This window comes from Pinus tabuliformis, chromosome 5_1 (assembly GCF_031772625.1).
Source record: "Pinus tabuliformis cultivar Carrire ecotype Pingquan chromosome 5_1, CPIR1, whole genome shotgun sequence".
In the NCBI taxonomy this organism is placed as follows: domain Eukaryota; kingdom Viridiplantae; phylum Streptophyta; class Pinopsida; order Pinales; family Pinaceae; genus Pinus; species Pinus tabuliformis.
The window spans coordinates 471,834,311-471,906,399 of NC_142305.1; the positions used below are offsets into that span (position 1 = coordinate 471,834,311).

Genomic DNA, 72,089 nt, shown 5'->3' on the forward strand with positions numbered 1-72,089 from the left:
CTTCATTGCGGTCGTGACACCCGGCCACGTGATGGCGCGTGTCATGCTTGCGGTTCTTAATCACCCGCATCCGGGATAGAATTGGCTACCTTGATTGGAATTGCTTCCACCCATTTTGTGGAGTAATCAGTTGCTGTAAGAATATATATATGTTTCTTATAAGAATGAGGAATGGTATCACCTATTATGTACAATCCCCATTGCTCAAATGGTTGTTCAATATTGACTTGTTGTAATGGTAATGTAGGTTTTCTCTGTCTCCTAGTAGCTATCTGACAAAATTTACATCTCCTTACATAATTATGTACATCCTTGAATAATGTTGGCCAGTAATAGCTAGCATGCAAGATTTTATGCACAATGGTATCTCCTCCAAAATTTTCACCAGCTAGTCCATCGTGGAGTTCCTGCAACACCTTTTCTGCCTCAGATTTTTCAATATATCTAAGTAAAACTGAATTATAATTTATTCTAAATAACACATCATTTATGATTTGATATTGTCTAGCTTTTAGCCTCAAGGCCCTTCTCTTATTATATTTTAAGTGTGTTGGGGCATATCCATTTCCTAAGTAAAATATGATATCATCATAACTTGACTAAGTTTCATTAAGGCTTACCTCATAGACTTGTACATCATCACATGAGTCTTGTAGTGTTGATAAATCAGATGCTCCTGCTAACATCCTGCAAAAAACTTGACCTTTTACAATTTCTACTGGTTTGATTTCAATGTCATATTCTTGTAGAGTCTTCACCCAATTTTCTCTCTTCTCCCCTACATCCCTTTGTATCAATAGATTTCTCACTGTTGAGAATGACACTATTAGTTTGGTATGGTTTTTGAGGAGAAAAGGTCTGAAGAGTTTTATTGATTTGGAAACAACAGAAGCTTGTTTTTCAACATTTGAATAACTCAATTCAGCCCCCTGCAAGTTGGAGCTAAGGAAAGAGATTGGGGCTTCAACTTTTTCTTCATTGACTTGTGTCAATATGGATGCATACGATTTCTCGGAAGCAAAAGCATATAGAATGAAATGATTTGAAAAATTTAGAGTGGCTAAAGGGGGAGAATTAATGATTGCTTGTTTAATCAAATCAAAAGCTTCATGTTTTGTGTGTCCCCATTTAAAAAGATAATTTTTCTTTATCATAGATTGGAGAGGTAAAACAATTCGTGAGAAATCATGGACAAATATTTAAACAAAATTAATCTGACCTAGTAAAGATTGTATTGGATTTTTATAGTGAGGTAAAGGAATTTCATAGATTTCTCTTATTCTATCATGGTCAATGTGAATACCTACTTTGGATACAATGAATCCAAGGAGATTTCCTTCACTTAAAGTGAAGAAATATTTCTTAGGATTAAGAGAAATTCCGTACCTTTGACAACGCTCAAAGATTTGTTTTAAATCTCTCACACAATTATTGCACTTTTTTAAATATACAGTTATATCATCCTAGTATATTACTACTAATTTGTTTACTAAACCTTTAAAGGCTATGTCCCCAGCTCTTTGGAAATTAGCACTAGCATTGATTAGTCCAAAGGGCATCTTCTAATAAGCATAAGTGCCCCATTTTGTCCTGAATGTAGTTTTCAGCTGGTCATTTCGATGTACTAGGATCTAATTATAACCTGAGAATCCATCCAGGAAAGACATTAGTTCTGAGCCTGCAGCTAATCGCAATATGTGTTCCATAGGAGGCAATGGAAAGTTATCCTTTTGAAACTCTCTATTTAGATTGTGGAAGTCAATGCATATCTGAATATCACCACTCTTCTTTCTGACTAGGACAGGATTAGAGACCCACTTGGAATGTCTGAAAGGGAAAATAATCTTGGCTTTCAGGAGTTTGTTTAATTCAAATTTAATCTAATTTTCTAAATTAGGATGGATTTTTCTTAATTTCTGCTGAACGGGTTTCTCATCAGAATTCATGGGGATAGTATGTTGAATAATATAAGTGTCATATGTTTTAAGGTCTTCATAGTTCCATGCAAAGACATTCTTATTTTTTTTTCAGCAAACATATAGAGGATGATTTCTGATCTGATGTAAGTCTGAGGCCTAGATTAATATTTTGAGGTTTCAAGTTGGTTCCAAGATTAATCAATTCAAACTTCAGAGTTGAACTCTGAAGTTTTGAATTGATGGGCCATTTTTATCTGTCCTTAAGGTCATATAAATCTTCCAATTTAACCACAGACTTTGGTATAGAATTATTGGTTGTTTCTTTCTTAAGTTGGTCGTCATGTTGATCTTCATTAACTATCTGGTCGTCATAAGAGAGTTCTGATGTAAAAAATATTATGATATTTGTATTTCTATTAAAGACTCTCTAGGTGGTGATATTGTCGGGAACAGAAGGCCTAAAAATCAATTCAATAGAAAAGCTGTCAGGACTATAATCTCTTGGTGGAATAAGCTTCTAAGCCACATTAGCTAAGAGATCAGCGCTTGCATTTTGCAGTCTTAGGATAGGGGAAATATTAAACATTGTAAAGTGGGAAGTCAGGTCTTGGACTAATGACTCATAGTGTTTCAAATGTCCTAATAAACAGTGTATAGTATTTCTTACCTACTTTATCACAATTTATGAATCTCCAAACACTTGGAGGTGTTTGATATTAAGGCCAATGGCCTTATACAAAACTTCAACTAATGCTTCATATTTCGAAGTGTTATTTGTGAAATCAAATTTAAGTCAGCATGCTAGCATAGTATTTTCCCCTTCTAGGCTAACTAATATGCATCTTTCTCCTCCTCCATCATTGGATTTAGATACATCAAAAACTAATTTCCAAAATAAAGAGCTAACTACAGGTTTATCTACAAAATTTGCACACTTAGAAGTAACTATTTGGGAAAAAATTTCAACTTGAGATACTACAGAGTTTTCCAAGAAAGGTGAAGTATAAGCATTAAAATATCCTATAAATGATTCTATTGAGTAGTTTCCCATGATATTGTCGCTATATGCCATTGGCCCATTTTTTCCTTCTAGCTCTATGACTATGTACTTTTGATGTTCTTCGCGATCAACCCTTATCTGATTTGGCTTTCGTTTATAGGAAAGCCACATATGAGACCAATCAGTCGAAAAATATTCATGAAGCTTTTCTGAGCAGTCTCTAGTAAGGATTAAGCCATAAAACTTGGGAAAATTAACTACAAGAATGGAAATGACTTAAAATACTTTGGGTTTTGATGAAAGTCTTATGGTTACTTGATTAAGTTCACCAAAAAATTTGACTGGAGATCGATCTAGTTACATTGAAATTTGCACAAACTGTGCTAGGTAAAAAGTTAGATGAAGCTCTTGAATCAACTAAATAGTTGTGTACATTATTATTAAAAACCTCAAAAGTAAGGATGAATGGAGGAGTATGAGATTTAGATCTTCCTCCAATCAGAGCAATGTTGGTTGGATAAATTTTGTTCAAAGAGGCACTAGGGGGTTTTCACGTTTCTTGGGCAGCTTGTGAGTTCACAGCAGCAGGAAGAGGTGAAGTAGGTACTACTTTGAGATCTTTAAGGAGTAGCTTCTGCTCACATTTTAATTTACGAAGCTCATGAAAGGTCATGTTTGCCCTAGTCTTTTTCTTATCACCAACAATATTATATTCCATTTTATCAGACACTATTAGGATTTTAGTTGAAGATGAAGAGTTCAACGGAGGAGGAGTAGTGTGAGTGGATTTTGGTGAAGATTTCTTAATTGTTTCTTTGCCCTTGGGAGGTGGCATTGAAGCCTTCTACTTTTGATTTGTTCACAACAAATAAACAGGGTTTTTACTTCGTGTGGAAACTAGCAGTGCTTCTTGTGTTTCTTCGTTGGGAAGTATAAACTCCCGCATTCCCTCTAACTCTGCCACTTCATCGTCAACTATTTGCTCTTCATTTGTTGAAACTTCATCTTCCTCTCCATCTAATTCAACATTTGGTATATCATTTGGAGGTTTAGGATCAACAGGGGAATTCCTTTTAAATGGTCTAAAATATTTTTTGAAGGAAGTCTCTGCTACCTAATTTTTAATATCAACCATTTCGTTAGACATCATTTTGAGGACTTTCTGTAGACCTTCAAGATCAAATGGGTCAGTTGGTGGTTTCTTCTTGGAGTCATCCCTAAAATTAAATTTCTTGGATTTTTGTTCTTCTAATGCATTTTTCCTATATATAGCTAGAATACATTTTTCTACAGCTATTGCCTCTTTCATACTTTCGACCAAAGTTGGTTTGGAAGCTTTATCGAAGAAAATAGTTGTGTTTGAAGGGAGAGCAGAAATATACCACTCATTTTGGACCTAATTGTTGGGCTTAGATGATGCCAGTATCTTATTCAGTAATTTATTAAAGTGAGAGTTGGAGTCTTTTATTGGCTGTTTAGGTTCAACTTTCAAATTTGAGAGATCATTGATTAGGGTAGTTGTGGATCTATCATCTCCACATTTAGTTAAGACCTACTCTTGAAAAGCATCCCAACTATTAATAAACCTAATGGTAATGAGAAGTACCATGATCTTGCTTCTCCTTGCAAAGTATATGTAAACAATCTTACAACTGCATATTATTCTACTACTTCATTCAAGTTAATGGACAACATGAAATTGTTTGTGTTCCTCAGCTAATAGGCCATTATCAGGATTAAACTTTGGTAACCATTTCTTTGGATGGGCTGGCAATGAATGTAAAGGTGCAGCCATCCTAACAGCTCATGTATTTTTCCATGGGCTTTGAGGAGGTTGAGCCATTGTTGGTATTGGAGGAGAGGAAGATGTGGTAGTGGTTGAAGGTGATTCGATAGAGGAAGATGGAGTTCCAGTACCTGTGTGAATCATGATATGGAGTAATGAGGTGTATGATTGGTATTGTGATGATATGGATGGAATGAATGAAGATTATGATTGTGTTGATGAAAGAACCTCACTGTGAGATTCATATGGTGTCTTCTTAGCTTTCTTATGGCTTGGTAGAGGGAATTCGAATGGTGTGATTCCAAGATTTTCTCTTTGTGCTCTAGTTAACCGTTGAGATGGGGTAAACTGAGATGTAACACTATCTTGAGATAACTCATATTACTCTTGAGATATTGAAATCCCCTATAATTTATGAATCAAAGATTAGACTTCAGGGGCCTCAATAGAAGAACAATGATTTTGGTTCTTTAGGATTTCAACAGTGGGCTTTGTTGTTGTTTTTACAACTTCTTGCTTAGGATTAGGAGATTTGGAATGCAGTCGGGAAGTTGTAGGTGATGGTGAGGGAGTTTTACTCTTAGAATGGCCTATTAATTTGGATTTACTTGCCATTCAAAGTCAAGCTCTCCTTCTAGAGCCCAAAATGTTGAAGCCGCGAAAATCGTTACTTACAACATTGGGGCAAAACCACCCGGTTCGGACCTTGGATAGCATCTCCTTTTTCATTTGGTGTAGTGGCTAAGACTGGGGTTAATGGGACCAGTTTCCCAATATAAATTATCATAGTGATGATGGGTTGATATATGATAGTTTGGTAGAATGTTTAAGATAATATTAATCTAATCTAAACTAATAATCACATGCATATATCCTAATTTAAACACTATCTAGCTATGACTATACCACAGAATAAAATTGAAATATGTGATCCACAATAGTTTCCTAAAGAAATTGGTAATAAAGATCATTCAACTACAATGGGAAGTGAAATCATTTTAACAATAATCATTTCTGATAAACAGTTAGCCAAAATGATGGTGAAAGATATATCGCATAAGAAATTATTCATATATATAGCAAAAAATTTAGGTCATCACCATACAAAAGTGCAATAATGCTAACCAAGCTTTAAACTTTCATACATAAACAATTTGAAGAAAAAATACTACTTAATACATAAACAAAACAAAATCACGAGATAAAAGTACCAACCGTAATAAGTTATGCTCATGCGTTTCAACAATATTGACCTACTTCCAATCAATCCAACACCATCTAAGAGTACAAAAGTGCAATTTCAGTAGAAGATGCCAGATAAGATAAAAATAAATCTTGTTCCATTCACTTGACCAGAACTTCCTCAAAGGGATAGAAGTGCATGTTTTGAAGATTGTTTTTGATAAAATGTCTGGACCCCTCTCTAAATGCACGAGAGGGGTTTAAATACTAAACTATAAATCCTAATAATAGATTATTTAAAATAGTTGAGGAGGTTTAAACTACCTTCCTAAAATTATGCAAAACAAAAAAAAATAGAAATTAAGATATGGTGGCTAAATCCTTTCCATTTGATATTTAAGATTGTAGATGTCTGTCATGAGTTTGAGCTGTGTCGGTAGGTTGATCGTAGATTTCAACTGCTCAGTGAACATGCATCAATCAGTGTTGGCACCATTTTCTGCATGGAAGAGGCTAGTCATCGTAGAGTCATCCACTGGCTGTAAGGTTTAAATAAATGTTGCTAGTATGCTTCCCAGTTGAACCTCGTCATTTTCCTAATTGCTTCCTCTTTTTCTCTTGTTTCCTACCTCCACTGTTGTTTGAGCTATTTGAGATTCGGAAGAAAACCTGGTATAGACTCTGCCACTAGATTTTCTCCAATCCTCCGAATTCTACTAGGTGATGAAGTCAAAAACTCTTTTCAAGACTTCATCATATTTCAATCTCATGTCAATGACTTGACTCGTTAACTTGTCAGTAGTCTCGCAATAAGGACTCAACTGCGAGACCTTCTGGCATATAATTTCTTTCTAATGCATTAGCTGGGAGTTTTTGTTGAGCACTTCAATTATAAATTGATCAATATTTGGGCTGTCCTTATACTTATCTGTTAATGCTTGTATCTTCACTTCCTTTTTATGTTCAATTGGATTGATGTTTTATTTGCATTTGCTCGAATTCTTGCTAGAGCTTGGCTATTTTCAATTCTGCCTGTTGGTTATACTTTTCTTGCTCTAACTGTTGTTCTAATAGCAGAATTTTATTTCCCTTTTTTGTGAGAAACATTTGTACTTTTGTTTCTTTGTCAATAGTCCTTGTAGCGTAGCCTCCTACAAATTGAGACAATCTAGCTAGGTTGTAGGATGGGTCGATGGGTGAGTATTTCCAAAAAATATCCATTGCTTCATTATCAGGAGTAGTAGCATATGTAGCATCCAACTTCCTCTTTTTTCTCTGCCTTTTGACAATAGCTTTGTGGGTTGGGCTATAGAACACATCTATAGGAGGAATCTCCTTAATTCTCAAAACTATTTTAGAGGTAGGAGTGGCAGGAATGTGCTCCACCTCTTGAGTACTTGCAGTTTTCTCTACTATAATTTCTTGAGTTGTTTTATGTTGTGGAGTTTGTGGCTTAGGTGCTTGTTTCTCTGTATGGAGCTTTGTATTAGAATTCTCCCATTCTTTATCTAAATCAATCATCGCGGTTTTTTTTAACTGGGTGGAGGTGGAATGAATTTCAACCTATTTTCTAGCTAAGGTTTTCTTAGCTGTCTTTTTTGTAGATTGAGTTGTATCCTCTTTCTAACTCATTGCTTTTTCTTTTGTCATTCCGAGACTGTTTCTTTGATTCTGACTCCCTGGTAGGTTTTTCTTAGGACTCTGCTTGAGAATCATCTTTAGAATTTTCTCTAGAACTTCCTTCTAGGCTTACGCTAGGAGTTGGCTCCCTTATTGGTTCAATTAATAATTTTTCCAATGGGACCTTTAACAATCTCGTTTCTCTATATTGATGAAAGGCTTCAAGCTCTTCTTGGTAAAATGGTAGTGATGACATGTGTTTCACTTCTGTGAATGTATCTTTTTGTAGGAAGATGTCATCAAATGCATCTTCCTCATGACTGAATACCTTCACTTTCAGCATAGTAGTGAAGTCTTTGGTAGTGCCATTTTGGTCATACTGGCAACCTGGGAATTTAGGTAATTTCATAGATTGCATGATCTCTTATTCTTTGAATGCATGGCCTAGATCGTGCATTGCAAATGCTCCATAGTGTAACAGAAATGTAGGCCAAATGGCCTTTTTCACTTCCTTTAATCATTTTCTTAACCCACCCTCACTAGGTATTTGATAGGCTATCTCTCTAGCGATCAATTTGTCTGGAACATAGTATGGGAGGACATGAGGTGAGGTTATGCTCCCAAAAAAATTGATATATGTCAATGTGTCCTCCCCAAACCATCTTCCCACTGGGAGGATATCTACCTCGGTTTCCTTAGAAAATCTAGCAGTGTCTTGGTTCTAAACCTGTTTGTGGATAGGCAACATGACCCCATGAAACATTTTGTAAAAATATGGGTGAAAATGAGACTCTATTGGACACCTAATCCTAATGGGTTAGTGTGGAAGTCGAATGGACAAAAGCAGTCCAAGAGACCTTGGGATCTGAAACCCAAGAGTCATATGTTGTACTATAAATGTATATCTGATGTTAATAAAAAATATACTCACTGATTTATCTTTCACATTGTTTGTTGTCCATGTGTGTTTAACATGGTATCGAAGCGGGCGAATTCTGACCCTACTCATATTTGAGCCACTTGTTTTGTGGTCAATACCTACATGTCAGTTCTGTCTTTCTACTAATCAGAGTTATCAGAATTACCACCTTATTGAGCTTTGTATTCCTCATTCTGCACCATATTTTTTCCTACGCTTTGTGCACTCTCTATAACCGTTTTCTGCCATATTCTATTTATATTCCCTGCGCTATGATCCATACAAACCTGACATTTGAACGCTGGTCCGACATTATTCTCATGCTCTTCTGTTGCGTTGTCTAACCACCTGTTTGAATGCGTTGAGTGCCTGCCATTACCTGCGGTCTGCTACAATCCCATGTGGAGTATGAGGATTGTCCTGAGAATTATGAGGTTGCCCGTTACCTTTCAGAAATGAATCGCTGGAACGTTCTGTTACTCACGGCAGTAGAAAGGCGTGATTCGATTCATAGTATGCTATTCGATTTATGGTGTATATGAATGGTGTGATTCGGTTCATAGTGTAAATATTCGATGCATAGTATGTGATTCACTGTGCGTTGAAATCCATGTTCGTGGGTTGATATAAAAGGTCTCCATGTATTGATTAATTATTGGAATGAAGAATTGAACTTCTGCTGATCCTAAAACGTTTGAGAAGCTGTTAAAATTGCATTGAAAGTTATGTAACGTTTGCTCTGAAGCTTGTTCCATTGACATATGTCATGAACCATTGTTGAAACGGTCATCATTGCCTCAAAAGTCATCATCGCCTCGTTCGCCTTCTCTGCCATTGCATAGAAAGTAAAAATAGTAGCAAAGGTCTAGCGGGAGAGAATCCCATCAGCCTTCACGGATTTTGCTGCATCCCACATTGCATCAAACATCTTGTTATTGCCAAGAACATCGACAAGCAGATTCCAGGCATAAGGGTTGTGCTTGCCCCCAAGCAGATTAACAGACTAGTGGAAAAACTTGAGGGACGCTTCACCTGCCTTGTATGAGTTCTTCAGCACTGATCCAATCGTAACAATATAGATTAAAAAAAATGACATGGTAGGACCTCAGCAAAAATAGTGTGCGGTCCAAAATCCATGTGGTACAACGATAGCATAAGGTCGTCAGTTCCACTCTCGGCAAAGGATTCGATAGCCTCTTCCAGCAATTGTATTTGCTCTCTAGAGCGCTGAACCAGGTCATTCTGGAAGGTAAGAATTTCTGGAGCAGCTTTCTCATTTCTCCAGGCCCGTTTTAGAAGCTCGACGTCCGTAGCAGCCCCGGATACGTCTGCGGTGTCTTCTTGCGTCCAAATGCTTGAGAGGAGTTATTAGCTGGCCCCGGGGGAAGAGGTTGTGCCTTCCCCGTTCTCCATTACTGTGCGGCCGTCTGTATCAATTCGAGCTACGCTGGTGCTGTAAACTCTCATTCCTCTACTCAATCAATCAGGTGTTTACAGTTGTGGTTTGAAAAAGGTACGAATGGCAAGGGTTTATGGTTTGTAACGCGAACGATGGACAGTTAACAGAATTGTCGAATGGTAATTCGGATGGTTGGAGAAAGTACAGAAGCTGTTGGTGCTGGAGTTGGAGGCGGTAGCAGCAGCAACAAGATGCCGACTCTTGAGGTATATGGAACGAATTTGACAAAACTGGCAGAGGAAGGCAAGCTTGATCCAGTAGTTGGATGGCAGCCACAAATAGAACGTGTTACTCAAATACTGGGACGCCGTACAAAAAATAATCCTTGTCTTATTGGTGAGCCTGGTGTAGGAAAAACAGCTATTGCTGAGGGACTTGCGCAGCGAATAGCTTCTGGAGATGTTCCAGAGACAATCAAGGGTAAAAAGGTCATCACTTTAGATATGGGTTTACTTGTTGCTGGTACCAAGTATCGTGGAGAGTTTGAAGAAAGATTGAAGAAATTGATCAAACAGAGTGATGAGATTATACTCTTCATAGACGAAGTTCATACTTTGATTGGAGCAGGTGCAGCAGAAGGTGCAATTGATGCAGCCAATATTCTGAAACCATCTCTTGCACGAGGTGAACTTCAGTGTATTGGAGCCACCACCTTGGATGAATACAGGAAACACATTGAGAAGGACCCAGCACTAGAGAGGAGATTCCAACCAGTACAAGTGCCAGAGCCAACTGTTGATGAAACGATACAGATACTGAAAGGTTTACGTGAGCGATATGAGATTCATCACAAGCTTCGTTATACTGATGAGTCTTTGGTGGCTACTGCAAAGTTGTCGTATCAATATATCAGTGATCGTTTCCTTCCTGACAAAGCAATTGATCTGATTGATGAGGCTGGTTCTCGAGTGAGATTGAGGCATGCACAGCTTCCTGAGGAGGCCAGAGAGCTTGAAAAACAACTTAGACAAATAACAAAAGAAAAGAATGAAGTTGTTCGAAGCCAGGACTTTGAAAAGGCTGGAGAGCTACGTGACCGGGAGATGGAGTTGAAGGCACATATTGTTGCTATAACAGAGAAGGGTAAAGAAAAATCAAAAGCTGAGAGTGAGGCAAATGATGAGGGTCCAACAGTGACAGAGGCAGACATTGAACATATTGTATCTTCATGGACAGGTATTCCTGTTGAAAAGGTATCAACTGATGAGTCTGACAGACTTTTGAAGATGGAGGAAACTCTTCATCACCGTGTCATAGGGCAAGATGAAGCTGTAAAAGCAATCAGTTGAGCTATTCATCGAGCACGAGTTGGTTTGAAAAATCCCAACAGGCCAATTGCGAGTTTTACTTTCTCAGGTCCAACTGGTGTTGGCAAATCAGAGCTTGCGAAGGCACTAGAAGCTTATTATTTTGGTTCAGAGGAGGCAATGATACGGTTGGATATGAGTGAATTTATGGAGAGGCATACTGTCTCAAAATTGATTGGTTCACCCCCAGGATATGTTGGTTACAGTGAACGAGGACAGCTGACTGAAGCTGTGAGAAGGCGACCCTATACAGTGGTCCTTTTTGATGAAATTGAAAAGGCTCATCCAGACGTCTTCAATATGATGCTTCAAATTCTTGAAGATGGAAGACTGACAGATAGTAGAGGACGGACTGTGGACTTTAAGAATACCCTTTTGATCATGACTTCTAATGTTGGGAGTAGCGTGATTGAGAACGGAGGCCATGGAATTGGTTTCCAGCTTGATTACGATGAGAAAGACAGCAGCTACACAAGGATCAAAAGTCTTGTCAATGAAGAGCTGAAGCAATATTTTCGACCTGAGTTCCTGAATCGACTAGATGAGATGATTGTGTTTAGACAGCTCACAAAGACAGAGGTGAAGGAAATGACCAGACTTGAAGATGCATTAAAGTTACTGAATATCCTAATTCATTCCACTGTTGATGGGATGGTAAAAGTCAACAAAGAAACTCTTTTTGACATTCAAACTTATTTGCAAAATGCACAAGAAAAAATCGATTTTTTGCAGCTTGAATCACAGCTACAGCAAGAAGAGCTACATCAAAATAGACACCATTCTGAACCTGTTTTTGTTCAGAACATTAAGACAACCACCCATCAGCAGCATGTTAATAATGTTACAGTTCATTCAAATAAAGCAGCAGTTGTACATGCAGATGCAGAAACTCAATCTGCACTTCCCAAGCCCATCATCAGACCTTGGGAACAACTTGTCCACAACAAGCACAGAACTGGTCTTGGATATGACAAGGACTTGTCCTTTCATATTCCAGACTATGCCAAGCCCATTCAGTTTCAGAGTGTTGGATTCATTGATGACAGTTCACCTGCTTCTCATGACAGTTCAGCTTCAGCTGTTCCATAATCTGCCCCTCTTCCGCAACAACAACAACAACAACAACAATAGATCGTTAAATGCCAACACTGTGACCAAGTTGGCCATCTGAAAGATCACTATTTTGATCTTCATCCATGTAAGCATTGTCATAAAACCAGCCATTCTTCACAAAGATGCTTCAAAAACAAACATCCTGCAAGAACAAAGATTCATCTTGGATGGATCGCTTCTTGGCAATGGACATCAACAACCAAGAAGATATTCCAAACACATGTCAGAACTTGTTCCAGAATATTAAACAGTCTTGCAGTTGAGTCTTCTCCATCATCTCACCTTGTATCTGACAGGGGGGGAAATGATGGTCATCTACAAGCTTCAAAGTCACATCAAGCGAGCCTGAGCCACAACCTGCCACACCAGTTTCAGAGTTGTAGCCAGAGACAAAGATGCCTGTGAACAGATTGAGAACACTTCCTCTAGCAGAAGACACCAGCTTCTTGCTAGTTTTGGAAGAGTTCCAGGAATTGCATTAAGCATTCCAGAGTTGTTGGTCATCCTTAAACCATCACAGATTGAGAACACTTCCTCTAGCAGAAGACACCAGCTTCTTGCCAGTTTTGGAAGAGTTCAAGGAATTGCATTAAGCATTCCAGAGTTGTTGGTCATCCTTAAACCATCACAGATTAAGAACACTTCCTCTAGCAGAAGACTCCAACTTCTTGCCAGTTTTGGAAGAGTTCCGGGAACTGCACTAAGCGTTCCAGTGTTGGTGGTCATCCTTAAACCACCACCCTTTATACCAACATTTCATAGAGCACATTCAGCCTAGTGCTGCCATGCATTTTTTGCACATTTTGTATTACAGCTCTCTTCTTGGACTCATACATAACCCTTCGGATTAAGGGGGGGAATGTTGGACACCTAATCCTAATGGGTTACTGTGGAAGTCGAATGGACAAAAGCAGTCCAAGAGACCTTGGGATCTGAAACCCAAGAGTCATATGTTGTACTATAAATGTATATCTGATGTTAATAAAAAATATACTCACTGATTTATCTTTCACATTGTTTGTTGTCCATGTGTGTTTAACAGACTCCATCATGTCCTTATGATATATTTGAATGGAAAGTGGATCTTTCACAGTCCACTTCCATCCCATGATAGGAAATTGTGAACCAAAATAAATTGCATCCATCACATAGGCACTCATAAAAAATAGAGGGTAAACCCTCCTTCAGACACTCCTTTTCCTCCTATAATCGATTATTTCCTTTGCTAAATTATCAGACAAAATGTGGGCCCAATTCATGATGGTTTCTTTTATGACTGCATTTATTAGTGGCAACCATTTTGGGGAAAATTTAGTGCTATTGGGCTTACCAAACATCCTACATAGCATGGCTGTTGCAAAACTATGGGGAGGAGAAATAGATGCAATAGAGTACATACCTGATTTGTCCTTTTTGATCTTGCCCTCATTATTCGACCAGGTTTGGGTGACATCTGATCCGTCCTCGTTCTCTTTGGAAAACTTGTCAAGGAACTATTTGTTGTAGATGACTTGTGGCTCTAGTAGGTGGTACATAAGTTGTAGATTGTCTGGTGAAAAAGATCCCATAACCTCTTGGCTTCTATTCTTAAATTCTCTGTCTAGGATATTGGCCTGATCAATAATCCACTTGACCATATTTGTGTAATGGATTATATTTGGGCACGTGGATATGCAATGCAGAAATGAGAATGTCGTCTAAAAAATGGTGGGATTTGAGGAAGTACGACCATCAGCTATGACCTTTGTTTCCAAAGGTCTTGGTTTCTCTTCTTCTAATAAATCATGTATGGTTTCCCAAGTAGAGGTCCCTCCTTCTCTGGTGCATGTAGCATCTATGAATAAAGGAGTGATTTCTAATTTCTCAGACACAACTGCCTTGCCCTTCTTTTCTGTTGCTCCCAAATACTCCTTCTGTGGATTTTCCTTGAAAATGGAGAAAAATAGTAGCTATCAGATATACAGAGATAAGAATGAACGTAACCTAGGATAATACAAATAACTTGAAAAGGTGATAAGAAAGGAGTTTTATTTGAATGCAAGTGAGAAGATATCATATCACCTTGGATGGATTTTCACACATAAATGCCATTAACTTTTACTAAATTCCCACTAATGGTTCATTGTCTCTTAGATTTAATGCTCATTAATGTCTGCATTGTAAGTCGGGAAGAAAGATCCTAGGGTGACAAGCCTTTAAATTGTGAAAATGGAAATTTTGCGATTTTCCAAGAAATCTTGCAGATCACATTATCGCGTTATTTATGTATGCTTTCCTAATTGTTTTTGCGATATGCGAGATGCTGGCCAATTACTACTGTTTCCAGGACATAACCCATTTGTTATGTTTTCTTTTGTAAAGCACTTTTTATTAAGCAGTGTGTTATCACTTAGAACTATAGTTCATGTATGTAATGTTGTCCATAAGTTTCATATAGAGGTTTTCAGTTTTGTGAATAGGTTTATAGGTGTATGTCAATTTGAAATTTGAATTTCAAAAGGTATTAATGTGAGTTCGTGTAAGGAAAAAATCGTTGAATACCCTCCATCATTGTTAGTTAAAGCATGTCATGTCATTAGTACTTTGCGCAGTTTCGCAGCGCAGGTTTGATTGGTCAATTTAGCTGCGAAATGATGTTTTCGTTTTTTCGCAGCGTTCTGTTTGTCAGCCATTTAGTAGCGCATCTTGTTAAGTTTGAACTGTCCGCGCTACGAAATCGGGGTTTCAGGGTTTTTGTAGCGCTCTTCCTTTGAATGTCAAATCCGAAAGAGGTGAGTCATAGGTACATTCATGTTTGTCAGTTCACGTCCTCTCCAGGTCATGATAAACCATCATTCCGCCATAAGGTCCAGAGTCATGCATTTGAGTGTCAGCTTAAGGGATTTTACAAGGGATGGTTATATCATAATGTGTTTTTCATAATGTGCAAACATGTTTGCTGTATGAGAAGCCCAAGTTCTTATTTAAAGGGATCATTGCAAGCGAGCCTGCACTCCAAAGTCGAGTTTGTTTTCGCGCTACAGCTACCATTAGTTCCCTGTATGAAAATATTCAAAGCAAGATGGAAAAGAGAGAACATCGATCCGGTAAGTGTGTGAGGACAGAGCCAGAGGGGTTAGATGTTATTCTCAGGGATGAAGGTGTAGCAAGAGCCTTTCGAAATGCTGGTTGCTGGAGGTTTTGCGAAAAATTGAAGGGAGGACATGCAGAGGTAACGAAGGCTTTCGCATTGAATTTTACTGGACTGAATTCAAAAGTGTCAATGTTGGAGTTTCCTGTGTCTCCTGAAGTTATTTCCACTGTCACTGAAATTCCGAGGGGTGGCAAAGAATGGTTCAAAAACTTCAAGTTCGACATGAGTCCCTGTAAAGAGTTTTTGAAGGAACCTTACGTAAATGAAGACCTCACCAAAGCGGTGCCAAGGAGTTATATAAAAGAACATTATGCTATGCTCCTCACATGCATCCAGAAATACCTGACATGCGAGGGTAGGTACAATAAAGTTTACTCCTACCACTTCAAGCTTTTGTTACATTTCACAGGTAAGGTTTCAATAGACATACCTTTCTATTTGTTCAGAAGCATTAGCAAAATGTGTGATAAAATCCAGTTAAAGAAAGATGGTTGTGAAACATCCCTGTTTCATCATGGTTTAGTAAAGTTGCTGGTGTTGGATAGTTTACAAAAGATTGGTAGAGATGGGGATTCATTTGTGTTTATGGCTGGCTTCCCAAGCAAAACAAGCCTCACTCCATTGCCTGTGTGGGAAAGGGAAGAAAGGAGTGAAGAACCCACTTTAGCTGAACTCAGAAGAGAAGTGACAGACCAAAAGAAGCCTAAAACCAAGTCAGGGAAATCAGAGAAGTCTGTGGCAGCTAAAGAGACACCTGAATCATCAGTGAAGAAAACTCCTAAGCCATCATCTAAGGAGACATCTAAAGTATCAGAAAAGGAAACTCCTAAGTCATCATCTAAGGAGACACCTCAGTCATCAAAGCAGAAGATTCAGAAAAAGAAGGATGAAGCTAAATCAAGTGAAGTTGAAAAGATTTCAAGGGTGAAAACCAGAGGTCAACTAAACAAGGAGAAAGGTAAGTCAATTACTGTGGAAGAAAGCCCTATTTCAAAAGGTAGTTTAAATGACTTACTTGAAGCCATTGAATTAGAGCAAGATCAGCCAATACAGATTGAACCAATAGAATTTGAGCAAGATCACCCGGTGCAGCCAATGCATATTGACCTCACTCAGTCTTCACCCGAAAGTTCTAAAAAATCAAGGGCTTCTAAAAGGTTGAAATTTGAAGAGCCTAGTAAAGAATATGCTTTTAAGCCACGTAGACTAGTCACAAGAAGGCAAATCAAAGAAGTGGAGAAAGCGCAGAAAGAGAAGGCACCTTTAGAAGTGCCTAGGACAGAGGTACTTGAGGCTTTGACCAGAACAGTTCAAGCAGCCAAAAGTAAGAACAAGGGTAATAAGGTTATCATCAGTCAAAGTGGAAATGTTATTGCTATCAAGAAACAAGCAGGAACAACAAAAGAAGAAATACCTCAGATTATAAATGTTTCTAAGGAAAGGGCAGTAAGATATGCAAATTATAAAAAGGCTATAATGAAGGGCAGAACAAGTTTGATGAGCCAAACTGACTCAGTGTCTGATGCATATGTCTGGACGGTGCCAGCTCTGAAGCAGGCAAAAATCATGAAACAGATGAATACAAGCTTAAGAGCAGAGAACAAGGTGTTAAAGGAAGAAGTTAGCAGTTTGAAGAGGAAGTTAGCCAAACTAGCTAATTAATCCAAGGGGAAATTTGCCTTCCAAGTTTTGGTAAATTTTGGCTGTCATCGTTTTGAAACTTTTGAAACTTTTTGAAGTTCTTACACCTGTGTGAAATAGCTGAAGAAATCACAGAGTTAAGTCATTATTGCTTTAAGGTTCATATGCTTAGTTTTGATTACCTACAGCAGTTTCGTAGCGCGCTACGAAACTGCTGTAGATGACTGTTTATGTGAAAAATTTGAGATTGATGCTGAGGTCAGCGAATCTTAAAGGGATGACTTGAGGCTAGCATGGAGATTATATAAATCCATTCAGATGTTTAAAAGGTGACAGGTGTGAATATTTAAGGAAAAGGTGAAATTTTTGTCTTTTGTTAAAGTCTTCACTTTATATCCGAATTTTTAGGGTTCTGGTAGGGTTACCGAAATTTTGAGTGGTACACCTGTTCAGTTTATAAGGGGGCCAGATCATAAGGTTTCTTCCATCATGCGTGATTATTAGAAGATTAAATGGCTTGAAGCATAATCTTTAATGCATGAAGACTAATGGGAGGCAGAGACCGTGAACATAGGGCACAGATTCTTATCAGTTGATGAGTCATCCACATATCAGGCATCCGAAGCTGCTCATTCAGTGAATGTTCTTCCAGCATGGCTTGGCTATTATTGAAGTGATACAGGTGTCAAATTTCAAGAAAGCATCAATGTACACGAGGAGATAGACTTGGAGTTTCAATGGGAATGGAACTCTCTGTTTTCACAGCGCAATACCTTTTGTAATTAATTAGTTTGTTTAGATATGGATAAGATAATTAATGATAGGATTCCGAGCTCCCTTCATGCTTGTTGAGGAGTCTTAGGTAGTAGTATTTTGGTTTTGCTATATATAGAAATGACTCTGATGTAAAAAAGGTTGGACATTTTATACAAAAACAGAGTTATTTGGGCCAATGTAAGACTTGTGACAGTAATAGTAAAACAGTGTTGATTTCTTCTCAAGATTCTCGATGGATTATTTTGTTCAAATATGATGGTGGTGTTTTATATTATATGTTCTTTTACAGCCTTGTTATAGCACAATCACTCAGAATTCATATCTTATGCTCTGACTTCCTGTGTGTTTGGCAAGCTGTGGTTTTTGTGGAGTATGTTTGAACATCTAATGCAAAGAGCCTTGACTTCCATGAAATGACTATGTTTTTCTGTTTACTTAGTGTGTGAGACTCCATAGCCCAATGAGGACCAATTTGATATGTATCCAACCAGCTTTTGTTTTCATGAATGAGTGAAGAGTTAGCCATCTGTTGTAGTGAAGGATTTTTATCAAAAGTTTGTGAGAGAGCCCTCTCTGACCAAAGAGGCTAATCTTTGGTCTAAAGTCTGGTTGAAAGAGTTACATGAAATCTTGCTTGGTTGCAGCCCTTAGTAGTGATTTTGTGATAACACAGTGAACCTAAATACTTGTTTGTGATGTATCCAGGAGTGGGTCCAGGTTTCAACTGCATTTCGCAATCTCAACAGATGGTAAGTTTACAATGTTCCTTTAAATGTCTAAAATGTGATACGATAAGGGAAATGTTATTTTAGCAATTTTGCATCTCACACATTTTTAAGGTAACTCACTAAGGTACGTCTTCTAAGATTAGAAATATGGGATGCGAGCTTTAATTTTAATAAAATTACTTAGGACTTACTTTATATAAGAAATGCACTAGTTTCAAAGTATTTAAAGTGTGAAGTCCACTTTTGATCGCTTTTCACTACATTTGGTGGATTAGCAAGGCTTTCAATCATGCTTGATCATGTGATATGCAGGAAAGGGAGACATTTCATAGCTTTTTTAAAAAGTGTTTGATTGATATCTTGTTTTATTCCAAAAATTAAATAAATAAAATGCCTAAATGCTAAACTTATTTGTGGAAATATTTTTTAAAGGGTCCCCATTTATTGATGTAATATTGACTACTATTATTAACAAATGGGGGGTTGTTGAATAGCATAACATACCCCTAATTCAAGTGCTAAAGACCCTCAAATGATGTATGAGGGTGTATGTATTGAGTTGATATTACTGTTCACCTATTGTGACCTCTCTCCCACCCCTTTTACTTTTGAAGTTCCTCACTTATCACTCATTCCTAATTACTAATACAGTCTCAATTGATCTCAACATATTTTTTTCCATCATGACAAGAACATTTACATATTGATAAAAAATGAGTGTTGAGGAGAACTATTATAGAAATTTTTGTGCCCTACAACTCCAAGCATGGAATGTCCATAAACCAAGGGCTCCTAAGTCCGTAAAAGTGTTGTTCTAACCAACAGATTATAGCTTCTCCCAGAAGTTCTCCACCAGAAACTGCTCAAAATTGGTCAAAACAGGATCATTTCAGCTGCTCCGCTGGCTAAGTGCGTTGCATTGCACCTAAATACACTGTGAGGGTGCGTTGCATTTCAAAACTCCCTTCTGTAGGGTGCGATGGGCGATAAATGACAAATGGCAGTGTCATTCCGCAAGGTGGAGAGGCAATGGAAGCTTCCAGAATCTTCTCCTATGACACTTGCCTCACTGAATTCGACCAAGGATGAGTAAGAGGCCCTCAGTCTCCAAGTGGAAGCAAGAACTGACAGAGAGAAGACACTAATCAAATCACAAGCTGACTCATCCTCCTTATAGATATCTATATATGGATCCCTCATCCCAGAGATCCAGAGGCTGGAATTTTGCATATTGTAAGGAATTGTTGTTGGTTTCTATACACAAACATCAGATTGTTGGGTGATTTATGCTTTGTTTGAGGTGAAGAGGGGCTTCTTTGCTGGGAGGTTGATGCTGGGTCGGAACCTCTAGTTGTAACTCCTCTTGGATCTTTTCTTGTTTATCAATAAAAACTATTTGAGTTCTCCTCCATGCTTTTGTATCATTGATGCTTGTTACATTTGTATGGTTAACTTAAATCTGATCCTAAGTTGTTTATGACTATAGATCCATGTCTTTGTATAGTTCTCTTCTTTTGTGATCTTACAGGTACTTTTTCAAGCTGGGCATGCAAGGGAGCAGGTAGCTAGAGACTATCAAAGGAGAGAGGGATTGGATCAGAGGATTAGCGCAAGACATAGGTTGGTTCTTTCTATTCCTCTCTATCTATAATTCATAAAGGAAATACAAAATTAGTTTTTCTCTGTTTGTTTCTAAGGAAACTGCCACACCTTAGTGGGATAGAGCAGTTCTAAATAGACACTTTTCCATGTAACAAAATGGAAACTCCGCTGGGGAATGTCTAATTAGTTTGTTTGTGTATCATTCTTTGTTGTTTGTTTCATAAACTTATAAGTAGCTTTCGAACTGCATTTGCCATAACAAATGCAAAGTAGATAACTGTTGCTTCAATCCATTCACTGGATCTGGTTATGATTTAAATAGTTGATTCACAAACTATCTGATTGCCCTTGTGATAGCTCTTAGATCCTCCTTAGATCTACCCCTGACTGTTGCATTACTGATTGCTTTTTACTCGGCCAAAAACCAAGGACTGAACTGCAAACTGTGACCTAGAACCCGGACAGAGTCTCGTTTCTGGCCCAGGGTAGGTACTGTTCAGAGATCCTGAATTTGAGCGCACTTCCCGAAGGGGAAACCTGCGCTGCATTTCAGATTCTCTATGTTACAGGTGCGCTGATCAGACTAGCTCTGTGCAGCTGTTGTTCCTGTGCTTCATTTTTTCCAGTTCTATCCCTGAATTTTGCTGCCTGTGATCAGTATATGTCTGTTTGAAACCTCTTTTCCTTGTTGTTATTCCACCTCCTTTGTACAAAAGAACTGTAGATGTTTTTTTGTGTTTGTTGAGTCATTTACAGTTTTCCATTACAAAAGTAGAATATTCGTACTGTCGTCCTTTGATTTGAATCTGTCGCAAGTGTCAATTTCGATCATAGGAGAAAGTTTGATTGCTATTGATGGTCGATTATACTGTTACTATTGCCTTTGGTCTGAATTTGTGATTTTCTAGTGTCAAGAACAAGTGTTCATTTCAAAATCGTAAGGTGTCGTAATCATCTCTGTTTTTTGATTTCGAAAAAGAGCTTGTTTATATTTGTCGCTTGAAAAGAAATTCAGATTTGTACATCAACTTTCTTTTTAGCATCAATACTAAGAATTTCGAAAACAAATACATGCATGTGCATTTGCATATAGACAGTCTGTTTGGCTTGATTTAGGAAAGTGCATTTACAGTGTGCTCTTTGCTCTTTGTGAAAAGATTTTGTCTTTCCTTTCCCCTAGTAGCTAGGATTTTCATTGCACAAAAGAGATAAAAGTTTCTTTATCATCTTTAGATTGCATTTTAAGAATTACATCTACATCTCATGGTGAACCCGAAAGGAAAACTTCATAAACAAGATCAACTTAAAATAAATTCAATGAATCTAACAACGCTTTGGAACTTAACGCACAACGTTTAGAGGTCTAGGCTAGAGAGGTATTCCAGCATCGCAAAGCCTGGTAACTGTTGTCCTCACTGATGGTTGGGTGATTCCTCCACTTTGGGAGGATAAGTGTCAGTACGGACTTGTGCTCCCACGTACCGTCGAGTATATTTTGGGAGACCCCTATAGGCTTAAATCCTTTATCCTTAGGAAGCCGTGTCTGCCACCCTATCGATCACAATGTACTGAGCACAGCATTCAGGAACATTAACTGCCGTACCGTAAAAAGTATTCTGTAGTTTTGTGATTGGTTTGGTACTCCCTCTACCTAGATCTCTAGAGTAGTCCCTTTCGTTCCTTTTCAGACTCCTTAACGGAAAAAGTCCATTTGAGCACTTGTCACTTCAGGCTCATTAAAAATCGAAGGCGACTAGAGTCATCTTTTGTTTTTTCTCGACTCTTAAAAACTGAAAAAACAAGTTGTGTCAAAGCGTCTAAAAATTTATTTTAAACGGAATATTCATTACCCCTTTCCTACGTTGATCTTGGGTTCAGAAAATGGAATCCACCAACCAAGGAATTCCCCTTGGAGGAAATCCTAGTCCTTTCTCCTCTTGGGGATATGTTGGTGCACCCCATATGGCCACATTGTCGCTTCCAGGACTGACAATTGGTTTTCCTGTATGGCTCTTCTCAACCTCTGTCATTCAGAACACCACTATTCCTGAACAATCGAATCAGTAATTAGACGAGTCCAGAGTTACCCACCAACCTTCTACTTCCTCTAATTCTTCCTCTCCTCCTTCCTCTTCGCTTGATGGGGCTGGTAAAGCCAAAATTCAAGTTCCGAAGGAGAAGAAGGAAAAGAAGAAGAAAGAGAAGAAGAAGAAGGAGCCGAAAGTGAATGGGGGCAAACGAGTGTCGTCTAACGAAAATCCACACACTGCACCGACCAGGCCTAAATCGCCATGTGTCATTTGCAAAGGAGACCACTTTCACAGAGATTTTCCTTGCATCCCTCAGATCTTAAGGGACTGGTCTCCTCGTTTGCACAACCCGGTGTCGTCAACCTCTGATGATCATGTTGAAAACACACCGTCAACTAGTGAAAGTGAAGCCCTAGGACAAAAAGGAAAATATATATTTCCTTGTAAACTGTGCGAAGGCGATCATGCCGTCCACCGTTGTCCCTTCTTAGACGAAGCTAAAAGAGTTTTGGATGATCGTCCGGTTTCACCGTTACGACTTCCTCCTGGATATAAAAAACTCTTGCTGAGTCCGTCACTAGTTGAAAATCCGGCTGACCCGCTCAGGTGGTCGGCCGATGCATCTGTCATTGAAGATGAACCATCTGAATCCATACCAGACGAAAGTCAAAAGGTCGAGGCGACAGTTGACCCAGTCTTGCCTTCAGAGGTTCCATCTTCAGATGATACAATCACTGAAGAGAACAAGGATGACACCGTCCAAATTCTATTCATAAGTACAGACTCCAACGGACATGGGGACAATTTACCCATTCCTTTACCACAGGAAGGAAGTTAGTCAGAGTCATACCCGAGTGTCTATTCGGTCCCACCTCCAAGCAACCTAGTTGTCTCCTTCAACTGGAATCAACTAGGAAAACCCCGTTTACCAGCCAGTATACCATTCCGGATTATTGTTCAAATATATAGAATGGTTATGACTGGTACCATCATAGATGAGGGGGCTTCTGTGAGTATCCTTTCCTCAACTGCGTGGAAAGCGCTTGGTTCGCCATCGCTTTTGCCTGAGATGAGAAATCTAACAAGCTTTGATAAAGGAACCAGCTGACCATTAGGGATCCTTCCCGATGTGCCCATAACATTGAAAGGGAAAACCGTTCACATGAATGTAATGGTAGTTCAAGGACCTCTAGATTACAATCTACTCCTTGGACGAGACTATATTTATTGCATGAGATCCATTGTCTCATCACTCTTTAGAGTGATGTGTTTTCCGCACGAAGGAAGAGTGGTCAAGCTCGTGGACCAGATTTCATTTCCTGGATCATACAGAGCAAATAGTCATATACCATCCTCAACCTCCAGTCCGTCCTCCCGATGAGCGCAAGTGATTCGGAGGGATATGACTGAAACCCAGGGGGCATGCACCCTGGTCTGCTTTGGCAGGAAAACTTCGGGTATAGGGTAGGTTTCTGCGAGAGAATATGACTAGTCTGTACCCCCGTCCGTGATTAGAAGAGGGGGTTATTCTAGAACAAGGTTCTCTTGTCAAATTAGTGTGAGTTGGCGAGCACCGCCACTCACCTTTGTTTATTTCGGTAGACATCGCCGAAGAAATGTTTTGTTTGCGCTGTGAATAGAATGATCTTTGGATAACCTGTAAGAGGTAGGCCTCTCTCGGTAAAACAAATGTTTTAACGGGCTAAAGAAGGGGTAACCTTGAAACTCTATTTTATACCTGGGGGCATGCAAACCTTTTGGAATGCAAGCGAAGAGCGACGATTTATTTTTTTAATTTTTAGGACCTCTACCCCTTTAAACTCGTAGGAATGGTCGTTTCCTAACTTGCATAATGAAAGGATGTGAGGCAAATCTCTAAAAGTTGTTGTTTTTATATGAGACATTCTTATCACAAGACTGGATTAATCGAGCAGTTTTAACACATAGTTCAAGCTCGTTAAAAAATAAATATAATACATGAGCAAATGTTTCCACCCGCGTTTAAGCTCATTAAAAAATGAACTTTTCCCCGGTAAATAACCATCGTGAATGTAGTACTTCAGCCATTAAAGCCTTGGTCGTGTTTGCACCGTCACCTCCAATTTTCATTGGCCGATCATTCACCTCCATTTGATTGTTTACCCATTTTGAGGAACAGCTGCAAAGAGTGATCTCACTAGCCATCCTTGTGACACTGCCGTGATTGGAAAATTCCAAACCTTACATGTAATCAGCTGCTACCCGTTTTATCACTCGTTCCTCAAAAGATGAGTCTCCTTTAAGCTCTTTTCAACTGACTCGTAAAATATGAAAAGATTGTCGAGCCATTGGCCTCTCCATCTCGTTAACGGGATAGGAAGTGCTATCCCTCCTCTATATTTTAATCTTTTTGGACCTGATGGATTATTACACAAAAATATCAAGCGCTTGTTTTGTTCGGCTCGTTAAAACTATAAAAAATTCATCCCTTCTGTATTGTTTTATAATTTTTCAGACTTAAGGGATTAGATGATGAAAAAGGAATTTTGGAGTTACCTTTACGTTCCTTTTCAGACTCTCTAAAATTGAAAAGGACCGAGTTATCTTTATCGTTAAACTCATTAAAAAGATTAATAGCGACAAACTTGTCTTTAGACGAGAACGAGTTTCACTATCGCTAGGCTCGTTAAAACATAGTGATGGGTTTGCCCGAAGGGCAAATTATAGAACAAGCATATGTTATCCTCCTCAAGCTTGACAAAAATAAAGAGGTACTGGTCAGCAATGACTGGGGGAAAATTCGGAAGAAAAGTCAAAGAAACTTTGTTGGTAGCAAGTCGCTCTTGAACATGACACTTCCACTCCGTGTCCGAGTTGGGTTGGGTTGTTTCATTCACCGGTCACATCACCATGGTCACGCCATACCATCCACATTTGGAGTTAATGCTACCAATCCATCACATCAGTTTCACCGATATGTTCAAGAGAATTCATCCAGAGAAGTCACCTGTATCTCACCCACTACCATACATTGTACTCCATTCTTTCATGACCGCCACCCTGAACCTTATATCATCAGATCGTTTTCACCTCCATCAAAATCATTTTCTCCGTTCCATGTCGTCGATGTGGGATTCATTAAGGCCCTCCTGTGATGGATCACTTCTTGTCGACATCAGCTCATTATCCAAGAAGTTGATCTAGGAACACCCCATTCAGTACTATGAAGCTTGCGTGCCTCAATGGCAAGTTTCTCACTTCCGGCGACAGGTTTACATCAATGGCCTTCGACCAAAAGATTTTGCGTGGTGTATGACGCCAAGTCCTTCATTCACACCACGTGAATTGTACTGCAGTACCTTGAGGATCATTATCATTATCGATGATTCCTCTCACGCTTGTTAACAGTTTACATCATTGACTGGTAATCAAGCGATGTCTTTCCATGTTCGACTTCAAAACATTTCTCACATGGATCGACTTGTACTTCGAGTGAAGATCGGACGATATTGGAGACCCCGGATCTAGTTTCATCCATCCCGGCTGCGATATATATTAAGGGAAATAAAGACATTAAATGTACAGCATTGCAGCACAGATAATCATCCTACCAAAAGGATGATGGCTCTATCAGAATCATCAGTCTACACTCAGACGATTGTCTGTCCTATGTACATGAAAATGAATTTATAAAGCTGAGCATGGGAATGCCCACCTCAGCTAGATCATGAAAACAGTATGAAGATAATGTATTGTATTGTATCTTATTATAGGTCTCCTCCCAACATTGAAAGAACTTCGGATCCTCATAATAAAGCATTTCACCCGACACCAAAAGGTTAACGACCTCATACTTTAGGGGGCAACTGTTATAGACATTTTTGTGCCCTACAACTCCAAGCATGAAATGTCCATAAACCAAGGGCTCCTAAGTCCCTAAAAGTGTTGTTCTAACCCCTAAAGGAACAAGGTCAACTGATTACAGCTTCTCCCAGAAGTTCTCCACCAGAAACTGCTCAGAATTGGTCAAAACAGAATCATTTCAGCTGCTCCACTCGCTAAGTGCGTTGCATTGCACCTAAATACACTGTGAGGGTGTGTTGCATTTCAAAACTCCCTTCTGTAGGGTGCGATGGGCAAGAAATGACAAATGGCAGTGTCATTCTGCGAGGTGGAGAGGCAATGGAAGCTTCTTGAATCTTCTCCTATGACACTTGCCCCACTGAATTCGACCAAGGATGAGTAAGAGGCCCTCAGTCTCCAAGTGGAAGCAAGAACTGACAGAGAGAAGACACTAATCAAATCACAAGCTAACTCATCCTCCTTACAGATATCTATATATGGATCCCTCATCCCAGAGATCCAGAGGCTGGAATTTTGCATATTGTAAGGAATTGCTGTTGGTTTCTAGAGACAAACATCAGATTGTTGGGTGATTTATGCTTTGTTTGAGGTGAAGAGGGGCTTCTTTGCTGGGAGGTTGATGCTGGGTCAGAACCTCTAGTTGTAACTCCTCTTGGATCTTTTCTTGTTTATCAATAAAAACTATTTGAGTTCTCCTCCATGCTTTTGTATCATTGATGCTTGTTACATTTGTATGGTTAACTTAAATCTGATCCTAAGTTGTTTATGAATATAGATCCATGTCTTTGTATAGTGCTCTTCTTCTGTGATCTTACAGGTACTTTGTGAAGGTGGGCATGCAAGGGAGCAGGTAGCTAGAGACTATCAAGGAGAGAGGGATTGGATCAAAGGATTAGCGCAAGACACAGGTTGGTTCTTTCTATTCCTCTCTATCTATAATTCATAAAGGAAATACAAAAGTAGTTTTTCTCTATTTGTTTCTAAGGCAACTGTCACACCTTAGTGGGATATAACAGTTCTAAATAGGCACTTTTCCCTTTAACAAGAACGAAGAAGGTAAACAAATCCCTAATGTTGTTGCAAATTCGTGATGAGTTCTCAAATAGGGTTGTGATCCATTTGTTGTGTTGGAGATAGCATCCTCCTCCCACATATACCCAGGTAACCTAACAACCAGGGTAAACATGTGTTGAGAAGTTGATATGATGCGATTCGACTCCCTATGTGTAACTTAAGGAAGTTGAAATAGTGGAAAACATAATACAAACCTTCCCCATCAGTAAAATACCATCTAGGATCCATCCCAACCACTCAGGTAACCAATCTTTGGGTCCCACTGAATTTTTATACCATTAAACCCCTGGGAAATCCATTGAAATGGACAACCATGGATCTAGGAGGCTCTAGACGATCCTAAAACATGGGTATGCATGCCTCTAGGGGATTTTCTCCTTAGTCCTGTGTTGGAGACTCTAGGATTTGAGCCACTTTTTCATATGCAGAGCCCAAGTCATTGCCCAAAACTCAATGGCAGGCTCAGAAATGAATTTACACAACAAAAAAATGATACATTTTCAACAATATTGACAAGGAATAGACTAGACTGCTATTGGCCATGACAGGCATTTCGTCAAACATGTCCCAAACATTTAACCTACAAGTTTAAACAACAAATCTAAGAATAGGGGTCTCATACTCATCTGATAATCACTATGAAGCATTGATGCCTCAACACATTAGCTACAATTTCATCTATTAGGCCATGGATACATTTTTGATTCATTTACAAGTAAAACATGATGAGAGCCATACAGAGCCACTGCCATAATACATGTTCATAACCAACATAATAACAACAAAAATACCATGGAAATAAAAACCATATAATCCACATATAAACCATTAAAATACTCAAGAAATAACCAGGAAAAATAACCTCATATTAATGATGCAAAGGCAAACCAGGTTCAGGACTTCCATGAACCACTTGACCATAGACAGGGTATAGCCAAATATCTCTTCAAATAGTCACCCCCATGCCATATTCCAAGCGTGAATGTGGGATCTCATAAAACACATTAATAAAAACCATCCAGAGCTTCCAAAGGCCAAACCACCTCAGCTCATGAAACAATGATTCCACCTCATGGTAATACATCACAAAACATAACCAGATTGTGTCTTTCCAACCAAGGCTCTAGGACTAGTAACTAAACCCTCCAAGGACTCCAAAGAAATTGTCTAACCAAGGCTCTAGGACTAGTAACTAAACCGTCCAAGGACTCCAAAGAAATTGTCTAACCAAGGCTCTAGGACTACTAACTCAACCTGGCAAGCGCTTAAGTGTGTTTCTTCAACCAAAGCTCTAGGAATAGTAACTCAATGCAAGATGTTATAGGGATCCAAAGTGTTTGTCCAACCAAGGCTCCAAGAACTGATAACTCAACTCAAGCTAAAGGAAACATGAGAACCAACCAGAGAAATAAACAAATGAACCCACAACACAATGGTTGTCTGGGGAACGAAAAGGCTAGGAAAATCCACAGTCCATCCACGCAATCCTCGATGTCAATGATAGATCGTGACCAATAAACCACATCCATATGCCACGTATTCCAAAATTAGTGTGGAAATCATACACGAAACTCAATACCTACAAGAAAAACCTGTTGTAGCTACTAATATCGATGTTCTCTTGCACTTTCGTGTTGTTTCTTTACCTTCTTCCTCCAAAACTCCAAGTTCTCCAAGAAAACTCTAAGTATCTAAGATTATGAGAGAGAGAGAGAGAGAATAGAGAGAGAGCTCCAAACATGAAATGGAAAAATTCTGTGAACTCATCCCAGAAGCCTTTTTATTAATAGGCCTCTGTTTTCTTCATTCTCCAATATATTTCGTCATTTTCCTCCTCACATGAATCTTGTGACCTTTCACCTCTATTTTCTCCTAATTTCCATTATTTTCATAAATAAATGTGCCAAAATGTCATTTTTCCTTTCCAAAGCCTTCACCATTTCCTGTTCTAGTTTTGTTAGCCATTAATTAACCATAAGTCATCCCCATCACTATGTTTTGACCCAACGTTTAGTCTGGAATAGGTGTCTCGTGACCATGATTATTATTTTACTTTTATTAACTTTTATTCCATGGATTTTTTACAATAGCTATTACAAAACCCTCCCGCTTGGGGTAACATCGCCCTTAGTGTTCAACAAAAACCTACAACCGATAAGGTTGTTGTAAGAAAAACATACTACCAATGAAGATTTATAACTTAGCTCATTGCAGTATCTAAAATGATCATCCTCCTGAGAAGCAAACCAACATGAAAACATAACATGTATAACATCATAATGACATGACACCAATATTGTTTATTGAACCTTTATAACATATCCCATGCCAGTATTCATCCATATACATATGTACATATACTAAAAATCATCAAAACATGTACCAAAAACATATACCAAATACAAATACCAAAACATCCACTCAACTAGCGAATAATGAAGGATATATAACCCAAATTTGATCCATGATCTCCCATGTAGCTTCATTGGGCCCAAATTTCTTTCATTTCACTTTAACCTACTCGGCTGCTAAGTTCTGGAGCATGATCATCTTTGTCTACAAAATGAACTACATTTTCGACTAAAATTCTCCTTTTGGCTCCACCTGGAACACAAACTAGTCAATTACATGATCAACATCTTTAGCATACATCTTAAGAAATTACACATGGAAAACATTATGGACTTTCATTGTTGGAGGAAGTGCAAGTCGACAGGCTACTGGCCCAACCCTCTCTATATTCTTGAAAGTTCCACAAAATTGGGGTTATAGCTTGGCATATGATCTAATCCACAAGGAGCTCTTCTTCAGTTTGGTGCACAAGTACAATGTTCCCCAACCTCGAACTCCTTGAAAAAACTATTCCTATCTACATAACTCTTCTTCGTATTCTTTGCCACTTTCAAATTCTTCTTGATTACGTGCATTTTTTGCTCCATGTCTGCCAACATGTCCGGTCCAGTCAACACTGTGTTAAATGGATCACTCCAACTGATGGGATTATTACAAATTCATCAATACAATACCTCAAACAGACTCATCCTCAAGGATTCCTGATACCCATTTTTGTAAGTGAACTCTACCAGTGGAAGGTTCTCTTCCCACTTCTACTATTGATGCATCAAATACATCCTCAACATGTCCTCTAATATCTTACTGAAAATCTCTGTCCACTGATCTCTTTGCGAATGATAAGTTGTACTGAAGGCCAACTCTATGCCCAAACCTACAAATAACTCCTTCCAAAACATGGAAGTGAACATAAAATCCCCAATGGACACAATCTTCTTCAAAACTCCATGCAACCTGACCATGTCCCTGATGAAGACCTGTTCCACGTCACTCACTCATAATGTAGACTTCACTTGAATGAGGTGCATTACCTTTGTCAACATGTCCACCACTGCCATGATGGAATCATGTTGTTTGACTGTACTAGGAAAACATGTGATAAATTCCATCGAAATTACCTCCCATTACCACTCTAGAATCAGAATCATATGTAGCACTCCACCTGGATTCTTACAGTCTATTATTGCCTACTAACAATCCAAGCACCTAGCTAGAAACTCTACTACGTCTCTCTTCAAATTCAGCCGATAATAGAATTTCTTCACTATTTTTGGCGTCTTTTGATAACCTGGGTGACCTAAATATGGTTTCACATGAAATACCCTCAAGATCACCTTCTTGAGCTCACTTCTATGTGGAGCATATATTCTATCCCTAAGTCGAACAAATCCATCTTCCGTGAGATGATAGTCCACATCTTGTGCACCTGCATCTGTACCTATACTTGTACCACTACCTGTCCCTATACCTATGCCACCACCTGTCCATGTACCTATAACACCACCTGTACCTGTACGTATATCACCACTTGTACCTGTACCTGTATCACCACTTTTACATGTACCTAGACCACTACTTGCACTATGTTGCAACCTGTATGCCATCTCCATATACTTGACATTTTCCTGACTTGCTTGCAAGATCATATCTTATAAATTTGTCCCATAGGAGCTCATAGTTTCTATGTCATTTACCTGTGTCCACTTGTTAAGAGCATATGCCACCATGTTTTCTTTACCTTTGATATATCGGATCTGAAAATCAAACTCATTGATCGTAGCCAAACACCAATCCTGCTTGCCTTTTAGATTGGGTTGGTCAAATAGATACCGCAAACCACTATGATCACTCAACAATACAAACATAATTCCAAGAATATAGTGCCTCCACATCTTCAATGCATGTATGATCACTTCCTAATTAAGATCGTGTGTCGGGACACTCTGCTCATTCTCATTTAGTTTTTGTGACTCATAGCATACGAAATGTCCATCCAGCATAAGGACTGCACAAAGTCCTCTCTTATAAGCATTTGTACATACTGTAAACTCTTGTTCTTTAATGTCTACCTGGTGATACCTAAATCTCAGATCAATATTTGAGAACACTACGACTCCCTTCAACTAGTCGAGCAAGTCGTCAACCTTTGCTAATAGATACTTGTTCTTGATTGTCACTTTTTTAACAACTTGTAGTCAATGCACAACCTTGCAATACCATCTTTCTTCCTAGCAAATAGGGTCGATGCACCCCATGGTGATACGCTTGGCCGAATGTACCCCTTGTCAAGCATTTCTTTCAACTGTAACTTCAACTCTACCAACTTAGGTGTACTGATCCTGTAAGGTGCCTTTGATGCCAAAGATGCCCCAACTTGCACCAACTCAATAGAAAACTATACTTCCCAGTAAGGTGGAAACTCTGAAATATTTGCAGAAAATACATCCCGAAACGCTTGTATAAATGGGTACCTGCTAAAAACATCTGCATCCTAACCTTCCTAACCTTTGTCACTATAAATTTGAAATACAAATAACACACACCCTTTCCTGTAACTATGCTTGGCTTGCATAGCTGTCACCATTCTAACTAATGTTTCTTTCTTCTTACCCTGCATGGCACTTTGTTCTCCATTATTATCCAAGAACTCAATGGTTTTTTCGTAACAATCCACCTTGGTTATATGAAGGTACAACAAATCCATGGCCAACAAAACATAGTTTGATCGCAATTTTAATAAATTCAAATGTGTAGAGGTAGAAATACAATTCAAATCTAATGCATAAGCTCTTACCCAATAGTGAACTCAATTCTTTGTACCTATATCCAAGTACACTAACCAAGACTCTGCATGTAATTCTTTATTCAAACCAAACTTATCCACCAGGTAAGGATTAACATAACTATAACTAGATGTAGGGTGTTGGCTTGGGGGGGCCTGACCCAAGATGAACGTTAACTAGCCAAAAAATTCTATACAATATTGGCCCTTTCGGCATCAGCACATGGAGCACGGACCGAAGTCTCACCCAAAGCGGTATGGGTGGATGTTAGAACCACGTTTCCACACCCTGATATGGTTGCGAGGTTGTTTGACTTCCTTTATCCCTGCCTTCACGTAGGTCAATTCACTCTAGGGCTTTCAAGATGAGCCCCTTATTCCGTGCTTCAATACCTACACAAAAGGGTATGATCGACCTTCGCGGAGCCCTAGCCTGCTACTAACATACTTTCACACTGCTATGGCAGTGTGGTATGCAAATTCCCTAATTGTTATAGAAATTTTTGGGTACTACAACCCCAAGCATGAAATGTTCATAAACCAAGGGCTCCTAAGTCCCTAAAAGTGTTGTTCTAACCCCTAAAGGAACAGTGTCACCTGATTACAGCTTGTCCCAGAAGTTCTCCATGAAAAACTGCTTAGAACTGGTCAAAACAGGATCATTTCAGCTGCTTCATAGGCAAAGTGCATTGCATCTCACCTAAATACACTATGTGGGTGCGTTGCATTTCAAAAATCCCTTCTATGGGGTGCGATGGGCAAGAAGTGACAAATGGCAGTGTCATTCCGCGAGGTGGAGAGGCATGGAATCTTCCAGAAACTTCTACTGTGACACTTGCCTCTCTGAATTCAACCAAGCATGAGTAAGAGATCATCAATCTCCAAGTGGAAGCAAGAACTATCAGAGGGAAGACACTAATCAAATCACAAGCTGACTCATCTCCCTTACAAAAATCTATATATAGATCCCTCATCCCAGAGATCCAGAGGATGGAATTTTGCATATTGTAAGGAATTGCTGTTGGTTTCTTGAGACAACATCAGATTGTTGGGTGATCTAAGCTTTGTATGAGGTGAAGAGGGGCTTCCTTGCTGAGAGGATGATGCTGGGTCAGAACAACTCGTTGTAACTCCCTTGGCTCTTTCTTGTTTATCAATAAAAGCTATTCAAGTTTTCCTCCATACTCTTGTGTCATTTATATTTTATGCATTTGTATGGTCAATTTACATCTGATCCTAGATTGTTTATGATTATAGATCCATGTTCTTGTATACTTCTATGCTACTGTGATATTACAGGTACACTGTGAAGCTGGACGTACAAGGGAGCAAGTAGCGAAAGACTATCAAGGGAGAGAGGAATCAAACTAGGAGATTAGCGCAAGACAGAGGTTGGTCTTCTTTGGTCTTCTCTCATCTATATTTCATAAAGGAAAAATGAAAGTAGCTTTACTTTGTTTGTTTCTAAGGTAGCTATCACACCTTAGTGGGATAAGCAGTTCTGTGTAGATACTTTTCCCTGTAACAAAATGGCGACTCCACTGGGAATGAGTTAGTTTGTTTGTTTATCTTCCTTGTTGTCTATTTTATAAACTTACAGACGAAGCCTGAAGTCAAGATAGGTACCTTTCGAACTGCATTTTCTATGCAAATGAAAAGTAGATAAATTCTGCTTCAGTCAATCTCCGAGATTTGTTTATGACTTAAACAACTGATTCACAAACTCTCTGATTGCCCCTTGTGGTAGCTCTTAGAACCTCCTTAGATCTACCCCTGATTGTTGCATTACTGATTACCATTTGCTCAGCCAAAACCCATGAACTGAACTACAAACTGTGACCCGGAACCCAAGCAAAGTCTCGTCTCTGGCCCAGCACAGGTACTGTCCTGTGAATCTGAAATTTAGCACACTTCCCGAGTGTAGTAGGTGCGCTGCATTTCAAATTCCCCGTGTTACAGGTGCGCTGATCAGACTAGGAATTGTTCAGTTTTGGTTTCTGTGATTCATCCTTTTCAGTTCTATTCATGAATTTTGCTGCCTGTAATCAGTATATCTATGTTTGAAACCCCTTTTCCTTGCTGTTATTCTGCCTCGTGTGTGCAAAAGAACTGTAAATGTTTTTGTGTATTTGTTGAGTCATTTTCAGTTCTCCTTTGAAAAAAGTAACGTAATCGTACTGTCGCCCTTTGATTTGAAAGTGTCATAAGTGTCATTTTCAGTCATAGGAAAGAGTTTGGCTGCTATTGATAGTCGATTATCCTGTTACTATTGTATTTGGTCTGAATTTTTAGTTCTTCTAGTGTCAAGAAAGTATTCATTTCCAAATCGTAAAGTGTTGTGATTGTCTCCATTTTTGATTTCGAAAATAAACTTGTTAGTAATTGTCGCTTGAAAAGTAATTCAGATTTGTGCATTAGCTTTCTTTTTACCATTCATATACTAAGAAAGCCGAAAACAAATACATGCATGTGCATTTGCATTTAGACTACTTGATTGGTTTTATTTAGGACAGTGCATTTAGAGTGTGCTCTTTGCTCTTTGTGAAGGAATACTGTCTCTCTTTCCTTAGTAGCTAGGATTTTCATTGCACAAAGAAGATAAAAGACTGTTTATCATCTTAGATTTCATTTTACAAATTATAAATCTACATCTCACGGTGAACCTGAAAGGCAAATTTATTAAACAAGATCAACTATAAAATAAATTAAATGAATCTAACAACGCTTTGGAACCTAACACACAACATTTAGAAGTCTAGGCTAGAGATGTATTCCGGCGTCGTATAGCCTGGTAACTGTTGTTCTCACTAATGGTTGGGTGATTCCTCCACTTTGAGACAATAAGTTCCAGTACGGACTTGTGCTCCCACGTACTGTCGAGTATATTTTGGGAGACCACAATAGGCTTAATCCTTTATCCATAGGAAGCCATGTCTGCCGCCCTATTGATCGCAATGCACTGAACACAGCATTTGGGAAGATTGACTACCGTACCGTAAAAAGTATTCTGTAGTTTTGTGATTGGTTTGGTAATCCCTCTACCTAGATTTCCAGAGCAGTCCCTTTCGTTCCTTTTCAGACTCCTTAATGGAAAAGGTCCATCTCAGCACTTGCCAGTTCAGGCTCATTAAAAATCGAAGGTGACTAGAGTCATCATTTGGTTTTTTCTCGACTCTTAAAAATGGAAAAAACAAGTTGTGTCAAAGCGTCTAAAAGTCATCTAATTCGGAAACATACTTCCCCTTGATTTTCATTTGATCGAGTAATCCGTAATCATGGAAGAAATTCAATTGAAACCCCATCGTTCATGGAGGCTTACGAGTCAACCTTCTTTGTCTCTGGAATCGAAACAAGTACGGACAAAGCGAACTCGTTAAACTGGTTCCAAATCTCCTGGTAAAGTTAGAACAAGTGTTCCAACAACATCAGAAACTCTGGTTACTCCAAACATTTCTGGTATCCCTGCCTTTACAGAAGAAATTTAGCAACCACAGAAGGATAGTAGTACTGATCCTAGTCTGAGGGTAAACACTTGTATCACTGAACCAATTCCATCTACAACCGGTTCGGAGATTGTTGTTCCCCAAACATCTATAGCTACAGATTCCATACCTTCTTCGGCACCAGAAGTATTTTACGAACTTGACGGTCTACCCCTTCCACCTGGTCTGATTGCTATAGAAGATATTGTGGAGGATCCTCCATCTACTACTCCATCACAATTTGGAGTCAGGATCACTCTGTATCCTTCTTCATTAGAAATTAGTCTACCGCCAGTGGAAGCTCCTGTAGAATTGCTAGGTAATCTTTTAGATGGACTAGAAATGTTTGAACAACTGTCAACATCTAGGACTGTCTCGTCTGACACAGCGATTGCAGAACTTTCTGCTATCACTTCCAACAATGTTCGCCGGTATACCATCTGTCCCAACTAGCTCTCAATTGCTAGAAGGATCCCACTCAGGGGCCATTTTGACGGTATGGTCTGTTCCTGTTTGTTCATCCGGAATAATATCCGGAAACTCTTATGTTGAGTCTCAACAAATTGATCCATTTGGAGGTAAATTTGGGCAGTCCGGCCCTCAAGGGAAAACCATTTGCTTAAGTACCAGATTACCACCGTATGGGGTCAGTATACCCTTTCATTATCCCCTCCGGGAGGACAACCATACGGGATTTCACAACAAAATTCGGGTTATGCTGGAATTGAGTCAAGCGGTTGGGTACTGATACTACCTCAACAACCAAGAGTTGTATATTCGATACAATAATGCTTACTTATGTCAAGTATACCAACCACACCAGCTATTGTGATGGTGTCGCAAGTTCAAGCGCTAGCTGTTGTATGCCAACCTCAAGTTTCTCAGGTTGTAATGCAACAGCATCTTGACCCTGCAACTCAACCACAATCGCCGACTTGTGGAATGACACAGGTTCAAATGGGTACAATCACCGCTCATCTTGGTCAAACAGTTAGTATCGGGCAACAGCACATGGCTTCGCAACCATGGCTAGTACAATACCAACAACGACAGTTCCAACAGGTATACCAAGGTTTTGAGCAAGAAATCTTTGCAAATAGTGGGCAGCCGTATATTCAAAAAGGTCAAAATCAACTATTCTACAATGGTCATGCCCACCAACCTTATCAGAGTTACCAGCATCAAATGCATTATGCTGGTATGCAAAGACCAACTACTCAGGCAATCTCATCTTATCCTGGGTATGCTTTGCCTAACCTGAATCAATAGTTACCATTCGTGGCAAATTTAGAGTTACCTAATTTAAATAGGTTAACAAACGATCTAATCGCTTACGCCCCTTGGTGGCCAGCAATTCCACATAAACTTCCATCAGATATTCCTAAATTTAATGGAAATCCGGGTGAAGATTCATCAAATCATGTGATGACCTTTCATCTGTGGTGTTCATCAAACACCCTAAACAATGATTTGATTAGGCTTTGCCTTTTTCAGAGGACGTTAACTGGTCCGGCAGCGAAATGGTATATCGAATTTCCTAGAGCTTCATTTGACAACTTCAGTACCCTAGCGACAACCTTTTTAACCCATTTTCAGTTACCGATAAGGTACGAAACGGGAACAGAACTTCTTACCAATTTCAGAAAAACAATGGCCACTCATATATCTGATCATATACATGAGTGGCGACGTCGTCGTAGAATGGTGAAAATGTATGTTCCCGATCAGCTTTTAGCTGAATGGTTTATTAAGTCATTATTTCCTTCCATCACGGAAGATGTGGCAAAAGGGGGAGTCGTCACCGAAGAGCAAGTTATCACTCGTGCACAATATTTGGACTTGATTTACACTCAGTCTGGCATGCTCTATGATAAAATACCTGACGCTCCTACACCAGAATTTTCAGTTCCTCCTCCTCCTAAATCAAACAATGAATCTCATGCCGGCGATGGCGTGACTGGCGCAACAGACATGAAATCGACAAAGGCTACTTCTAAAAAGGCCCGTAAGATTTCTGGTCAAAATGCAAAAGAGGAACTTCTTTCTTCGGAAGTAAATGCCATATCGACAGATAAAGGAAAAGAAACCAAACAACCAGGGGGCACGAAGAAATGCAAAGGGAAGAAGAAGAAACAGGAAGAATCATCACCTGAAAAATATTCTGCGAACCCTTCTGGAAATAAGAAACCAAATAATCCATGCTTTATATGCGATGAGGATCATTGGGCATCAGATTGTCCGTATAAAGCTGAGCTTAAAAAACTCTTCAAGAATACAAAGACCTCAGTAGTATTAACTGATCTGTTTCTGAATCCAGGAACAAATCTGGTTGACAGTGGAAATGCTTCCAAGTCTCAAGTGCTAATGTTGTCGGTTTCAAAACAACAAAATGATGCTTCGATATCGACAAGGAACAAAGATTATGGGAATCCACAGCTGTCGAACAACAAGGATAAAGATCAACCTAGTAGTTCGACAACAACTTCAACAGAAGTTGCGCCGCCCATCATTCCTGAATTGACAATAAAACCGCCAAAAGGAGTAGCACACAAGTCGACATTTAATCCTCGTGCTAGAGAAGCACAACATTATAGTATAGTGGAAGATTTGGCCCAATCGCCATCTGCTATGTCAACTTTTGGGATACAAAATTGCCCATCCCAAAAGCAAGCTTTATTATCAGCCATTGGTGGGATAGACCCAAAGGATTCCAATCTTGTATCCTTCGATCATAAAGGATACGATCCTCGGTTACCAACTCAACTAGCTTTCCTCTTTGAAGTGAAAGCCCTCAACAAAACTGTTCATCGAACAATTATTGATGAGGGGTCATCTACATGTATTATGTCGATGAGTTGCTGGAAAACTTTAGGATCTCCAACCTTGTTGCGATCTTCGACGACATTAAAAGCATTTGACGGACGAACATATACCCCATATGGTATTCTAAGTAACTTGAAGGTTGAACTAGGAGGTAAAACAATAGAAATAGATGTTGAGGTAATCGATGGAAATCTCGATTACAACATCCTACTAGGAAGACCATGGATATATGCTATGGCTGTTGTTGTGTTGACCTATTTTAGGAAGATTTCATTCCCCTTTCAAGGAGGGATTACAATCGTCGGTCAACAAAAATTCCTCCCCAATGGTTCTCAAGTTACGAGAAGCATTCTAATGATCCATGGAAGCACCCATTCACTTCAAAATATCGGATTAGGCCTACTAAAAGATCCTATATTAATGGGAACTTTCACCCTTCCACCTCCAATCAATTTGGCGTAAGTAGCGTCAGTAGGGACCTGCAATATGATATCTTCTAAAAATATCTCAGAAAATGATATCGACATGGATCATGCGCAGGTTTTTCCTCCAAGCCCAACAAAAATATTGTAGCAATCAATGTTCCTAGCATGGGAGGCAAACCCAAATCAACGCTCATCAAGTGTTTGGATAGATAGGTCTAAGGAATATGGTACCCCTTCAGATCCTTGGTTGCGAGTGCATGTTACCGACGAAGGAATTGTTCAATCAATGGTAATTGAAGGGGCACCATGGGATGATTACCACCATCACTCCCATCTCCAGGATTACCACAAAGATTATTCCAGCAACCTTAAGCATCCTTCAGTTGTTGATTTTCTATCAAATACTGTAAATACGGTGGATTTCGAGGATGGTTCTTATCTCGTGTCCGCCTCGTTAAAAAATGAAACAACGAGTCATTAGGATAGTTCTTTTACTGGGTCAACCTCATTAAAAATGAAACAAATCCCCTTTCCAAATCTCAAAGGTAAACCTTCATTCCAACCACCGAGTTGAATGCAATGAAGCTTGGGTGGCATGCACCTCAATTCGCATTATTATGCTGGGGGCATGCAAACTTATCACGAGTAGTGTTAATGCAGGGTTCAAGCTCGTTAAAAAATAGACCCACATCGAGCAGTTTTATCACATAGTTCAAGCTCGTTAAAAAATAAACATAAGTCATGTGCAAATGTTTCTCCCCGCATTTAAGCTCATTAAAAAATGAACTATTTTCTAGTAAATAACCATCATGAATGTAGTACTTCAGCCTTTAAAGCCTTGGTCGTGTTCTCATCATAACCTCCACTCTATATTGGCCGATCATTCACCTCCATTTGATTGTTTACCCCTCTTTGAGGAACATCTATGAAGAGTGATCCCACTAGCCATCCTTGTAACACTGTCGTGATTGGAAAATTCCAAACCTTACCTGGAATCAGTTGCTACCCAATTTTATCACTCGTTCCTCAAAAGACAAGTCTCCTTTAAGCTCTTTTCAACTGACTTGTAAAAAATGAAAATATTGCCGAGCCATTGGCCTCTCCAGCTCGTTAAAGGGACCGGAAGTGCTATCCCTCCTTTAAATTTTAATCTTTTTGGACCTGAGGGATTATTACACAAAAAGATCGAGCACTTGTTTTGTTCGGCTCATTAAAAGTATCAAAAATTCATCCCTTCTGCATTGATTTATACGTTTTCGGACTTAAGGGATTAGATGACGAAAAATAAATTTTGGAGTTTCCTTTACGTTCCTTTTCAGACTTTCTAAAATTGAAAAGGACCGAGTTATCTTTGTCGTTAAACTCGTTAAAACTTAATAGCGACAAACTTGTCCATAGCAGGCAAGAACGAGTTTCACTATCGCTAGGCTCGTTAAAACATAGCGATGGGTTTGCCAAAGGGTAAATTATAGAAAAAGCATATGTTATCCTCCTCAAGCTTGAAAAAAATAAAGAGGTACTGGTCAGCAATGACTGGGGAAAAATTGGGAAGAAAACTTGAAGAAACTTTGTTGGTAGCAAGTCGCTCTTGAACATGACACTTTCACTCCGCATCCAAGTCGGGGTGGGTTGTTTCATTCACCGGTCACATCACCATTGTCCCATCATACCATCCACATTTGGGGTTAATGCTACCAATCCATCACGTCAATGTCGCCAATACGTTCAAGAGAAGTCATTCAGAGAATTCGCCTGTGTCTCACCCACTACAATACATTTACACTCCATTCTTTCATGACCGCCACCCTGAACCTTATGTCATCAGATTGTTTTCACCTCCATTAAAATCATTTTCTCCGTTCTGCGTCATTTATGTTTGATTCATTAAGGCTCTCCTGTGACGGATCACTTCTTGTCGACATCAGCTCATTATACAAGAAGTCGATCTAGGCATACCCCATTCAGTACTTTGAAGCTTGCATGCCTCAATGACAAGTTTCTTACTTCCAGTGACAGGTTTACATCAATGGCCTTCGACCGGAAGATTTTGCGTGGTTTTCGACACCAAGTCCTTTATTCACACCACGTGAATTGTATTGCAGTACCTTGAGGGTCATTATCATTATCGGTGATTTCTCTCGTGCCTGTTAACAGCTTACATCATTGGCTGGTAATCAGGCAATGTCTTTCCATGTTCGACTCCAGAACATCTCTCACATGGATAGACTTGTACTTCGAGTGAAGATCGAATAAGATTGAAGACCCCGTATCTAGTTTCATCCATCCGGGCTGAGATATATATTCAGGGAAATAAAGACATCAAATGTACATCATTGCTGCACAGATAATCATCCAATCAAAGGGATGATGACTCTACCAGAATCATCAATCTACACTCAAACGATTATCTCTCCTATGTACATGAAAATGAATTTATAAAGCTAAGCATGGGAATGCCCGCCTCAGCTAGATCATGAAAATATTATGAAGATAATGTATTGTATTGTATCTTATTACAAGTCTCCTCTCAGCTTGAAATAACTTCGGATCCTCATAATAAAGCTTTTCACCCGACATCAAAAGATTAACGACCTCATGCTTTAAGGGGCAACTGTTATAGACATTTTTGGTTACTACAACCCCAAGCATGAAATGTCCATAAACCAAGGGCTCCTAAGTCCCTAAAAGTGTTGTTCTAACCCCTAAAGAAACAAGGTTAACTGATTACATCTTCTCCCAGAAGTTCTCCAAGAAAATCTACTCAGAACTGGTCAAAAAAGGATCATTTCAGCTGCTCCATAGGCAAAGTGCGTTGCATCTCACCTAAATACACTGTGTGGGTGCATTGCATTTCAAAAATCCCTTCTATGGGGTGCGATGGGAGAGAAGTGACAAATGGCAGTGTCATTCCGCGAGGTGGAGAGGCATGGAATCTTCCAGAAACTTCTCCTGTGACACTTGCCTCTCTAAATTCGACCAAGGATGAGTAAGAGATCATCAATCTCCAAGTGGAAGCAAGAACTATCAGAGGGAAGACACTAATCAAATCAGATGCTGACTCATCTCCCTTACAGATATCTATATATGGATCCCTCATCCCAGAGATCCAGAGGCTAGAATTTTGCATATTGTAACCAATTGCTATTGGTTCTTGAGACAACATCATATTGTTGGGTCATCTAAGCTTTGTATGAGATGAAGAGGGGCTTCCTTACTGAGAGGATGATGCTAGGTCAGAACAACTCATTGTAACTCCCTTGGCTCTTTCTTGTTTATCAATAAAAGCTATTCAAGTTTTCCTCCATACTCTTGTGTCATTTATATTTTATGCATTTGTATGGTAAATTTACATCTGATCCTAGATTGTTTATGATTATAGATCCATGTTCTTGTATAGTGCTATGCTACTGTGATCTTACAGGTACTCTGTGAAGCTGGACTTACAAGGGAGCAAGTAGCGAAAGACTATCAAGAGGGAGAGGAATCAAACTAGGAGATTAGCACAAGACAGAGGTTGGTCTTCTTTGGTCTTCTCTCATCTATATTTCATCAAGGAAAAATGAAAGTAGCTTTACTTTGTTTGTTTCTAAGGTAGCTATCACACCTTAGTGGGATAAGCAATTCTATGTAGACACTTTTCCCTGTAATACTAATTAATCTAAGCGACGTGCTTATCTTATCAAATAGTTATAGTTAACATTGTGTAAACATATAATTGTAAATGCATTCAATTCTTCAACGTAATTGCATTCATTTGCGCATCACCTATGCGTAGTAAAGGAAATTCATACACAACATATCCAGATGCATTAACAGAAAAAAGAAATAGGAATTGCCAAATATTTCTCTTTATTGATATCTCCAAGTGTTTACAACTCTATCTACCCTGCACACACAACTGCAGGGCTCCACACACTCAGCTGCAAACTTCTACCCTAGGCCTCTATGCACTCAGCTGCAATGCCTCTACCTACACTACAACCCAAGACTTATACTTCTTACTTCAGAGCTATGACTCTCTTACGTTTTTCATCATTGTCTATCTCTAAAACTACTTAGAGCTTCAATCTTTTTATATAATCCCATGGTCTGCAGACCATGGGTAGATCTCTTACAATTGACTTTACTTTACAAAACTAAGTGTGGAGTACCCTTTGTGACGCATGATATCTTCGTGCTCTGCAACCACAAAATGTAGAGTCTTTACAATTTTATTAGAAAATTTGACTCAAACATGGGCTTTTAACACCAAAAATGCCCTTGGGGGATCCCGCTCCCAACAGGCCCCCAACACAAACATCGTGACTTGCCCTTGAGTCACTTGGTAGGTGCAAATATCTTTACACGAAGCCTATCCAGCTCGACCCATATGACTGCAACCTCATTTGTGCACTGAGATACCACCTACTTCGTGTCTTCCATTGTCTTCTTGGTCACTGCTCCTGCGCTGTCACCCTGAAGCTTTTGTTGTGTCACTTGCAGAGTCACAAGCTTGCCTTCAATATTCCCTATGACTGTGTCAGCTTCCTCCAACCAGGGCTATAATCTCGTCTTTAGCACTACTTCCTTGTGTAGCACTGCGTCCACCTATTCCTTCAGCTTTTCGGCCTCTTCTAGCTTGGCTAGCTTTTATGTCCGTGTGACAGTTCGTGTTGTGCCCTTTACCTCATCGTAGCATTGTTATAGCTAACATGCTTCCGTCTCTAGCGTATGTATATTTCTGTCCTCCTGCAAGCTTGTTAGGACCTCAAATGACTACTCGAATAACTGTGTACAGTCTGCAACTACAACCTCCACTGCCATTACTACTTCTGTGACAGTGGTTGCCCATTGTTCCTTTAATTCTAGTGGTGGTGAAGGTTGGGCCCTCAACTGCAACTTAGTAATTTTTAGGTTCAACTCTAGCTCAACCCACGACATCTCAGTCCTAATGTCGTGCACCCCTGTGGCCAATTTTTGAATGCAAACCTCAACTGGCTCCTCCTCTGGAATGGCCAGCTTTGCGACCATTCAGAATGCTTCCTCAATGAATTGCATAATCCTCTTTCTCTGGTTGGTCTCCTCGGTCTCAGCGGCAATGGCAGCATTTCTCTGTAGGGCCATATGTTTGTTTTTGATATGTTGTTTGCTAATCACCTGGAGGGCATGGTGCCCTCGGGCCCTCAACTCTTCAATTACTCCATCCTACAAGAGGTGGATTGCTTCACATGGGAGCACTACCAGGTTCATCCCAACTCCCTTCAAGGCACTAACGATGGGCCTTTCAGCCTCATTTTCCACAGTCAGTGCTCCATCCGGCAGAACAATCGCACTAGAAGCCTTCGTGCGCAACATATCAGCAACATCTGAAGTGCCGATAGCAAAGCTTGTAGACACTGTTCTAGCCCATGACATGTAGGTTTGCAATTCCTACAACTTGGTTTGGATGGCCCCTAGGACGATCTGCTGTTGTTGTTCAAACTTCTGTAGGGCCTCCGCTGTGACATCTTTGACTATTTCACTGATATCATGTAAGTTTCCCTCTGTCAATCTGATAGGGTCCAATGAGTTCTTAGCCGCCTTGGATTTCTTTCTGGACCGTTCCTTCCTGAGCTCTCTTGGGTGCATAATGTGTGTGGACATCTCCTGAGGGTCCGCGCCATGCTATTTTGTGTCTTCCTCCTCAGTCTCGGGTGAAGGCAACCGCATATCTTTGTCATAACCATGCTCTATTCCACTTGTCTACTTACCTTCCTATTTTTCTGCTTGTTCCACCTAAGCCTTATCAGTGGCCTCCCTTTTCCTCTTCTCGATGAGCTGTGTCATCTTCAACTTGGCCTCCTCCTTCTTCTTTTGCGCAACAGATGTGCTTCCACCCACTGCTAAGTCCGTGGTAGTGCACCACTCCGCCAGCCATTGATCAAGCACTGCATCAATGGAGTTATCCGTGGCTAGATACATCAAGTCTTACCACTTCTATGCAGGGTCCTTCTGCACCGTGTTTAATATTCGATGGAAATTGGCTTTAATCTCGGCATAGCCCTGCAAGTTGGCATACACCATGGCTGAAAATCACTGCTTGTGATTGATGGCCATCCTGATGTTCATCTCCATCATGATCAAGAATATCTTGTTGTCCTAGACTCATTGTGCATGCTTGGTCACCCACAGTGAAGTCCACTTCGCTTCTTCAGAGAGCTCTGGTGCAACTAAGGGGAACTGGATGTCCTCTGGTAGCTCCCATGCTACTGGCACAATCGATAGAAAGAACCATGCGTAGTGGAATCTCTTGTTGAGCTCTTGTGCTTCACAACAATTTTCCAAGAACTCTCCATGAAGGTAGTCTGACTAGTTAAACTGGACTCTTTCCATGCACTCCTATGTGAGCATGACGATAGGCATCGGAACCTCATCGGTGCGACACTTCCGCATCACCTTACATGTGAGGATATACGTGGCTACCTTCACAGTGGGGTTATAGATGTTGGAGATAGCGTACCTGCGCGACTTCTTCACCAACTTGAATTTTTCCTTCATTGACTCTGCGAGAGCTTCCTCGTCACCCCTGCCACCAAAGATCATCATTGGATTCTCACTTGTATATGGTAGGCGCGTTATGTAGTGGATCAACATATCTATGATGCGAATAGGCTCCTCGAGTCACATACACCCATCATGCACCAAGCATGGCAACTGCTTGATGACCAAAATTGTCACCGGGGTGCGGTTATAGTGTGGCACCTAAAGCAGGTTGAGCAATCCTGCATTCTCTACTCCCTTGATCCACCTCCGCAGCTCCAATGAGGTCATTCTTATATTCGTATCTATGATGTGGTGCATGAAATGCTCGATTACTAGGTGCTGAAACTTCTCATGCTCTGCCAAGTCCTAGTCTTCAAGCTTCAGTATGGGCAGTTATGCCAAGCGTGGATCGTCAAAAACAATTTTGTCCAGTAGCAGAGGGGTTTGCAAGGGAGTCTTGCTTCATCAATGTCCTTTGGGACCTTTGACTTAGGCTTGTACAAAGGGACATACTCCCAAAACCTCATAATAGGGTCCGCACCATGGGCTTCAACCTCCTCCACTTCCTCTCCCACATCCTCATGCCCATCAGGATGTCTTCAATTTCTTCCTCCTCTGGTTCTAGGTTTATAGGCTTACCTTTCTCCTATGCAGTGGGCTTTGGTGGGTTTCTCCTTGCCGATGCATGTACCGGTATGATAGGTTGCTTCCACTTCTTGTCCTTCATAGTCTCCTTAGTTGGGCTTTCCTTTGGTCTCAGTGTTCTCAGTGATTTATGGACCTCTGCCAATACTTCAGTGAGTTCCAAAGTAGCTACTTCTACCTCTCTTTCCATTTCCTGTACTAGCTCCTCTACTACCTGTTTAGTATGTATAGCTTCTTCGGGTGTCGACATAATGCTCTTTAACAATGGTCACATTGCCTCTGGCAAGTTTTCAAACTCGGGAGTCTCTTTGAAAGTCTCGAAGAATTATCAGTTGATGGATGCCTCTGAGCTCAACAACGCAATTCTCAAGATGCCAGGTGCTTTTCACTAGATAACCCTTTATAATTTATAGGGAATTTTGAATTCAAATCCAACTGTTCCCCCCAAATTTGGTTCATTAATGTCGGACTGGCGGCAGATTTACAAGGATCCGAGGCATAAATTTCATCTTAAATGTTGGCACCCCACTCCATTTGGCCTCACTTTTGTTGTTGAATCATGAACAACGACTTTAACAGTCACTTTCTAGCTGACCTACATGACTTCTCACTGGGTACTGCAGCTCCCTCTCTGCTACCGCAGACCTTGTAACACATCTTTTCTTTGCACCATCCTCCAATCATGCAGCATCCCAACCCAGGTAGTGTACTTTATAGTCTCGTGCCTCCTTTTAGTTGCATGGAGTGCTAATACTGTACTACCTTCATTTAGTCACATGACTAGACCACTGATGTATGACTTCAAGTGATTACCATTCACCATTCCTAAGAAGGGTTCTCCATTTAATTTGACCAGTTGTACCGCTCCTCCATCGGTAATTTCCTTAATGACATAGGACCCTAACCAGTGCATTCAGAATTTTCCTAGAAATTTATCAAACTTACTATCATATAACAAAACCAGGTCATTTACCTTAAATGTGCGCAGCTTCATGTGCCCATCATGCCATGCATTTTCACGTTTCTTTTGGACTTGTTGGTGAAAGCCAGCTAAAAGTTTCTCTTCCTTGAGCTCATTCAGCTATGTGAGCCTCTCCTCCATGGCTCTGCGATCTGTCATACATGCCAACACTGTTATGCACAAACTCGGCACAATATATTCCATACGCATTATCGCTTCAACACCATAGACAAGCCTAAAAGGGGTTCATCTAGTCAACTTCTTACATGTCGTTCAATAAGCCCACAATAATTCAGGTATGCGTAGCTCTCAATCACTTCACTGAGCATTGCAAACCTTGTTCAATGCATTTTCGAGCACCTTGTCGAATTCTTCCACCATTCTGTTAGCCTACAGGTGATAAGGCATGCTCTTTTGGTGGTATACCTAAAATTCCTCCATCAGTGCGTTGATCATCTCATTTAGGAAGTGCGTACCATGTTCACTCATCAAGATATTTGGACACTGAAACTGTGTCAATACATGCTCAAAGAGGAATTTTTCAGTGGTCATGATCATGCAATCATTCATAGATTGTGGTTCTTCCCAACAAGTCAAATACTCCGTCGCGGTAATAATGTACCTTGCTCCTGTCTTTCATTGAGGCTAAATGGGTCCCACAAAATATATTGCCCATTTCTCAAGGGTTGTAACGTCATCTATTGATTCAAAGGAATCTCATCCCTCCACGATGGTCTGCCAATCCTTTCACACACATCAGACACCTTGCAATATGATTTTGAGTCCTGATGGATGATTGGCCACAATAACCCTACGCATAGAATCGTCTGCATGGTCGATCTCCCTGCATAATGTCCTCCCTCAGCACCTGCATGAGCATCCATTAGGATGCTACTTCTTTCAAACTTAGGTACATACCATCACAACATCTCATTAGCCCCCATCTTGTACAGATGCCCAACAATGACAGAGAAATTTTTCGTGCGCACCAGTTATTCCTTCTTCTGTTGGACAGTGTATCCTTCTAGTGGAGTACCTGTCATTAGGAATTGTATTATATCCTCAAAATGGAAATCCGTGATGTGCACTGCAAATAGCTCATGCATGACAGATGGTCTAGTCATGCGTTCAGTCATTTAGGCTTCACAATAACTTCAAAATAATACTCCTTGAACAATAAGAGTCACCTGCAGATTCTGCCCCCCAACACATGCTTATTTACCAGGTACTTCAAAGCAGAGTGATCTGTATACATCTTAAAATGGTCTCCCAACAAGTAGTGCCTAAACTTCTAGAGCGCATACACCATAGCTAACCCTTCGCGTTTGGTGGTGGAATAGTTCTTGTTTGCTTTGGATAATCTTTGGCTTGTGAATGCGATAGGATGGTCCAATCCTTCTCCACCAGCCTGTGTCAGTACTACTCCCAGTGCTATACAGGAAGCGTTGACATGTACATGAAACTCCTTCTTCCAATTGAGGAAAACTAGAATTGGCACTGTGACCATATTTTTTTCCAATATATCCATGCTCTTCTTATAGTAATTATTCCAATAGAATGTCACATCCTTCTTCAACAATTTCTCCATAGCCGCGGTGATCTGGGCATTGACTTTGATAAACTTTTTATAATATCCCGTATATCCCAAGGTAGTGCGTAGCTGCTTCAAACTCCTTGGCGCTTTGAAGTTCAATATCATGGATATCTTTGTGGGGTCTACCATCAGTCCCTGTTTGCAAACCACATGCCCCAAAAGGAACAAAAAGCAGACACTCCTTTAGATTGAGCAATTTCTAGTATCTTCGACAAGTATCCAACATCGGGCACAAGATTTCCACATGGAGTTTAACCAACCAAAACACTATCCAGTCATCAAAATATACCTCTAGGAACTCATGAATAAATTCCTTGAAGGCAACAAAAACTATGCGCGAGAATATCGTAGGTGCATTCTTCAATCCAAATGTCATTATAGTGTACTAGAAACAACCCCACTTAGTTGTGAAGGTTGTCTTGCTCCTATCCTCTGATGTGATTTTGATCTAGTGGTACCTAGAGAATCCATCAGTGAAGGAATATGCTTCCTGGCCACCTACATTTTCCAAGACTTCATTAGTGAATGGAGTCAGGAAAGGATCATGTACAGAAGCATGATTCAACTTTATGAGATCCACACATAACCTTATTTAATCCTTCTGCTTCTTTTTGTGTACCACCATTGGACATACCCAGTCAGATTCTTCCATAGGCTCAATGATGCCTGTTGCTAGCATCTTGTCTAGCTTTAAGCAAATCTTCTCCTTATATTTCAGATTAAGATGGAAAGGAATTTTCTTAACTAGCTTCACATCAGGCTTTAATTTGATCTTCATCATACCTAGGTCCCTGATTATCCCCTTCATATCCATGAACCTGGAAGGGAATAAATCCTAGTATTCGTAGAGAAATTGATCGACCTTATCCACCATCACATCATCATAGTAGTCTCTAATCTTCACAAATGTGGGTTCTACCTCCGTACCAATGTTTACTTGCTTCACTTTCAATGATGCAGTTATATCAGGTTCTCAATCTGCAACCCATCAACCTCGCAGTGAGCTTCTGTTTCAAGGATGCTAATCTTTCGCAGATCCTTGTCCTCTTCTTCAAAAGTTACATTATAACATTTAGCGTGTGACTTAGCTAAGTAGCGCATTCAAGTTGAATCTGGTCTAAACGATCCTGCGGTATCCTAAATATTTCTTCTTTTACCTCTTGGAGTGTTTCATCAATACTGTCAAAACGTCCTAAAAATTGAATGTCATCATGCATTCCTCATGTAGCACATTCCATTCACCTGTCCCGCAGTGAAGCTCTGTTTCTATATACCAATTCATCGGGAAAATATCCAGGGTATGATAGAACAAGTGCATGCATTCAGGTAGGGGATTTTCTCCATAAGCCTCAGTCTATTTGGCCAAATGCGCATGTTGATCACCCTACCTATCATACGTGTCTATCATTCGCATCTTACGATTTCTGAATCATGTTCTCATCATCCTCATACATTCGCGCCAATCATAAAAGCTTCCCTTATGCGTACCCCACCACCTTCCGAGTGTAGTGTGCAGTGTCTAGTCCAATGCTTGGAAGCGTTACTTTTCTAGTACCTACCTTTCAAATGCATCCAAAAAGATATATATCTCATTCAGGCCATCATGAGTAGGCAAATTTCTTACCTCTAAGGACACACAGTGCAACGATCGAGTCATCATGTTGCAGTTCGGTGTAGTCACTTCATGTAACCAATTCTGCCAGCACTCTAACTCTTCATCAGAGTCCGAAGTGAAGGAACTCTTGCAATAACATGTAATCTGTCCATCCATGGTGGGATACACCCAATCTTGGTCTCGCACTGTAATCTTATATATACAGTCTAAATTTTCATCACTCTCATAATGATGTGTTGGTTCCGTATAACGCAATCCCTCAGCAGGATCTAGAGGTACTATTACACGTAGTGATTTCTTCTCAAAGGTCATCTTCTGCTTCTTTAGATTGATTACCCTATTCATTTCAGTGGCCCAGTCAATTCCTAGGAGTGCAATATAGGGATTGCTATCATCCATTATCTCTATCACTTCAAAATTACCTAGATCATGCACTCCCTCAATATCCAGAGTCACCCCCTGCAGCCACCCCATGGGGATGATCTTCTGTTGCTTTTCCATCCTTAGCTGAATCGAAGACCATTGCAGCGTGGATCTTCCCATCGGTTCCTAAATCTGCTTCAGTAGGATGTTTGCATCTGACTCTAGATCCAAAATAACCTGATCCTTTTCATACTCTCCTATCTGCGTGGTTAGTCTCATCTCCCATCCCATTCTTGTTTTATGCTTGGCAATATTTGGTACTATGCAGGACTCATCTGGCGCAGTTCGAGCGCATCTATTGATGAGCTCTTGTAACCCTTTCATAGCCTTACCATCACCCAGTAACTTCATACTGGTCTCCACGAAATTTGTGAGCATAGAGGGTTCCATCTCTTGTGCAGGTTTATCCTTGCTTCCTAAGGTGGAGGCCTCAACGATGCTCTTCTTATCTTCCATGAAGGTTTCACGTGCACGCTCCAAATCGAAGTTAGCCTCCTTCGTTGGAGCTTTGCGAACCCATGTACTATCTTTTGGTTGTTTCCCTTTGTCATATTCTATCACGATTCCACTTTTGAGTAGTATATTTTCATTCAGATCCTCTTTGCGTGGCTCAAACTTCATCATCTACAGGTTCTGAGTCAGTGGAGGTGGTAGTGCCCCTTTGTCATGTATACTAGCTATCAGTGTAGGACAATCTTTTGTTTCATGATCAAACAACATGAAAAGCTTGCATGACGGACGTGTTGAGTTAGTGCAATCACAGGCATATTCTCCTCATCCTCTGCAATTGTAGAAAATTAGTTTTCTTCAACCTTTGCTACGTCCTCCTATGCCTTGGCCTCATCCGTGCCATCCCTGCACTCTAGTCAGGTGGTTGCATTTCAGCTTGAACCCTGTAGGCGGTATTTCTATGAATAATTAATTCATAACTCCTGCAATTATGCTCATCATTCCCTACCGACCTAAAAAAGTTTCAGAACAGCTGTTGCGGTGCCTATACAAACTTCTGCAGCAAATTATAGTTATCAGTGACATGTTTTCCTACTACCTGACAAATATCACACCATAATATAGGCCCCGCACTAGGTCCTGCTTGAGCTTCTGGCCTTAAATGCATCGGTCATCCTCCTAAAATATAGTTCGCAAAGACATGGAAATGGTCCTTGTCATGCCCCTGGCTCTTGCATTTCAAGCACCATACCTCCTCATGCACCTCTAGTCAAACCGTCCTGTCCTACTTCAGACTTTGCATCTCAAGGCATAGATTCTTCAGTTGTGCATGGAGCTGTTGAACCCCCAGGTTTAGATCTTTCATCGGAGTTTCATGTAGTCATGTGATGATCTCCAAGGCCTCTGCCTGAGTTGTTATCATCTGCTATGACAGCGCAACCCTTAAATGTGGTAGTAGCAAAGCTAGAAACCACTCGAGATGTTGCTCGTCCATAAAATTTATGTTGGCTTCATATATTGTACACTTCAACCTCTGATCTAGTTCCCAAGGTGTCTCACCTAATTGCATCGTGTTTTCTTTGAATCCCACAATCGACTACGCCTCAGATTTAGGCCTACTAAATTCTTTATTCAGTGGTGTCTGGATGTTTTCCACTCTGACATTCGGGTTATCATTAGAGTAATTAATATACCAGATTAGCGCGTGATCTTGTAGAGCACTAACCAGTGTCGCCTTCTTTATATGATCATCTATAACACCTTGAGCTTCCCAGATAGCCCTCACAACAAACTAGAATTGTTCTGAATCCTCATTTCCAAAGCCTTTGAATAAAGGCAGCTTCATTGTATTTTCAATACTGAACTGCGGTGGAGGTGGAGGTGGTACGGGTGAAGTTGGAGCTGATGGTGGTGACGTCAGAGGCAGTGTGGGCATGGGTGGTATTTGCGGAAATCCTTGATTTATTAACTGAATGGAACTTATCAGAGAGACCTTTTCTATCCTTTCTTCATCACGTCGTGGAGTTGAAATCAAGGGACCATACTCCAAACCATTTTTACCTTTGTTGCTGTAAGTTTTTCCAATTTGCATAGTTTCGAACATCGAGGTAGTTGCATAACCCGTTCTTCGCACAATAAAATTTTAATCCATGTATTCAAAGATTTTACTTACTTACCTCGTGGTCCTTTGAAAAGGCATCGCTCCACCTTGCTGTAGCTAACAAAGGTATTAACCGTAAATTCAGTTACAAATCCTCCTATAATGCAATCAAGCCAATGATCAACAGCGTGGGCAATCTTATCCTCCGATGCTTCCAACCTTTGCACTAGCTCTGGGTTCCACGCAATAAGACCGTCAACTTTCCACCTTCCTTAGCTATCTTCTAGCTTCGTGATGCACTCGTATGGCTCAATAAGGAAGGAGAAGAAAAACATCTAGTGGATTTCTATATACAGGTATCTGTCCAACCACTATTCCTTTGTTAGTTGTGGATTTCTATTCTCCTACACCGTGAGTTCGTGGATCTTCCTATCCAACCAGTCTCTGATCTCCTTCTTAGTTAGATTCCAGTGATAAAACATCACACATCTCTTATGTAGATTCAGGTCCTGACAACAAAACCATTTGTTGGCTTGAGGGGGCCTGACCCAGGTTCAAAGTTAATTAGCCAAATAAATGCCTACACTATTGGCCCTTTCAGCATCAGGCTACGGAGCACAGATTGAAGTCTCACCCTAAGTAGTATGGTGGGATGCTAAAACCATGTTTATGCACCTTGAGATGGTTTTGATGTCATTTTATTCCCTTTATCCATGCCTTCGTGTATGTCTCTTCACTCTAGGGCTTACAAGACGAGCCCCTTATTCCATCCTTCAATACCTCTGCAAAAGGGTATGATTGACCTTCGCGTCTCCTTGGCCTACTACTAAGGTACTTTCACACTGCTATGGCAGTGTGTCATGCAGATTCCCCAATTAATCTAAGTGATGTACTTATCTTATCAAATAATTATAGTTAACACCGCATAAACAGATAATCGTAAATGCTTCCAATTATTCAATGTAATTTCATTCATTCGCGCATCACATTAGCATAATAAAGGAAATTCATACATAACATATCCAGATGCATTAACAAAACAAAGACACAGGAATTGTCAAATATTTCTCTTTATTGATATCTCTAAGTGTTTACAACTTTGTCCGCCCTGCGCGCATAGCTACAGGGGTCTGTGCACTCAACTGCGTACTTCTACCCTAGGCCTCTACACACTCAGTTGCAGAGCCTCTACCTATGCTACGACCCAAGACTTAGACTTCTTACATTAGAGCTATGACTCTCTTACATTATTCATCATTGTATGTCTCTAAAACTACTTAGAGCTTAGCTCTTTTTATACAATCCCATGGTCCACGGACCAGGGGTAGATCTCTTACAACTGACTTTACTTTAGAAATATAAGGGTGGACTACGCTTTGTGACACATGACACCTTCACAATCCGCGACCACAAAATGTGGAGTCTTTATAGTTTTATTACAAAATTTGACTAAAACATGGGCTTTTAGACCCAAAATTACCCTTGGAAGGTCCCACTCCCAACACAGGGTCAATCAAAATAAAAAAAACTTAATCACAAAGCTTACCCTCCATATCAATGATACATGCCTAATCACCTTCCTATCTATTATCGAGCACTACATATATACTATAATTACTCTGCCCAAAATCTAACACTATTTGTGCCTCCTCAGCATTGTATTTTTGTGGTCTACCACCATGATGTTGTGGACAATCTCTCCTACAATTCTCTCCTCCACAACTCAACACCACACTCTCCTAAGATCGAAGTGGCTCTCCTTTGTTAGATGCATTGAACTTATTAGACCATGCTACATTATATTTATTACCTATACCCTGAGGTCTTGCTCACTTATTGTCCCATTTTCCTTTATTATTTGCATTACCTTTCTTACCCATCTTACTCTTAGATATGCACTACGATTTCTCATAGCAATGCTTTAGTTTTCAAATCACCTCCTCCAATGATCTAGGTGCATCAAACTCAGTGCTATCTTTGAAATCAATCATTAAACCACTAATGAATATCTAAATAATCACCTTCTCCTCCTTGAGGTAAGGCACATACATTAGTAGCTCTAAGAAATTTCTAGTGTACTCCTCATCTTCCATCGGTCCCATCTTTATCTCATAGAATTAATTTACCCTATCATCAAAGTATCTCTTTGATAAATACTTATTTAAGAATAGCCTATCGAACTCACTCCAAGTAAAGTCCTCCTCATGAATACCTCTCACATTCTTCACATTTTCCCACCAAATATCTCTTTTACCTTTGGGAATGAATGTAGCTATTATGGCTTTCATGTTCTCTGAGTAATTATGCAACCTGAAGAACTTCCTCATACCAAGCAACCATGTCTCTGCATCATGTGACTTATTCATCTCTCCATCAAATTTAGGTGGCTTTTCTTTCTTAATCTCAGTCAAAAACATCCCCTTCGACTTCTCTTGTAATGATGATAATGATGTCGATCATAATTCCTATCATAACCAAAATTAGAATAGTACATGTGTCTATCACCTCTCCTATCTGGAGTGTTGAATAACCTACTATCTTTGATCATGTCATATCTATCTAACTTGTGCCCTCTAGGAGACATGCTACCATATGCCCCATTAGTTATGTCCTCCTCCTCATGGCTGATCTGAAATGGTCCATATCATTGAAATTCTAACAAACTCTGAAGTGTCACTGCATTTACCTCAGGTTGTTTCTTGTGTGCCTTGCAACTCCTTATTTATTCCTTTAATCTTCTCAGTGTGCCTACCAAGTCAGAAGAATTCCCAACACCACTTTGCTCATTTGATAAATACGAAGAGTATAGAGAACTATAGTATTCCATATTTCTAGTCATCTTTGATATTCTTCCTGCCATGTATATCATGTCAGATAAACAAAATTAAATGAACCAATGTACCTTAGCACAATTCGGAAAGGATACCTCATTTGTAGGATCAACAAATCAGTGTAATACATGTATAATATAATCATGAGATAATATAGAAATGTAACACATAAGCATATAAACATATAACCATCATTCTAGATAGATTCGAGTCATCAATGCATGACCATATCAACTACACATAACATGATATCATGCATCACAAAAACCACCACATCACTATACACTTGACCATAACAACACCAACAACTTCCCATGGGGACCTCACTGCAACCATAACCCACACCATACAAATACAAAAAGTAAATGGTCTTATAGCACAAGAAACACATATGAAACTGGCATGAATGCATGACCAACACATAACCCATCCAGTCTGATGGGTAACCATTCTCTGGTATCACTATGTAACACCCTCCTCCCACATCTACCCAACTAACTAGCCAATCGTGGTAAACATGTGACGTTAATTTACTATGATATGATTTGACTCCCTATGTGTTAGTTAAGGAAGTGGAACCGACAAAAGACATCAAATAGACCTTCCACATTAGCAAAACAACTCCCATGAGCAATCCCAACCACTCACATAACCAACCCCTGGGTACCACTAAATTTTTATACCATTAAACCCTGAGACACTCATTTTATATGGACAAGCATACATCAAGGAGGCTCCATATGCTCCCATGGCATGGGTATGCTTGCGTTTAGGGGATTTTTCCTCAGACGCGTTCTTGTGACCCTAGGATTTGTGCCATTTTTTCGGGCCCATATCCCAAGTCACTTCCCAGATGTTATAGACATATTTGGGCACTGCAACCCCAATCACATATTTCGATAAACCAAGGGCTTATAAGTCCCTAAAAGTGTTGTTTCATACCCTAAATTAGCAATGTCAACTGATTACATCATATCCCAAAAGTTCTCCCTGAAAAACTACTCAGAACTGGTCAAAACAGGACCATACAGACTGTCCAATGCTAACGGTGCAATGCGTCTCACCTGCCACATGCAAAAAGTGCGATGCATACTAGAAATACCTTCTGTATGGTGCGATGAGAGAGAGTAGACAAATGGCAGAAACAGTTTGTTAGGTGGAGACCCTGAGAATCTTCTAGAAGTTGCTCATTTGACACTTGCATCTCTGAATTTGCCCAGGGATGAGTAAGGGATCATGAAATCTCCAATTGGAATCAAGAACTATTAGAGAGATGACACTAATCAAAATCCCAAAAGCTGACTCACCCCTCTGCAAACATCTATATATGGATCCCTCATCCCAGAGATCCAGGGGCTGGAATTTTGTAATTTGCAAGGAAGTGTTATTGGTTTCTCTTTGAAGACATTGTTGGGTGATCTTGCTTTGTATGAGGTGAAGAGGGCTTTCATGCTGGGAGGATGGCATTGGGTCAGACCAATGGGTTGCGATCCTCTCTTCTACTACTTATATCAATAAAGCTATTTGAGTTTTCCTCCATATTCCTTTATATCTCTGAACCTTTCATTTATATATGCATCTGTATGGTTAATATACATCTGATCCTATATTGTTTATGGTTATAGATCTATATGCTTTGATGGTATTATGCTGCTTTGACTCTTCAGGTGCTCTTTGAAGTGGGACAAGTAAGGAAGGAGTGGCAAAATTCTGTCAAAGGGGAAAGTAAACAAGCAAGGAGCCAAGCGAAAGACTGATGTTGGTACTCTCTGCTTCTTTCTCATCTATCTCTCATAAAGGAAAACACAAGTGACTTTTGTTTGTTTGTTTCTAAGATAGCTACCCATCTTAGTGGGACTAGCAGCTCTGAATAGACACTAGATTTCCTGATAACAAAATGGCGACTCCGCTGGGGATCAAATAGTTTGATTGTTTGTCTCTATTTTTTTGCTTGATAAACTACAGACGAAGACTGAAGTTAAGCCAGTTTGCCTTCAAACTGCAATTGCTATGAAGGTGCAAAGTATATCAACGCTGCTTCAGTCAATCTCCAGGTTTGTCTATGAACTGGACAACTGACTTGCAAACATCCTAAGTGCCCTGGTGGTAGCTCAAGTAACCTCATTAGATCAGCCCCTATACTTTGTATTTACTGACTATCATTAGCTTAGCCTAAATCCCTCAACTAAGCTACAGACTATGACTAAAAACCAAGTTTAAGTCTTGTCCCTGGACCATTGCACTGTCTCCTTTTGGCAGACTGGATGCATCACACCTCCCATGTGCAATAGGTGGGATGCATCCCTGTTTCCGTGTGTTACAGGTGTGATGATCAGATAAGACTGCGTCTGCCTCCAGATTTTGATTTTCTCTTCACTGTCTTTAGCTTTAATCAGGAGTTTTGTTGTCTGTGATCAGTATACCACTGTTGAAACTCCCTTCCTTTGCATTATTCAGCCTCCATTGTACAAAGAATTGTGAATGTTTTTATGTATTTTTCACCATTTACAGTTCTCTTTTACAAAAAGTAGCTTAATCGAACTGTCATATTTTGATTTAAAAGTGTCGCGACTGTCGTTTTCAGTCAAAGAAAAGAATCCTACTTTTTTGATGGTCGACTACGCTGTTACTCTTGTATTTGATCTGAATTAATAGTATTTCAAGTGTCAAAAGAAATTTTCATTTCAAAATTGCAAAGTGTCCTCCGTGTCTTCCTTTCGTCTTTTGAAGAGAAAATTGTTAGTATTGTCAATTTGAGAGAAAAGATAGTTCATATTTGTATTCAGCATTATTTTTGTCATTAATACATTAAGAAAGCAAAAAACAAATACATGCATGTGCATTTTCATTTATACTACTTGTTGATTTTGATTTAGGACAGTGCATTCTAGTGTGCTCTATGCTCTATGTTGAAATAATTTCGCTCCTATTTCCTTAGTAGCTAGGATTTTCATTGCAAAAAGAAGAGTAAACAACTATTTATCATCTTAGATTGCATATTTAGGAATTGTATATCTACATCAAGTGATGAACCTTAAAGGAAAACTTCTTAAGAAAGATCAACTGTAAAATAAATTCAATGAACATAAAAACGCTTTGGAACCTAACACACAACATCTAGAAGTCTAGGCTAGAGATGTATTGCAGTGTCATAAAGCCTCGTAACTATCGCTTTCATCATAGGTTGGGTGATTCCTCCTCTTTGAGACGACAAGTGCCAATACGAACTTCTGCTCCCACATACCATCGAGTATATATTGGGAGACCACAATAGGCTATATCCTTTATTCTTAGGAAGGCGTGTCTACCGCCCTATCGATCGCAATGCACTGAACACATCATTCGTGAAGAATGACTCTGGTACTGTAAAATGTATTATACAATTTTGCGATTGGTTTGGTAATCCCTTTGTCTAGATTTCTAGAGTAGTCTCTTTCATTCCTTTTCAGACTCCTCATAGGAAAAGGTCCATATGAGCACTTGTCACTTCAGGATCATTAAAAATCGAAGGCAACTACAATCATCTTTAGCTTTTTCTCGACTCTTAAAAATTGAAAAAGAAATTTGTGTCAAAGCATCATAAAATTTATTTTAATCGGAATAACGTCAATGTTCCCTCATTGATCTTAGTTTGAGAAAATGGAGTCCACCAATCAAGAATTTCCCCTTAGGGGAAATCCTAGTCCTTTCTCCTATTTGGGAGATGTTGGTGCAGCTCATATGGCCACATTGTCCCTTCCAGGACTAACAATTGTCCTGCCATTATGGCTCTTCTCGACCTCTGTCATTCAAAGCACCATGATTCATGAGTAATCAAATCAGCAACTAGATGATACTAGAGTTACCCCCCAACCTTCTACTCTATTTGTTCCTCTCTCTCCTTCTTCCTCTTCACTTGGTGAAGCTAGTAAAACTAAAAACCAAATAACTGAGAAGAAGAGGAAAGGGAAGTAGAAGAAGAAGAAGGAACCAATGGCAAAAAGGGGCAACCATATACTGCATCGTCCAAGCCTAAATCTCTGTGTGTCATCTGCAAAGGGGGCCACTATCATCGAGATTGTCCCTGCATCCCATAGATCTTAAGGGACTGGTCCCCCCACTTGCAGAACCTGGTGTCATCAACCTCTGACGATCATGTTGAGAGTACACCGTCAACTAGTGAAAACGAAGTCAATGGACAAAAAGGAAGATCTAAATTTCCTTGCAGACAGTGTGAAGGTGATCATGCCATCCACCCTTGTCCCTTCCTAGATGAAGCTAAAGGAGTCTTGGAAAATCGTCCTGCTTCACTGCTACGGCTTCCTCTTGGATACAAGAAACTCTTGCCGAGTCCATCGCTAGTTGAAAATCCAACTGACACACCTTTGTTGTCGATCGAAGCACCTATCATTGAAGATAAACCCTTTGAGTCCACATTGGATCAAATTCAACAGTTCAAGATGGCAGTCAACCCCATCTTGTCTTCAGAGGATCCACCTTTAGATGATATGGTCACCAAAGAGAATGAGAATGACACCGTTCAAATTCTCTTCATAAACACAGACTCTGATGAACATGGCGGCAATCTACCCGATCCTTTACCGCACGAAGGAAGTTCATCAAAGATGTATCCGGCTGCTTACTCAGTCCCACCTCCAAGCAACCTAGTTGTTTCCTTTGACTGCAATGTACTAGGCAGACCCCGTCTACCATCTAATGTACCATTCCGAATCATAGTGAAAACTTACAGAATGGTCATGGTTGGTATCATCATAGATGAAGGGGCTTCTGTGAGTATCCTTTCCTCAACTTCTTGGAAAGTGCTTGGTTCGCCATTGCTTCTGCCTGAGATGCGAAATCTGATAGGCTTCGACAAAGGACCCAGTCGACCATTAGGGATCATTCCAAATTTACCTATAACTTTGAGAAGGAAAACCATTTATCTGAACGTGATGGTAGTCCAAGGACCTTTAGATTACAATCTACCCCTTGGGCGTGACTACATTTATAGCATGGGAGCTATTGTTTCCTCACTCTTTTGAGTGATTTGTTTTCCGCATGAAGGCAGAGTGGTCCAGATCGTAGACCAGCTTTCATTTCCCAGCTCACACATAGCTAATAGTCAAATGCCATCCCTAAATGGTCTTTTTGCACAAGGAATGTCTCATCAATCTCCAGTCCGTCCACCTGATGAGTGCGAGTGATTCGGTGATTGTGACTGAAACCCAGGGGGCATGCGCCCTGGTCTACTTCGCTAGGAAAACCTCAGTTATAAGGTGGGTTTCCACGTAGGAATATGACTAGTCTAACACACCCATCCATTTAGGAAAATGGGATTAGACTGGAATAAGATGCCCTGTCAGAAGGTATGCCTTTCCTGACAGAGCAAGTGTTTTTTCTGCAAATTGAAGGGTAACTTGGAAACTCTACTTCATTATACCTAGGGGCATGCAAACCTTTTTGCATGAAAGTGAAAATAAACCATTCATTTTCTTAGTTTGTAGGTTCTTAGCCCTTTAAACTTGTAGGATCACTCGTCGCATCTGTTCCTCAAAAGGGGTAAACAATCAAATGGAGGCGTATGATCGGCTAAAAAAGAGTGGAGGTGATGGTAAGAACATGATCAAGGCTCAAAAGCTGATAATAATGCGATCACAATGGTTATTTACTGGAGGTGGGTTCATTTTTTAATGAGCTTAAACTCTGGTGGAACATATGCTCATTGCTAGGTTTATTTTTTAACGAGCTTGAACTTCACGTAAAACTGCTCATGTTAGTCGTATAATAAGGATGTCTCATCGATAGGTTCATTTTTTAGGGAGCTTACTCCATTCGAAACATTGCTCCGAATCCTTTCATTATGTAAGCTAGGAATGACCAAACCTACAAGTTTAAAGGGTTAAGAACCTACAAACTAAGAAAATAAATGGTCACTTTTGTATAACGAAGTAGAGTTTCCAGGTTACCCTTCAATTTGCAGACAAAACACTTGCTCTGTCAGGAAAGGTGTACCTTCTGACGGAGGTATCTTATTCCAGTCTAATCCCATTTTCCTAAACAGATGGGTGTGTCAGACTAGTCATATTCCTACGTGGAAACCCACGTTATAACTGGGGCTTTCCTACCAAAGCAGACTAGGGCACATTCCCCCTCGGTTTCAGTCACAATCACTGAATCACTCACGCTCATCAGGTGGACAGAGTAGCGATTGATGAGACATTCCTTGTGCAAAAATACCATTTAGGGATGGAATTTGACTATTAGCTATGTGTGAGCTGGGAAATGAAAGCTGGTCTACGAGCTGGACCACTCTGCCTTCATGCGAAAAACACATCACTTGAAAGAATGAGGAAACAATAGCTCCCATGCTATAAATGTAGTCACGCCCAAGGAGTAGATTGTAATATAAAGGTCCTTGGACTACCATCACGTTCAGATAAATGGTTTTCCTTCTCAAAGTTATAGGCAAATTTGGAAGGATCCCTAATGGTCGACTAGTTCCTTTGTCGAAGCCTATCAAATTTTGCATCTTAGGCAGAAGCGATGGCGAACCAAGTGCTTTCCAAGAAGTTGAGGAAAGGATACTCATAGAAGCCCCTTCATCTATGATGGTACCAACCATGACCATTCTGTAAGTTTACACTATGATTCAGAATGGTACATTAGATTGTAGATGGGGTCTACCTAGTAGATTCTAGTCGAAGGAAACAACTAGGTTGCTTGGAGGTGGGACCAAATAAACGGCCGGATACATCTCCGATGAACTTCCTTCCTATGGTAAAGGAATGGGTAGATTGCCCCCATGTTCATCGGAGTCTGTGTTTACGAAGAGAATTTGAACGGTGTCGTTCTCATTCTCTTTGGTGATCGTATCATTTGAATTTGGATCCTCTGAAGACAAGATGGGGTCGACTACCATCCCGACCTATTGACTTTGGTCTAATGTGGACTCGGAGGGTGTATCTTCAATGATAGGTGCTTCGACTGACAACAAAGGTGTGTCAGTTAGATTTTCAACTAGCAATGGACTCGGCAAGAGTTTCTTATATCCAGGAGGAAGCCGTAGCAGTGAAGCAGGACGGTTATCCAAGACTCTTTTAGCTTCGTCTAGGAAGGCACAACGGTGGATGGCATGATCGCCTTCACATAGTCTGCAAGGAAATTTAGATCTTCCTTCTGTCCATTGACTTTGTTTTCACTAGTTGACAGTGTACTCTCAACATGATCGTCAGAGGTTGACGACACTGGGTTGTGCAAGCGGGGGGACCAGTCCCTTAAGATCCGTGGGATGCAAGGACAATCTTGATGATAGTGGTCCCATTTGTAGATGACCCATGGAGATTTAGGTTTGGACGGTGCAGTGTGTGAATTTTCACTAGACGATGTACAGTTGCCCCTTTTTGTCGTTGGCTCCCTCTTATTCTTCTCCTTCCCTTTCTTCGTCTTCTCAGTTACTTGGTTTTTAGTTTTACTGGCTTCACCAAGCGAAGAGGAAGAAGGAGAGGGAGAAACAAATGAAGAAGAAGGTTGGGGGGTAACTCTAGTATCATCTACTTGCTGATTTGACTGCTCAGGGATCACGATGCTTTGAACGACAGAGGTCAAGAAGAGCCATACTGGTAGGCCAATTGTCAATCCTGGAAGGGACAATGTGGTCGTATGAGGTGCACCAACATCTCCCCAAGAGGAGAAAGGACTAGGATTTCCCCCAAGGGGAAATCCTTGATTGGTGGACTCCATTTACTCAACCTAAGATCAATGACGGAACAATGACGTTATTCCGATTAAAATAAATTTTATGACGCTTTGACACAACTTGCTTTTTCAATTTTTAAGAGTCGAGAAGAACCTAAAGATGACTCTAGTCACCTTCGATTTGTAATGAGCCTGAAGTGACAAGTGCTCAGATGGACCTTTTCCTTTAAGGAGTCTGAAAATGAATGAAAGAGACTACTCTGGAAATCTAGACAGAGGGATTACCAAACCAATCGTAAAACTGTAGAATACTTTTTACGGTATGGCGGTCAATCTTCCTGAATGTTGTGTTCATTGCATTGCGATCGATAGGGCAGTAGACATGGCTTCCTAATGATAAAGGATATAGCCTATTGTGGTCTCCCAATACATACTTGATGGTACATGGGAGCACAACTCCGTACTGGCACTTGTTGTCTCAAAGAGGAGGAATCACCCAACCTACGATGAAAGCGATAGTTACCAGGCTTTACGACGCACGAATACGTCTCTAGCCTAGACTTCTAGATGTTGTGCATTAGGTTCCAAAGCGTTTTTATGTTCATTGAATTTATTTTACAGTTGATCTTTATTAAGAAGTTTTCCTTTAAGGTTCACCGCGTGATGTAGATATACAATTCCTAAATATGCAATGTAAGATGATAAATAGTCGTTTACTCTTCTTTTTGCAATGAAAATCCTAGCTACTAAGGAAAGAGAAGCGAAATTCTTTCAACATAGAGTAGAGAGCACACACTAGAATGCACTGTCCTAAATCAAAATCAACAAGCTTTCTAAATGCAAATGCACATGCATGTATTTGTTTTCTGTTTTCTTAATGTGTGAATGACAAAAAAAATGCTAAATACAAATCTGAACTATCTTTTCTCTCAAAGCAACAATACTAACAATTTTCTCTTCAAAAGACGAAAGGAAGACAAGGACGACACTTTGCGATTTTGAATTGAAAACTGCTTTCAACACTTGAAATACTATTAATTCAGATCAAATACAAGAGTAACAGTGTAATCGACCATCAACAGAGTAGGATTCTTTTCTTTCACTGAAAATGACACTCGCGACACTTTCAAATCAAAAGACAACAGTTTGATTAAGCTACTTTTTGTAAAAGAGAACTGTAAATGGCGAAAAATACATAAAAACATTCACAATTCTTTGTACAATGGAGGCTGAATAATGCAAAGGAAGGGAATTTCAACAGTGGTATACTGATCACAGATAGCAAAACTCCTAAATAAAGCTGAATACAGTGAAGAAAAAACCAAAATCTAGAGGCAAAAACAGTCTTATCTGATCATAGCACCTGTAACACAGGGAAATAGGGATGCATCCCACCTACTACACATGGGAGGTCTGATGCATCCAGTTTGCCAAAAGGAGACAATGCGATGGTCTACGGACGAGAATTTAACTTGGTTTTTGGTCACAGTTTGTAGCTTAGTTTAGGGATTTGGGCTGAGTTAATGATAGTCAGTAAATACAAAGTATAGGGGCTGATCTAATGAGGTTGGTACTCTCTGCTTCTTTCTCATCTATCTCCCATAAAGTAAAACACAAGTGACTTTAGTCTGTTTGTTTCTAAGATACCTATCATCTTAGTGGGACTAGCAGCTCTGAATAGACACTAGTTTTCCCCAGTGGGGTCGCCATTTTGTTATCGGGAAAACTAGTGTCTATTCAGAGCTGCTAGTCCCACTAAGATGGGTAGCTATCTTAGAAACAAACAAACTAAAGTCACTTGTGTTTTTCTTTATGAGAGATAGATTAGAAAGAAGGAGAGAGTACCAACCTCAATCTTTTTCTCGGCTCCTTGCTTGTTTCCTAAAAAATGAACCTATAAATGAGACATACTTATTATACGACTGGCACGAGTAGTTTTACGTGAATTTCAAGCTCGTTAAAAAATAAAAATACCAATGAGCATATGTTCCACCAGAGTTTAAGATCATTAAAGAATGAGCCCACCTCTTGTAAATAACCATTTCAATCGCATTATTATCAGCTTTTGAGCCTTGGTCGTGTTCTTACCATCACCTCCACTCTTTTTTAGTCGATCATATGCCTCCATTTGATTGTTTACCCCTTTTGAGGAATAACTACGATGCATGATCCTATTAGCCACTTTGTCTACATTTCTATCATTGAAAAAGTCCCAAACATTACCTAGAACTAGCTTTTATCGAAAAACATCACTCGTTCCTCAAAAAACGAGTCTCCTTTAAGCTCTTTTCATCTGAATCATAAAATATGAAAAGATTTCCGAGCAATTGGCCTCTCCAGCTCGTTAAAGTGATTGGAAGTGCCATCCCTCCTCTAGATTTTAATCTTTTTGGACCTGAGGGATTATTGCACAAAAATATCGAGCGTTTGTCTTGTTCGGCTCATTCAAACTATCGAAAAGTCATCCCTTTTGCATTTTTTTATACTTTTTCAGACTTAAGGGATTATATTACGAAACAGGAATATTGGATTTTCCTTTCTGTTTCTTTTCAGACTCTCTAAAATTGAAAAGAACCGAGTTATCCTTGTCATTAAACTCGTTAAAAAATAATGACAAACTTGTCCATGTAGACAAGAGCGAGTCTCATTGTTGCTAGGCTCATTAAAACATAGCGACAGGTTGGACAGAATGGAAAATTATAGAAAAAGCATATGTTATCCTCCTCAAGCTACAAAAATAAAGAGGTACTGGTCAGAAATGACTAGGGAAAATTAGGAAGAAACTTGAAGAAACTTTATTGGTAGCAGGTCGCTCTTGAACATGAAACATTCACTTCATCACTGAGTCGGGTTGGGTTATTCCGCTCACTGGTCATATCACCATTGGTCCATCGTACCATCCACTTTTGGAGTTAGTGCTACCAATCAATTTCAGTGTCGCCAATATGTTCAAGAGAAGTCGCTCAGAGAATTCCCCAACCCAACTTGTGTCTCATCCGCTGCAATACCTTCACACTTCATTCTTTCATGACCGCCACCCTGAACCTTGTATCATCAAATCATTTTCACCTCCACAAAATCATTTTCTCCATTTCATGTCATAGATGTGGGATTCATTAATGCCCTCCTATGACAGGTCACTTCTTGTCGACATCAGCTCATTATCCAAGAAGTCGACCTAGGAACAACCCTTTCAATACTTTGAATCTTGCATGCCTCAATGGCAAGTTTCTCACTTCCAGCGATAGGTTTACATTAATGGCCTTCGACCAAAATATTTTGCGTGGTGTTCGACATCAACTCATGTATTCACACCACGTGAATTGTACTGCAATACCTTGAGGGTCATCATCATCATCGGTGATTCCTCTAGCGCCTGTTAACAACTTACATCATTGGCTGGTAATCAGACAATGTCTTTCCATGTTCGACATTAGAAAATCTTTTCACATGGACTGACTTCTACCCCAGGTGAAGATTGAATGAGTTTTGAAGACGACGGATCTAGTTTCATCCATCCGGGCTACGATATATTTAGGAAAATAAAGACATCAAATGTACATCATTGCTGCATAGATAATCATCCAAACCAAATGATGATGACTCTACCCAAATCATCAGTCTGTCACACAGATGCTTTTCTGTCCTATGTACATGAAAATGAATTTATAAATATGAGCATGGGAATGCTCGCCTTAGCTAGATCATGAAAAATATTATGAAGATAATGTATTCTATTGTATCTTATTATAGGTCACCTTCTAGTTCGAAAAACCTTGGATCCTTATGATAAAGCATTTCACCCGACATCAAAAAGATTTACGAACTCATGCTTTAGGGGGCAACTGTTATAGACATATTTGGGAACTGCAACCCCAATCAAATATTTCCATAAACCAAGGTCTTCTAAGTCCCTAAAAATGTTGTTTCATACCCTAAAGGAGCAAGGTCAGCTGATTACATCATCTCCTAGAAGTTCTCCCTGAAAAACTACTCATAACTGGTCAAAACAGGACCATACAGACTGCCCAATGCTAAGGGTGTGATGCATCTCACATGTCACATGAAAAAAGTGTGATGCATACTAGAAGTCCCTTTTGTAGTGTGTGATGAGTGAGAGCAGATAAATGGCAGAAACAGTTTGCTAGGTGGAGACCCTGAGAATCTTCTAGAAGCTACTTATTTGACACTTGCCTCTCTGAATTTGCCCAGGGATGAGTAAGGCATCATGAAATCTCCAAGTGGAACCAAGAACTATTAGAGAGATGACACTAATCAAAATCTCAAAAGCTGACTCATCCCTCTGCAAACATCTATATATGGATCCCTCATCCCAGAGATCCAGGGGCTGGAATTTTGTAATTTGCAAGGAAGTGTTGTTGGTTTCTCTTTCAAGATGTTGTTGGGTGATCTTGCTTTGTATGAGTTGAAGAGGGCTTTCATGCTGGGAGGATGGCGCTAGGTCAAACCAATGGGTTGTAATCCTCTCTTCTACTACTTCTATCAATAAATCTATTTGAGTTTTCCTCCATATTCTTGTATATCTCTGAACCTTGTATTAATATATGCATATGTATGATTAATATATATATGATCCTATATTGTTTATGGTTATAGATCTCTATGCTTTGATGGTATTATGCTGCTTTGACTCTTCAGGTGCTCTTTGAAGCAGGACAAGTAAGGAAGGAGTGGCGAAATTCTGTCAAAGGGGAAAGGAAACAAGAAAAGAGCCAAGTGAAAGACTAAGGTTGGTACTCTCTGCTTATTTCTCATCTATCTCTCATAAAGGAAAACACAAGTGACTTTAGTTTGTTTGTTTCTAAGATAGATACATGTCTTAGTGGGACTAGTAGCTCTGAATAAACACTAGTTTTCCCAGTAACACCAGAACTCAATGACAAGCTCAAAAATGAATTTACACAATAGAAAGATGATGCATTTGCAACAATAATGACAAGGACTACACTTGATCCCTACTAACCATGACAGGTATTTCGTCAAACATGTCCCAAATATGTAACCTATAGGTTTAAACAATAGACCTGAACATAGGGGTCTCATACTTATTTGAGAATCGCTAAGAAGCATTGATGCCTCAGCACATTAGCTACAATTTCATCTATTATGCCCTAGATACATTCTTCATTCATTTACAAGTAAAAATATGATGAGAGCCATACATATCCACTTTCATAATACATGTTCATAACCAGCATAATAACAATGAAAATACCAATGAAACAGTAGCAATATAATCCACATATAAAACAGTGAAATACTCATGAAATAACAAGGAGAAATAACCCCATATTAATGATGCAAATGCCAACCATGATCGGGAGTTCCCTGAATAACTCGACCATAGACATGGATTAGCCAAATCTATCTTTAGCGAGCCACCCTAGTGCCATATTCAAATCATGAATGTGGTATTTCATAAGAAACATCAATCAAAACCATCTAGGGCTTCTAGAGGCCAAACCACCTCAACCCATCAAACAATGATTCCACCTCATGGTCTGACATCAAAATAATTTGCAGATTGGTCTCTATCCAAGACTTCCAGGGCTTTGGAGACTTTATTCCAACCAAGGCTTTAAGACTAGTCGATTAACCCACAACTATCATCGGGCTCTAGACCTTTTGTCCAACCAAGATTCTAGGACTAGTAGCTCAACCCGCCAAGGGATCCAAAGCATTTGTCCAACCAAGGCTCTAGGACTAGTAACTCAACCCAAGATGTTACAGAGATCCATAGCGTTTTTGTCATTCTTTTTATTTTCACCATCCTTTATTTTGTCACAAATATTTGCGGAAAAATATATTTTTAAATAAAATTTCCAAATATTTGATTAAACTCTTAAATGAATTTCGTTTAGAGTTTCAATATATTTATTTAAATGATTTGATAGACCATCTAGCTTTTCAAATCCTTGTATTGTTTTCCCTTACCATGGATTTAGAAAGCCATGTGTAGTTTTTCAAATCATGGCTTGTTTCTCCTTTTCACCTTCCTCTGTAAATTTATTTCATACCTTACCCTTGTAGAATACCTGGATGGTTTTGAAAAACCTTGTGTTGATTTGTGTGTTTGGTAGAGTATTTCCACTTTACTCTTTTACTTTCACTTGCGACATGATTTTACACCTATAAATTGATTTCACCATGTAGTCTATTATTACATTTCACCCACTTGGCCTTCCATCTGTGAATTTCCTCTAAAATCTAGTTCCACCTATCTTTTTCATGCGGCCTCCCATCCACATAACATTTATTTCGTAATAGTATGAAATTCCATTGTAGCCATATTTATAAAAGTCAAAACAATCAATTTCATGGTTTTCAAAGGGGGTAGTGGTAAGTGGTTTAGGAAGGGGGAGGTGCCAAGTGAACAAGGAAATAACACGTGTAAAAAGAAAAAATGTAAAAAACATCTTTTTGGACCACCCCTTAGTTAAATGTCAAAAGAGCTCGGGTGCAAAATATATTTATAACCCTTGGATTAAATGTGCCCATATCTCCAGGCATGGAAGAACAGGGGAGTTTAAATAGTTAAGTGTGAGGCATGGAAGAATAGGGGAGTTTAAATAGTTAAGTGCGGGGTGGGCCATAGGCTTTGATCTTTAGCTTTGAGTGTCGGATTTAAATGCTTCGCATATGATTAGGATCAAAGTTTTATTTTTTATAATATAATTTTATTTTTAAATAAATATTTCCATAAAAATATATAATTATATTTTTATAAAAAGAGAAAATATTTGAAATTAAAATTATTATATATAAAAAGTAAACCATTCAAAAGCATAATAAATATATATTAGCCTAGAAGCAAATAGTAAATTCTCAATGAAATATTTTTAATTTTCAGGGTACAAAAATATGTTACAACAATTGTTACAGAACCCTCCCACTTCGGTGAACAACACCCTCGATGTTCAAGAACACCTACAACAAATAAGACTACTGTAATAAAGGCATACTTCCCATGGAGATTCATAACTTATCTCATTGCAGTATTTACAATGATCACCCTATCGAGCAGCAAACTAACATGTATAACATCATAATGACATGACATCTATACCACTTATTTGATCTTTATAACATAACTCATGGCGGTATTTACAACCATATACATATGTACATATACCAAAAATCATCAAAAAATGTACCAAAAGCATAGACCAAAACATTCACTCAACTAGTGAATAAAGAAGGATACATAGCGTGCATTTGATCCGCCATCTTGCATGTTGCTTCATCAGCCCCAAAGTGATTCCATTACACTTTAACCTGCTCAATTTATCGGTTTCATAGCATGAGCATATTTCTCTGCAAAATGCACTATTGTTCCGGTTGGAATTCTTATTCTATATCCACCTGCAATACAAACCAGTCAATCACATTATCAACATCTTTAACATACTTATTAAGCAATTACATATGGAAAACATTACAGAACTTCTGATCCAAGATATTTTACTTATAGAGTCATTGGAATTACATGAAATAGAGCTTGTTAACCATGGAACTTAAAAGCACATAAAACAATGCAGAAATAACATGATAAGCATGAAACCATGACACAACGATTTGATTACGGAGTTCGTACAATTTGGACTAAGTCTCCATGACATGCTCAATACTGTGGAGGCCTTCATTCATTAAGTGGCATAAAAATAGATAAAAGTACAAGAAACATTCTTTAAAATCCTTATACCTCCAATCTAGAAGATTGATGAAGAATGGAGAGCTCAGCTTCAGAAATAGACAGTACCACTGAAATCTTTGTGAAATTTCGTGTAAAAATGCCTATCCGAACACCAAATTTTGATAATTTGGCCTCCTACACCTTCTCGGAATGGCCTTGCTACTCACGGTCAGGTTTCGGCTTGCATCCAGGTCAGGGTCTATTGCCTTCAATAGCTTCTGAACTAATCTACGAGTCCTCTCTCCTTTCTTCGATACAAATAGTCCTTGATATATGCTGGTGGTAAACCCCTCGACTCCGAGGTGGTTCTAAATAATATACCAAGTTTAGGAGGCAGGTTTGTTTCTTAATACAATAATCTCAGGTCCCACATGATATTGGACAATCCTTATAAACATGTAAAGACTCTTAACTGCACATTTCTAAACTAAAAGCATTCACTATCACTGGTTACCCATTAGCGTTTACAATCGGCAAACAACCTAAAGCCCATACAATAATTTCCCTGTAATAACTGCTGACCCAACAACTTATTAAACACATTTCAATATATATATCGAGCCTCATCACAAATGAAAATCGGTGTATAACTGAGGTTTGGAATCCATACTACTGCTCCCCTTCTACGAACCGCGATTGAAATATATCACATTGAAACTGGACTCTACTCGGGCCGATTTGTAAACACTTGATCCCCTCTGATCCATGATATGTAATATCACAATCACAATCAGAATCCTACCGGGGATTGCTTCAGATACACTTTTCCTATTTGTGATGGGCGATCTTTGTTAGTATATTCCGACAGATAGGAAATAGTTAAGTATAACTTGGTCTAGTATAGAGTTAGGTAAGGTTTGTTTCTTTACTATGTACATTTTGTAACTTTCAATCTGACGGTCAAGATATGTAGTGATCCGACGGTTCATTCTCTCCTCGGTATTACCGACACTTGATTTGTGGCTTAACACTCAATTGGTCCATGATCTCTATTTAAAGTGCACGGAGGGTCATTTGTAGGTTAACTGTTCATGAGAGAAGCTTATGTAAAATTTCATTCTTTTATTAATAAATTTCCTAAAGT

General features: G+C 39.6%; 1 pseudogene; it reads left to right on the forward strand.

Moving 5' to 3' along the window:
* The first annotated feature begins 10,001 nt into the window (after positions 1-10,001).
* Positions 10,002-57,696, forward strand: LOC149165550 (ATP-dependent Clp protease ATP-binding subunit ClpA homolog CD4B, chloroplastic pseudogene; annotated as a pseudogene).
* Positions 57,697-72,089: the final 14,393 nt, after the last annotated feature.